Raw genomic sequence first — 72,089 nt, forward strand, 5'->3', positions numbered from 1 at the left:
GACAGGACAAGCTGGTGTATCCTGGCTTTGTCGGGTCCATATGGGACAGAAAACTGGAAAACCCTGAAGAGATGCCATGCACTGAGTTGATGGACAGCGAAGTACCCAGAGCTGTGAGTCAGAGAAGATTCACCAAGGATAACAGAGCGATGCTGTGGCACATGAGAATGGGACATGCCTCAATCGTATATCTGAAGGCCCTGCAAAAACAAAAACAAAAAGGCCCTGAGAACGCGGAACTGAGCGATGCGAAGTTTGATGAGGAGATCTTGGACTGCGAAGTGTGCGCGATCTCGAAAAGTAGGAAATTACCATTCAAATCGGTTAGGCATAGGGCTGAAAGACAGTTGCAAATTGTGCACTCAGACGTCATGGGGCCTATTAGTCCGGTGACTTATCCGAAGGGATACAGATACGTTGTCACGTTCATAGATGACTATTCCCGGCTGGCGATGGCCTTTCCGGTGAAAGCGAAGAGTGAGACGGGTTATTGTTTAGAGAAATTTGTTAGGATGAGTAGAAACCTATTGGGATGTGACGCGAAAGTATGCTATCTAAGGACTGATCAAGGGACAGAGTATACAGGAGGATATACTGTAGAAGTGTTGAACAGACTGGGTGCGGAACATCAGCTGTCTAGTCCAGATACGCCTGAACACAATGGTGTGGCAGAACGAATGAACCAGACGATACAGAGAAAGGTAAGAACATATATGTATGATTCGAAACTTCCAGGAAACATGTGGGACCTGGCCTTGGGTGTCGCGATCTATGCATACAACAGGACACCACATAAAGCCAACGAAATGACAATCCCACTTGAGAAATTTGCGCCTAAATTCGGATTTGACATGAACCAGATTAGGAGGTTCGGATGTCTGGCGTACATGAAAATTCAAAGGAACAAATACACCAAGTTTGGCTTCACAGGGAGACGAGTAGTATTGGTAGGTTATACGAAAACAGGCTATGTGCTGTTGAAACCGGAGGATGGAAAATTCTACGAAAGTCGAGATGTGAGATTCAACGAAAGACTGGTGTACGGAGATAAGTACAGCAGGGGCAGCATTCAGAATTGGGAAAACATTTTTGGCGATATAGATGAGAATAATGAAGCGATACAGTTTGAGAAACAAAATGAGCAGCAAGTAGATGAGATATTAGAAACGGAGGGAGAGAGAAGGAGAAAGAGAGGGCGTCCGAGGAAGACAGAGAAAACTGCCCAAGACCAGATCGTTTCGATGTTGGAGCGACGAAGCTCGAGCTGACCGATAAACGATACAAGCTTCTCTGATTTGCGAATCTCAGCGGATTCGGATGTAAGAACTGAAGCCAATGGTGAATCAGCCCAGAGAGAACTGTGTCACGCCTTGATGTGTAAGATAAACTCGGATCCGGCTTCGTACAAGGAAGCGGTAATGTCGAGTGAAAGAGAAAATTGGAAAGAGGCAATCAGAGATGAACTGGAGGCCATGACTTAGCGAGCAATGATATGGAAAAATTGACAGAAGTGAAAAGAAAGTTGATGAGTGAGTTTGAAATGACAGACTTAGGAGAACCAAACGAGTTTTTGGGTTTTAAAATTAGACGAGATAGAGAGAAGAGAACATTGGAAATAAATCAAAATCAGTACATAGAAAGAATTTTGAAGAGATTCGGTTTCAGTGAGATGAAGCCGCAGCGTACGCCCATGGTCACGAATCAAGTGGCGAACAGGAAAAGGAAAGAGCGAGAGGAGGACTGCGAGAACATGGAAATGGCTGAAACAGTGACGAGGTGCAACGCACCTTACAGGGAAGCAGTGGGGAGCCTGCTGTATTTGGCGAATGCGACTAGACCAGACATCTCGTATGCGGTGAATGTGATGAGTAGACACCAGGTAAACCCGACTGAGAGTGACTGGAACATGGTTAAGAGGGTGTGTAGATACGTTAAAGGAACCTTAGACTATAGTCTGACGTTCAAGGGTGAGTGTGATGGTCTGGAAGGGTATTCGGATGCTAGCTTTGCGGATTGTAAAGGATCACTGACCACGTCGGGATACGTAATCAGGTTGTTTGGTGATTCGGTAGGATGGAAGACGCATAAGCAAACCTATGTAAAACCTCTTTCGACCTATCAGGTCGAGTATGTTGCGATGAGTGAGACGTGTCAAGAACTGGTGGCGGTGAGTGAATCGATGAGTAAGATACTGAATGTGTCATTTGCACCGATGAGATTGAGATGCGATAATAAATCAGCGGAGTCAAATGCGAAAACGAGAGGTGGCGGCAAATTGAGACACATGACAGATACAAAAGAACATTACGTGAGAGAGTGTGTTAAACGGAAACTGGTGGAAATAACGAGGGTACCGTCCGGAGAACAGTTGGCGGACTTATTCACTAAACCTCTTGCTTACAGACAACATCAAGTCTTGACCGACAGAATCAATAACAAAATAGAGAGACAATGCTAAAGTCAGGTAAATGAGATTGGGCTAATTGAATTTTTCTTTTTCAGACAGTGAAGTGTGAGACAAGGAGACGAGATCAGAAGAGATGAGGAATGGAGAAGAGTGAGACGAGGGAGAGAGAGTTAAAAGACAGAAGAGATGAGTGGGAAGAGAAAATGAAGGAAGGCGAACGGGAGGGAGTGTGAGAATAGGCGTTCCCCTCCTTCACCTTTACTCCCCACTTAAGCGGCCCAGGGTGCTGCGTCGCTGGAAAAACAAAAGGACCTCGACCTTACAGTCGTAGAACGTCCTCCTAGAGAGAGCCTCTTTTATTCTTGTTACCATTTCTTTGCTATTGTACCTCAATACTTATATATATATATTCTTACATATCCATTTGTTCGTACACGTTTCTTATAATTATAAATATACTTTAAACTATCAAAACTATATAAAGGAAGAGTTTCATTTCGTTGCCGTCCGAAATATCAAAACACAATAATACCTATCCCATCAAAAAGTAAAAAATAAAAAAGTTTCATCGTTGAATTAGGATTAGTCACACCGATACGTTTCGGTCCTGTCCTTTGTTTCCTTCGACCTCTTTCTCTCCTCCACTATCTGTCCCTTTCTACTTTCACGCTCAGCTGGTGCCGCATGTAAATATAGAATCGACACCTCGCCTCGGCTGGATATAGTACATTCTTTAGGTCCCAATCTCTTTTGCATTTATCCAGCTTTTACTGTATTTTTATTGCTTGCATGTGAAAAAAGTCAAATTTTAGCAAATGTTCAATACAAATTGAATATATATATAATGACATATACAAAGTATTCTCACGGCCAAAATCGTACATCTACAAGAAGTGTTTGATTGATCTTAATTTTTTCCTATTTTTTAATCTGAAATAACAGATTGTAACAGATTTTTAGCCGACTTCAAAAAGAAGGAGGTTACTCAATTCGATCAGTATGTTTTTTTTTTGTTTTTTTTGTGTGTTCACCGATTACTCCGAGATGGATGGACCAATCGGAACGAAACCTTTTGCATCTTGTAGGATATGTGTTCCGATTGGTCTCATTAAAAAAAAATTTTCATTTTTTCATTGTTATTGCAAACTATAGGAAGTTTTAATCTCAAGATTGGACGATTTCAATGACCTTTTAATATGCTGTCGGGGGCATGATTCTGAACAACTTTTTCCTTATGCATAATTAACGGAAAGCTTTACTTTCCGAGATATTCGTGAAAAACTATTGTTACTACTCCACTGAATTGTACGTATGCCTACGTGTCTCTACCGGTGTATGAGTCAGCATGTAGTCGCTGATTCTCTACTGTTTCTATTGTATGCATACATATGTATACTCTGCAAAGCATGTACCGATTGCGATGAAACCTTTCACATCTAATAGGAGATATTATCTCACTTGCAAAAATTTATGCAATTTGTTATTGTTAATAACTATTGTTATAACAAAAACTTTATTCCTTGGTGTTACTTTGCCAATAATGATTTCATAGGTTGCCGACGCCTGAACAAGGATCTTCCTAGTAGAAGAAAAGTTGTTAATTTTGCGCCGCCTCCGAAGAGGTTGAAATGTATTTAGTATACTATTTAACGAGTAAATAGGTTTTATTAATAGCTGTTGGGTATTTGTATAAATGAAGTAGAAATTATTTCATACTTTTTAGTGCATTTCGAAGTCAGTTGTATTTTTTCTTCAAAATTATTTTATTGTATGCTAAATACGAATTAGTAAATCGTTGTTTCGTAGTAATAATTTTTCAAACAATTTTGTAATTGTACGATTTTAGGTATGAGCCGTCTTTCGTACATGTGATAACAATTATTTATTTTCACCTAAATATATGACAAAATTCGGATTACTTTTTACATAAAAGCAGAGAGTAATTCATATGGAATATAATAACACGTATTACAAAGCCGTTACGTTCATACAATTTAATTATCAATCACAGTAAGACGACAATTACGGTGTACAATTTTGGCTGTGGCTCACTCTACGTTTCCCAACACATGTTTCCATAACAACAATACATAGTTCCCGGCTGTAGTGACACGCAACATTGCTATGATAATGTTCCATATAATAGAACATTAAAAACGGATATATTTCCGTTTAATTCTAAAGCTAATATAAAGTGATGGGTTTCTAATACAGGTAAGTCTCGATTAACCGTTTCGCGACGGGTACCGTCTATATACGGCAGTCACTTGGTGCATTACAGGCAGCGGTTGACGCCAACTATATACGGCACAGATTGTGTTAATAAATATTGTAGGTATTGCACGAACAGTGCGTGCAATGATACATTCGCCGTCGCGAAAGGGTTAATGCTAGTTCACATACTGCGATATTCGATTTAGTGCGATGTTTATGCTATTACAATTGAATAATATACGTATGAAAGGTATATTTCAAAATTTTGATCGGGATTTATTACTCGCACTAATCGAGACCTACCTGTATTAGAACAATTCAACTGATCCGGATAAACGGAGTTTTAAGAGGGTCGTCCGGTGTGTCGGTTAGACTGAACTTCCGAATAGTTCCCACACCCGATTTTCTTCACCTTGATATACAGGGTGTCTGCGCTAAAGTGTGACAGGTGTTTTATTGCGTAATTATTGATGACACGAAAAATTGTTTATATGGAAATTGCACGGTACAATGGGGCCTATGTTTTGGCGTGAACGAAAATTTATTTACATTATTAGTTTAAAAGATATGATGGTCAAGTTTCGTTTTTTAAATGGAAGTTTTTTTTTAGATCATGTGATAATGCTTTTCAAGGCGAATTTATTAAGCTTAAATGTATACAGCCGATTTTAATTAGTTTTCAAGATATACGTTTACAAATTTCCCGATTTTCAGTGTATACGTCACGGTGTAAGTAGCAAGTCGCAGAAGCGGCTATATTGTTGCGGTTTCTTATTCTTTGGGTTTGCCGTTCCTGGCGAAGACCCCCGCTGTGGTACTTACCGCAACAATAGGGCCGCTTTTACGACTTGCCACTTAAACCGATTTTCTACTGACAATCGGGAAATTTGTAAACGTATGTCTTGAAAACTAATTAAAATCGGGTAAAACAGCGAAAAAGAAATAGGTCCGAGAATTAAAGGGACCGAGGAAAACAACAGGAGAACAATTTTAATGCCAGAATTATTAGATTCCAGAACAAAACTAGTCACGTTCTTAGATCAAACGTCGCGATTTTCTGAAATTGTAATTTTTTCATTGATCGATCTGGATAAAATTTTAAATTTTAATTATAGGCTCATACAACAAAGTTGAAAAATTCCCCTATAAGGGTGCAGTTCTGAAAAGCACAATCCTCCGATTGCGGTGAAATTTGAACCAAAGTTTATCCTTGATTATAAAAGAAAGTTCCTAAAAAGATTTTTGGCGACAAGGCCTCGTTTGCCTTCTACATCTCCTGAAAGTTTCCACAGTTTGTACTGCATATTTCGGAAAATATTAATTTCAGATAAAAAAGTTTGAAACAAAAAATGAAGCTCTTAAAAAGCTCTACAAAATAGGTTATATTCGTATAATTATTATTCATGTATTTAGGTTAGGTTAGGTTTATTAATATTTTTATTAATATTAATATTTATTAATATTAGATTGATTAATATTTTTTGTAGAGCTTGTTAAGAGCTTCATTTTTTGTTTCAAACTTTTTTCTGTGAAATCAATATTTTTCGCGATTTTTCGAGGCCTCGTCGCCAAAAAACCTTTTAAGGAATTATAAGGATAAACGTTGGTTTAAAGGGTATAGCCGGATTAAGTAGGCAAAATCGCCCTTGAACCAAATTAAATTCAGAATGCGTCATTCGATAACATATCAAAAGAAAAAACTGTACACCAATTTTCAATCCTTTATCTTAACCAGGGGGGCAGTAAGGGGGGGCAGAAGACGTCAGACGCCCCATTTTTCTTATTTAATAACATCCGAAAATTCTAGAAAAATTCTGATACACTACAAACACGGTAGCGCATATTAGGGAATGTTTTAAGATTTTTTCATTGCAAATCCTAGTTGTAAAAAATAAAAAACCGAACAAACAATCTGAAGAAACGCGATATGTTATTAAAAATGTAAACGCATTACTTTTACATTACTGTGGTAATAACATATTAGTATAGGTATTATTCTTGAATTTTTTTCAGATTTTTTGTTGTGGTGCAACGTAGTTAAAAAAATCAAAAACTAACTATTTCGCATGAAAAAGTAACTTCTACTTTGAATTTTCATTTCCTTTATTTCCATATTCCTTTACAATATGAATGTGAATCCATTGAAAAGTATTTAATACATATTCTGAAAAAACAGGAAATAAAAATGAAAATTAGAAGTTACTTTTTCATGCGAAATAATTCGTTTTTGATTTTTTCAACTATGTTGCACCACAACAAAAAGTCTGAAAAAATTCCCTAATATGCGCTACCGTGTTTGTAGTGTATCAGAATGTTTTCAGAATTTTCGGATGTTATTAAATAGGAGAAATGGGACACGATCTGGCGTCTCTTCTCCCCCCCCCCCCCCTCACTGCCTCCCTGATTCAGATAAAGGGTTGAAAATTGGTGTACAGTATTTTCTTTTAATTAGGTTCAAGGACCATTTTATCTATCTTACCCGGCTATACCCTTTCCCCGCAATCGGAGGGTTGCGTCTTTCGGAACTTTATCCAAGAACCAAGCACACCAGACGACCCCCTAACACCGACGCCGGCTAAACGGAAAGTTCACTATCGGTCCCCAGGGACCGACGCCGCGCTCGACGTGTTAAAGCACCTACCAACAAAAAATTCGAGGGGAGCCGGCATATGAAACAGAGGATCTTCGGATTTGTAATCACGTGCCTAACCATGGAGCGAAACCGTTTGTATATATTAGTGCATTATGCTTTAGAATGTAAAAAATAACAAACCTTAATTACCAATACCACCTAAACAATTACCCGTTTGCAACCAAAACAAGGTACAGGCCTGTTCAACTGGGTGACTGTCATAAGATGGCAGTTTTATTAACCAATGAACGTAACACTAGGAGTTGTAGGTGGTCCAGCTGTAAAAAGAAGTAATCATACAAATAAGATTAAAATCCGAATGGTAATAGTTTAAGATGAAATAAAGATATTGTTATATACTTATCCGTTTTTTTTTCTCAAAAATAGTCCATCGATGTAAATGTGAAATTAAGCCTGAAATGGAAAATGTTCGATATACGCGGAATCGTAAACGCGACGAAAATACACGCGGAGAAACTACACGCGGCGGAAATACACGTGGAAAAACTATACGCGACGAAAAAAATACATTTGTAATTGTATACAATTTCAAAACTGACCCGCCAATACTACAAAATAACCTATGACATCCTACTCTAAATCGTCAGTATGTAAACTTAAGTGTTGCAAATTATTACTATCACTACGCGGAGTGTACAAATTAGAATCTATCATTAATTGCAAATGCCTATCGTCTACGAACATTGTGCGACTGCACTCCATCCTAGCTTTTAGCGCTGTGCGCACTACACAAATCGAATTTAACAAATCGCTCCCTACCTTATTCCTTTTCCTATTCTTAACATCTGGTAACATCGAGAATATCCTTTCCGATTCCGCATTAGAATGCGGAAGGCATCTAACTACGTTTAACAACGAGGTAAGCTGTGGAACGATACCCTTTTTCGCTATATCGATCCACATCTCGTCGAAAGAAGACTGAAACCATTGTTTTCTATCCTCGCGACTTGATGCAAAATATAATGAATCCCATTCCCTTCCTAAACCTGCAATGTCGAAGTGGCGTAACCTACGCGCGACCGCAATTACCTTAACCAAACTTTGCTTTCTATCCCTACTCCCGAAAACGTTGGCATATGAAAAAACAGTTACATCCCGTAAAAATACATCGTCGTGAGGAAGACGATTGCGTATTTCATTACTTACGGTAACATAGAATCGTAAGCAATTTTCGCGGAAGTTTATAATTTCATTTTCTGTTACACCGTTCTGCAATGCCTCTTCCAAGTGCAGTTCACACTCAGTTCCATGTTTCACTTCATTTAGTGGAACTTGGTTAGATTGGCAGGAGAAATCCATCTGCCTAACTAAATCTAAATGTTTCATTAGAGCAGGTTTCAAAATTCTGCACAAGAAAAATTGAAGCAGCCTCGCTGATGCAGGCTGCAATTCGGGTATCATAGTTTCTCTACCCTGGAAAGAGGCATTATAGATATTTAAAATATTTAAAGTATATTCTAGAAAATAGAAATACCCTTTAATAAGGGGGTTATTGAATAATAATAAATAATTTTCTGCGATATTCGTTTTTTCCGAAAATACTTGTTCCGTGAAGAATCTAATCAAATCGTCACAAATTTCCAAAAATCGCTCAACGCACTGGTGCATCGCCAACCCGCGCGTGTCCGACAGTTCTGATAGCTTTCCTGAAACTGCCGGAAAATTGCAGCTCGTTTAGGGCTGCTGTTTATAAAAGAAATCACACCCCGAAGCAATTTAAAACATTCTTCTGGAAGTGTAGCGCAAGCAGCACTCGTTGCCAACGCTACCGAATGGCAAACACAAGGGAGGGTCATTACATTACTGTTTTTCTCCAGCAATTTCGCTTTAAAAGAAGAATTCCTCTCCGTCATAACAGTGGCATTATCGCAACTAAGGGCCGCGATATTTTGCAGCGGAATTTGCATCTTCAGCATCTGATTTTCGAAGGATTTGAAAATCTTTTCCGCTGAACAATCGCTGGCGTCCAGATGAATTAATTGGAATAATTCGGTGCGCACTGCGAAACTACATGGCTCCACATACCTCACTGCTAAGGTAAACCATTTATCATTAGTCGAGTCCCACGTTTCGTCTCGTGTATCGAAAATTTCGCGTTACGAATGCTATCTATTATACAATGCGTTCGGTTTCCCGAACGCATAAAACATTGTTTATAATCTGTGTACATTTTGTACGACCTACTCGCATTCTCTCTAACACCCCTGGCTCTTTTCCTATGTCTTGCATAAGGGCAAGAAAATCTGACGCGATGGATAATGCAACATTATGTTCCGCGAAGAATGTGGCATACTTAATTTCCGCGATCTTGACTTTGTCCTGAAGGGACGACGAAGAAACCTCACTTTGCTTCACTATGTCACATCCTAATTCCTCTGATGGAGAATTTCCTACACTTAAATCTATTCTATCCACACTACTTGAGATATTACTATTATGGAGCATTTGCTCCATATTAGTTACATGCACCTGTCTCGATGAATGCTGTCTTATTTCTGAAAGGCCGCACTCGAAGATTTTGTTGCAAGCCTTACAGAAAAATTTAGATTCATCTGAAGCAACTGGTTCCAACCATACCTTCAAAGAATCATCACTGTCTAACCAGTGATGCTGAAATCTCTTCTTACATTTTTTCTGCAATCCATTGTTGATACAATTACATCTGTTTTATATTCACTATACAATATATATATATATATATATATTAAACGATTTTACGCCACACAAACGCACTATACAACACGAAAACTCGTAACAAACGGACGGAAAGTGTTTAATAACTTCTATGCAAAATGGCAGCTTCGTAGTGTCTTTGCTCGCTTTCGCTCGCTTTCTAAGACATTTCCCGCGAATTGCAGTTCTTTAACGACCATTGTTGTTCTCCCACCCGTCATCTTAAACCGATCACGTTGGCAACGATGATCGCGCAACCACTATTGGTATACACCCCCCCGCGCAGAATTCTTAACGGTCACTGATCTTTCTCAGATTTGTTTGGAACTTTGCAGATATGCTGAATGCTGGAAAATGTGGGACAGGTATATTTTGTAATTGTTTCAAATCCGTATAAATATATATGTATATGTGTGTATTCGTTTCAGAGAATAATTAAAAGTATAAAGATGTATAATTTAACGTGTTTCTCATATAAAGGTTCCTACATTAACGTGTCGAATACGAGCCAATAGTGTATTACATCCTATTTTCAACTGTTCTCTGTATTCGTAGAGGCGACGAAAATACATACAAACGAATCGGCTCCAACTCGCCTCGGCGATGTATTATTTGACCTTAAGACGTGAAAATGAGATAGATTCGTTTCCAAAAGATGCCGCGAGTAAAAAAAAGTTACTGTTGATATGCAATAGTTTCAGTAATTTTCGACTGATCTTTGTGAGGCGCCGCTTTTCGCGGCATCTTTTTGAAGCGCGGTGCCCCGCCGCGCCGCTGCTGAATGTGCAGCGGCTCTCTCACTTCCTCCTGTTATATCTGTTCTCTCACTTCGTTCTGTAGGTTTCAATTTTATTGGTTTCAAAACAGCCATTCCTGTATTTCCAATGTTTTACAATTTTTTTGTTTCAGTTTTCAAGTTTAATAATTTTCAAATTTACTATAGTTTTCTTAAGTCTGAACAGAAATATATTATGCAAAGAAGATACATATATGTATATACGATACGTTTAGGCAACTAAACGACAAGTGTCGAATATGTTCCAGTATTCTATATACATATCTGGAAAGTTGCATTGAAGCGTAAGATTGCTGCTCAGTTATCGGTAAAATTCAGCTCGGGGTGCACGCTGATAAATATAAGTTTGGCGATCATTTTCGTGTATGCGAAACCTTCGTGATCGCGAGAGAGGGGAAAAGAATATATTTATATAAATTAAAGAACTTTTCTGTGCCTTTCTTCATTCAATAAAACATCTGCTACGTGTGTATTTTGTCACCACTTTTTATATTTTTGAATATTATAATGCGTTAGAAGCAATTAATTGCTTTGTAATTCGCGCGTCGTGCGAAGGATTCGCCTATAATACGCATTTTGCGTAAATGGCAACGTTGGCCATTTATATAAGACCACGACGGGAATTTCTCGATCTCTTATGTTTCGAACGACTGACGGAAGCAACATCGGCGAAGGAACATCACGCGACGCGACGTCGAGACGCAGATTATAAGGGAAGATTCAACATTCATCGTCAGCAAAGAAGATAAGTAAACCACATTTTATTATTACATTATTATCTCGGCATTATTATTATCTAAAATGTATCACTATTTTGTTTTTTATACTGTAATATAAACTGACAGCTAAAAAATCTATCGAATTTTCACGTTTCGCCAAAAGTATTCTAATTTATAACACACCGATTCGTAAAATGTAATAATACTAGCTATAATTTTGAATAAAACGGTTCACTGTGGACATTTATGGAACATAAGTCAGTTTATATTACAAGGTCAAGAAGGAAGTCGAAAGAAACATTTTCTAATTTCACGATTGCGATTTGAAGGAAACAACATATCAAAGAAGAAAGGATCCAACTTGCTTTTGCGACAAGGAAACAACAGGTTCTCCTCTCCATCGGAAAAGCAACCGCTGGTGCAACGAACTTCCGCAACGGAAATTGCGCAACTATGAGTAACGTACCAATCATTCTATTTTACATTATAAATACTATATTGTTCCGATGAGAATGTCACAAATTTGCCAGAACTTCTTGAAGATCTTAAAAAATTTGATAATAACTATTATGAGAAACTTCGTGGAATGTTCATTCAACAATTTTATCCAATTCCAGTAAAAATTAAAAAGCAGGAAATATGTATTTACATTTCGTACATTAAAAAAATATTTTATCAGAAATTACGTAAATTGTTAAACAATTGTCTTTTTGTCTGATTAAAAATGTAGCGCTATCAAATTTTTAAAATTCCAATTAGATAGCGTTAGCTGTTAGAATGTCGGCAACGCCCGATCGCGACAAAAAAAAGCAGAAAGGTACACATTTTAATATTAGGTACAACATACAAGAATTATAAACTGTCTCGCATTACACCTTTTTTTTATGCCGCTGGTACCATGTTCTATCTTATATACACGAAGATTCTCGAAATTATTTCTGTTCAATTTTGTATCCAACGGTTAATCCCGATTAGTAATGAAGAAATATACACAGTCGCGGTACGATGATGGTAATATAATAGACTATATTAAAAAACATAACAACACATGGACAAAGTCGACTAAATCAACAACATTCCATTGGACGGTTAGAATATCCGCGACGATACGTAGCCAAACCGTTGTCGAATGGACGTTTTAAACAAAGCGTTCGAGATCGCTTTTGTCGGCTCTTTCTGCGAGTTTCTTCGTCGTACGATGTTTCGTCGTCGCACAGTACAGTCTAATGATGGAGTTTGGAACAGAAATCAAATTGTGGTTATAAATGATAATATATTTCAATTTCTTTACATAAAATAACATTAGTACTTTTTTTGTTACTTCAGTTCTACTCTCATTTTTTATCATTCTTCTTCGTTGAAACTATTTTTCAAGGTCTTATTGAAATTTATTAAAGTGTTTGCTTATTACTTTGTAATGACTACTCTTTCATTTCTGCAAAGTGAATTTACACTAGTAGTTTCATTTAGTAAAAGTGAACAGAAATAATAATTCTGGAATTAAACTTGTCCCCCTTCTGTTTTTATCGGTCCCTTTAATTCTCGGACATCTTTCTTTTTCGCTGTTTGTCCTTTTCTGCGTTCAGCGGTTAGATTCAAGGACTCGGCTCGAGCAGTTTTTTCCCAGCGTCACACATATTCGTTCCAATATACATTTGTTTTTCGGATTGGTTTTCTTCAATGAACAGCATGAAATGAAATAAATGACTGATAATTGAACAGTCGCGGGTATTAGGAAGAATGAAAGTAGGTCGCATTAAGATGTACTAGAATTGTAAATAAAGTTTTATGCGCCCGGGAAACCAAATGTATTGTTCACAACATTCAACATATTAAATGTTCACCGGAAAAGATTGTGAAATTTGTTGAAAATCAATTGCTGAAAATGCAAATTCCGCTACAAAATATGACGGCCCTTAGTTGCGATAATGCTCTCTTCGGAGATATTCTTCTGTTCGCAAATCTGAGAGTATGCATTTAGTCCGATTTCTTAGCGACCAAATTTCAATCGCGTTTCCCACCGTACTTCAACCTTCGTCGAAGATGAACACATTTTCTTTGTGTGCCTTTTGTGTTCATGAGGTCGAAACGTCGGACTCGACTAACGATTAATGGCTTACCTTAGGGGTGAGGTATGTGGAGCCATGTAGTTTCGTAGTGCGTACAGAATTATTGCAACTAATTTATCTGGACGCCAGCGTTCAGCGGAAAAGATTTTCAAATCTTTCGAAAATCAGATGCTGAAAATGCAAATTTTGCTGCAAATTATCGCCCTTAGTTGCGATAATGCTTCTGTAATGACGGGGAGGAATTCTTCTTTTAAAACTAAATTGTTGGAAAAAACAGTAATGTAATTATCCTCCCTTGTGTATGTCATTCGGTAGCGTTGGCAACGAGTGCTGCTTGCACTACTCTTCCAGAGGAATGTTTCAAATTGCTTCGGAGTGTGATTTTTTTTATAAATAGCAGCCCTAAACGAGCTGCAATTTTCCGGCAGTTTCAGGAAAGCTATCAGAACTGTCCGCTGAAAGTTCTGAAACTGTCTGACACGCGCTGGTTGGCGATGCACCAGTGCGTTCAGCGATTTTTGGAAATTTGGGACGATTTGATTAGATTCTTCACAGAACAGGTATTTTCCGAAAAATCTAATGTCGCTGAAAATTATTTATTATTATTCAATAACCCTCTTATTAAAGGGTATTTTTGTTTTCTAGAATATACTTTAAACATTTTAAATATCTATAATGCCTCTTTCCAGGGTAGAGAATCTATGATCCCGGAATTGCAGCCTGCATCAGCGAGGCTGCTTCAATTTTTCTTGTGCTGGTTTTTGAAACCTGCTGTTATTAAACATTTAGATTTAGTTACGCAAATTTATTTCTCCTCCCAATCTAACCAAGTTCCACCAAATGAAGTAGAGCTTGGAACCGTGTGTGAACTGCACTTGGAAGAGGCATTGCAGAAGCGTCTAGTAGAAAGTGAAATGATTAACTTGCGCGAAAATTGCTTATGGTTCTACATTCCCGTAAGTAATGAAATACGTAGTCGTCTTCCTCACGACGATTTATGTATTCGGAGATATTCTACTGTTCACAGATGTGGAAATATTTAGTCCGATTTCTTAGCGACCAAATTTCAGTCGCATATCCCACTATACTTCAACCTTCGTCGAAGATTAACACAGTAGTTTACTGAGGGACGTTCGCTATTCTTGCTTTTTCTTCTCCCGACAATTATTTTTCGACAAGATGTAGATCGATATAGCGAAAAAAGGTATATTTCCACAGCTCACTTCATTGTTAAATGTTGTTCGCATGTAATGCGAAATCGGAAAGGATCTTCTCGATATTACCAGACGTGAAAAATAGAAAAAAAAGGAATAAGGTAGGAAGCGATTTATGAAATTAGATATGTGTGTACTGCGCACAGCGCTCAAATCTAGGCAGGAATGTAGTCGGACAATGTCTGTTGACGACAGATATTTGGAATTGATGGTAGGTTGTAATTTGTACACTCCGCGTAGTGATAGCAGTAATTTCCAGCAGCTGATTTTATACACTGACAATTTCGAGTAGGATGTCCTATAGGTTTTTTCCTAGTATTGTCGGGTCAATATTGAAATTGTATACAATTACAATTAAGAATGAAAATCCAAATAAGGTAGGAAGGAATTTGTTAAATTCGATATGTGTAGTGCGCACAGTGCATGTTTGCATTCAGAGATATTTCTTTGTTCCAACAAATTGCAACAATGCTGGAAGTATTTAGTCTGATTTCTTAGCGACCAAATTTCAGTCGCATATCCCACCATACTTCAATCTTCGTCGAAGATTAACACATTTTCTCAGTGTGCCTTTTCTGTTCATTGGCAGCATCGTATATTCGGGTATTTTAAATTTTGGGTTTTTGTTATAACAATAGTTATTAACAATAACAAATTGCATAAATATTTGCAAGTGAGATATCGCGGAAATATCTCCTATTAGATGTGAAATGTTTCATCGCAATCAGTACATGCTTTGCAGAGTATACATATGTATGCATACAATAGAAACAGTAGAGAATCAGCAACCACATGCTCACTCATTCGCCGGTAGTGACACGTAGGCATACGTACAATTCAATGTAGTAGTAACAATAGTTTCTCACGAATATCTCGGAAAATAAAGCTTTCCGTTAATTATGCATAAGGAAAAAGTTGTTCAGAATCATGCCTCCGACAGCATATTAAAAGGTCATTGAAATCGTCCAATCTTGAGATTAAAAACTTCCTGTATTTTGCAATAACAATGAAAAAATGAAAAAATTTTTTTTTAAGGGACCAATCGGAAGACATACCCTACAAGATGCAAAGAGTTTCGTTCCGATTGGTCCATCCATCTCGGAGTACTCGGTGATCACACACAAAATAAAAAAATATACTGATCGAATTGAGTAACCTCCTCCTTTTCGAAGTCGGTTAAAAAAGATAAGTTTGTAGCAATATATATATTTTTAACATGTATCATTACATCCAAGATTTAAATTGTATTTTTTTCTCTTATGCATACGACGGAACAAGACCGTGATACATCGTCCACGCGTGGATCAGCTGCATGAGTTCCGGCAACACGAAGTTCCAACCAAGAAGGGAGGAAAGGAAGATATATTGGAACAACACGAAAAAAAGATAAGTTTATAGCAATATGTATATTTTTAACATGTATCATTAAGATTTAAATTGTATTTTTTTCTCTTATACATAGGACGGAAGAAGACCGTGATACATCGTCCGTGCGTGGATCAGCTGTATGAGTTCGGGCAACACGAAGTTTCAACCAAGAAGGGAGGAAAGGAAGATGCATTGGAACAACACAAAAAAAAGATAAGTTTATAGCAATATACAGGCTGGCCCACATAACTCTTAACAGCTCAATATTTCGAAAACTATGACATCGATTTTAAAGTTCTTGGTCTTAAATTGCATGGATCTGAAGGGCCTTTCTAACTACATAAACATGAAATTGCCCACCCTTCTTCTTTAATGGGGGGCGGGAGTACCTTTATAATTTTAAGTGGAACCCCCTTTAAAACGTTACATATTTAAATTCTACAGGAAAAAACAAGTAAATTTTGTCTGAAACATGTTTTTGTCAGATATTTCCATGATGAGATTATAACAGTTTGAATTTTCGACTTGTAGGTACTTACTTGAAGCGCTCGGAAATAGCGTTATTGAATTGCGTCTGTGAAATTAGCACCCCATTTTCAAAAAACAATACATTTAGCAACAGTTCTATTTGCACCCGCAATAGTTCTATAGTTCCTGATAGGTTTCAGAAATAGTTCCGGCGAAATACCTGAAAAAACAGCATTTTGAAAATATGAGGTGCCAACTTCGCGTGGCACCGCATCATGCGAAAAATGTTATTTAAATCATCGTACTGAGAACGTTTTCATGAATAACTGAGTCAAACTCAAGAATTGTATCTACAAGTAAGTATCTACAAGTCGAAACTTGAAACTGTTATAATCTCATCTTGGAAATATCTGACAAAAAAATGTTTCAGACAAAATTTACTTGTTTTTTCCTGTAGAATTTAAATATGTAACGTTTTATAGGGGGTTCCATTTAAAATTATAAAGGTACCCCCGCCCCCCATTAAAGAAGAAGGGGGGGCCACTTCATGTTTATGTAGTTAGAAAGGCCTTTTAGATCCATGCAATTTAAGATCAAGAACTTTAAAATCGATGTCATAGTTTTCGAGATATTGAGCTGTTAAGAGTTATGTGGGCCACCCTGTATATATTTTTAACATGTATCATTAAGCTTTGAATTCTATTTTTTTCTGTTATGCATAGGACGGAAGAAGACCTTGATACATCGTCCGTGCATGGGTCAGCTCCAACGGATGTCAACAACCACAAGATATATATATATACTTAATATTAATTGTAATTAATCTTTCAAAAATAAAAAATATATAAAAGAAACAAACCTGAAAAGATCATAGATTTATTTATAAACTAACTTAACCCTAACCTAACCAATTTTCCTACGCATTATACACGCCTTTAAGTATTGTAATAGTTGAAGTAACATTTAATTGAAAATATAACTTCTGTACGTATCACATATGCACATACATTCATTCATAAATGTATAGGAAACAAAAAATAAAATTTTGTTTTAGAAAAAATCGCACCTCCAGAACTGATAAGATTTAATTTAATTTTGTCTCCTCTCTTCTCTTTGTAAATCTGGAAGTATTATTTTAAGTTCGATTTCTTAGCGACCAAATTTCAATCACATTTCCCACACTCCACCATACTTCAATCACATTTCTTACACTCCACCATACTTCAATCTTCCTCGAAGATTTAATAATCCATCCACACTCAATTTAATTTTTTCTCTTCGGCTTGCTTTGCTAACATAAAAGAAACCACAGCAAAGCGGGCGTTCACCCATCTTTCTGTGAACCGCAGTCAACGTAGGCTTAACCTCGCTCATCTGTCGGATGTCGGCATAACCCATGTGGTTGAAATTTGGTTACTGTTTTACTTGTACGATCTACTAATTTCTATTATGCGAAATGTTAAGTTATTCTGCTAGAAAGTAATACACATGATTCTATTACAGGAGACTGGTAAAATGCTGATTACTTAAGGAAAGCAGCTCGAAAAAAATCCGTTGTCAGATTTCTTAACATTTTTTTAGACAGATAACTTAGTATATTCTTTCAGCATAGAATGTGTTATTATACTGTACTGTCTTCATTTTGCGTTATGCCCAAATATTGCATGAATAGGTAATGAAAATGTGAAGCTGACAGAACGACATACATAGCTCGAGCGAGTTCTTGAATGCTGACGAGCGTAGAAAAGGACAAATAGCGAAGGAGGAAGAGGTCGGAAAATTAAAGGGCCCGAGAAAAAACATTTGAGTGAGACAATATTTACTGAACAATAACTTTTTTATTTTTCATTTTTTCTAAATGAAACTTTTACCAATGTAATTGTAAGGTTCTTCTAAATAAAATAAAACCAAACACCATATAATTTGCATTATTTTTACTTATTTAGATATAAATAAGTAAATAAAAATTATAACATGTTTCATCTTGTTTTAATTGAAAAATTTCATCAATACGCTAGTGGAAGTTTCACTTAAAAGAGAAATCAGTGATTACAAAGCAAGGAAGCGAAAATGCAGAATAATTACGCAAAATAAGATAAGTTTCTAATAAGGATAACAGTTGATACTGTATTATAACAATTACTAAACTATATTTTTATTTGTTTCCTAAATATATTATAGAAAGGTAAAATATTCAGCATCGTATAAGCGTGGACCAGCTGCAACAGTTGTCGGAAACCTGATGAAATATGTAGTACAAATTAACTAAAACATCAAACTGTACCTTTCTGTCTTTCATTTTAATGACTATTCACACAATGAAATAATAGTAGTTGTTACAGTAAAAAATATAACTAACAAACCGTAAAAAATTGAAATTTCTTTATATTCTTACATTCTATCCTAACCAATTTTCATCGTATTGTAATAAATAGAATAACAGTAATATCTAATTGAAGAAATCACTTTTGTATCACGTACATACATATGTATATATATAAAACTTAAATATTTAAAAAAATATAAATAAGGGAAGCAGTTCAACTCCTTTTTTTAACTGCTTCCCAAGTTAATGTACGTCACAATGTTAATGTACTAAGAATGTATTTTTATGTATTAAAAATAGAATAATAAGAATCAGAACTGAAACCGTAAAATCGGGATTCGAACTGATTCTCCTGGTTTCTTAATTCAGCCATATTGCCATGGACGAAATTATATTATTTTGTCGATTCCTCGATGCTGCTGCCTCGTGCTTTAGCGGCTTCAGCATCGAGCCGATAACGTAGAAATGATGAGAGCAGCCGAACTCTGCTAAACCCGCAGAGCTCACACGGACACGTGGGACAACGCGCATGTGTTAGATGAAACAACGGCGGTAGGGGAGTCACTGGGACGTCGTGGGACGTCGTGGGACAAAAATTTGTCCCACGTCCCACGGTTCTGGCATCACTGTTTCTACGCCGTAGAATTTCTGGAATGTTCTATTCTCATCAATAGTTCCAATATTAGATATAAAATGATGCGATTATCAACTACTAGTTTTAGTCAGAATTATTGAACAATAAATATGCGGATAATTATAAACATGAATTATATCTGTTGTACTATTATGTGTGAATAATGGACCGGCTATCACGAGGTTCTCTAATTAACAATTGGCTTGTCCATAATTCTTTTGTTCGCAAGGAATTCGATCAACAATACGAATTGCGGTGGTAGCGCGAGTTGTTCGTTAAAAATCCTAATAGCATACGATGATTTAACTGATAATTTCAGCAGTATTCAATTGTTCGATATTCGAATATTCATTCCTGTATTTCGCAGCGAACTTTGTTCGAGAACGTTCTTCCTGTTCAAAATCGTACCGTTGGGTCTTAGTTTCAAGTAATTCTTGGAATTCGATACAATGACTTTTATTACTCTGTGTGACCGTTCGTCTCTAAACAGTTCTCGAATGTTGCTAACGTTCGCGGGTGAGGGTTCTCATTCCTCGCCCTTTGTACTCATTCGAATATTTGAATTTCATGCTATTTCATACTTTCATTCCAACACTCAATTCGCACATACGATCGTGTTTGGGACCGACTGGCGCCTACGCGTGAAAAGGAGGAGAGTATCGGTTGAAAATCTAAAAGATAAATTGATCTCTACGCTTTTGCGCAGTTAACATGAGGAGACCCCTATAATGCGAAGCACTGGCTAACTGCGCAGCGAACGCTGTTTACGATGCCTCTCCCTGGTCGAAACCGCGTTTTCCTATCTCGAATTCTGTTACTACGCAGTTGAGCACGACGATAGTTTCAAGGAGGGGTAACAACTAAAGAAAAGAATTAAGAAATGTAAAGAGAATAAAGGATAGAAAAGACAAAATAGAATAATTATAAGCTCAGACTCTTCCCTGTGCATTTCCCACATGAAGAAAACTCTCACAACCCGTAGGCTTGATGGGAAAGCACAGAGTCGAGGAGAAAATTGAAATAATGTAGAAGTGATTTGTTTTCCACACGCCCCTTACATGAAGAGACTCCTATAACCCGAAGGCTTGATAAGGGCACGTGAGGCGGACAAATTTGTAAAATTTTCCCAGACGTGACTGTGGGAAGGGATCAGTATATTACATTATATCTGATGTAGATATAGTAATAATGATATTGGTATCAAATGTACATTGATCTGTGGGAAGGGATTAGTATATTACATTACAGTAAAACCTGGATAAATGCAACCAACATTGGGACCCAGTGGTTGCATTTATCCAAGCGAGGTGTCGAATCTCAGGTTACACGCGACGACCAGCCAAGCGTGAACGTAGAAAGAGACAGACAGTGGCGGAAAGAGAGAGGTCCGATGATCAAAGGAAAGAGCCGAAACGTATCGGTGTGACTAATACTAATTGAAGTATAAAACTTTTTTATTTTTTACTTTTTTTTATTGAAACTTTTACTAACGCATTGGTGAAATTTTTCTGATTAAAATGGTACCAAACACGATATAGTTTCAATTATAATTACTTGCTAAAATTGATGTTAAAGGTTGGCGAAAAGCAACAGAGATCGACATCAAAACCAGTCGCGGTGTTGGCTCTGGTTTCAAAGGTTTCATTTATCCAAGCACGGTGGCGATTCTGGGCATTTAATGTTGTTTTTTAGTACGCGTTCGCGATGTGAAGCCGATATTGTTTTTATAACCGGTTGACACCACCACGAACCTTGTACCTCCTTAATATCAATTAAGACGCTAAGGATAATAATTCGCTTAAATATAGGTTAAATATGCTAATATGTTTATTACAAGGTTGATACAAAATAGAATTATGACGTAAGCGGCACGATGCCTGTATGAATTTACTCTACTGGTCGGAGAATCGAAGTATCCCGTGGACTCTAAGTTCGAATTATTCACGGCTCGAATCTGACGAAGACTGACCCGGTAAGACTTTGTGAATTGTCTGACGACTCGTGTTCGAATGAATGTCTGTGTCAAGAACGTCCAGCAAGAAGCCGCAGAGAGGTAGTCCGACGAGGTAGGCGTTGACCAAAAAGGGCCAATTATTAAACGTTTTGAATTTAGCTATTGGCGATAGGCTGAAGTGTTCAGCAAATCAGCTCGCCGGACATTTCCCATGTAAGCTGCCGGAAAACCCAGCAGGCTGCGGTGCATGTGGGAGTCTTAAGGTGCGTGTTTGCACAGAACCGGCGATAACTCCCAGGTAAGAGCGATTGATGACTCAGGTATAGGCTGTTTGCCAGATGCGAGCGAATGAAGGCTCTGACGGTCTTGGTGACCGGTGGTACCTGGGACAGAGCGCAAGACGGTTCGAACCCTGTTGGGGTTGGTATGCCTCACAAGACACATGCACGGCAGGGGGTCCTGTTTATGACACGGAATGAAAGTTTGATGTTCTGCAGAGTTAATCTGACAAAAGGTTTTAGGCGTTCGTTTAGGCCAACTAGATATCTGTAGAAAGGTGAAAGTACCCGTAAAAGATTGTAAACCGCGTGTCGCGAATTTTGTGGACAATACGAGTTCTAAAATCAACGTCCTGAGTTTTAGAACCTTTTCCTTAGAAATTCTCTTTACTATCTGGAAATTCCGAATTCTTGAATAGCGATTGCCTTTTCCGTGACAAGCTATGCCTCCGACCAGTTTAGTAGATTTCCGTATAATTGTGAATTATATTATTGACCGTGAATGATCGTGCTTCTAAATTAGTATAATAAACGGTTGGTTATTCGTTCTTTTAGTTGTTAATCCTTGCCAGGTAAGCTGAATATATTGAACAGGCTTAAATTAAATTGCAGTGTTTTCATTACGGTCGACAAGAAGACCGTATGGTGGTTGATTGACAAAATTGTTATTGTGTACTTGACTGTTGTAGTTATAAATTCGCGATGCTGTGCAACAAATGTTGGATTTATCCAAGCGAGGTGTCGATTCTGGGCATTTAATGTTGCATTTATCCAAGCGAAGTGTCGATTCTGGGCATTTAATGTTGCATTTATCCAAGCGAGGTGTCGATTCTGCGTCTGTACACATGTTTTCTATTCAGCCGACATGCCGACTCTGTGTCCGTACACATGTTTTCTATTCAGCCGACATGCCGACTCTGTGTCCGTACACATGTTTTCTATTCAGCCGACATGCCGATTCTGTGTCTGTACACATCTTTTGTATTCAGCCGACATCATTTATATTCAGTCGTGGTGTCAATTCTATGTTGTTTATTCTATTACTATTGTTTATAAATATAATTCAAACTATATCGTGTTTGGTGCCATTTTAATCAGTAAAATCTCACAAATGCGTTAGTAAAAGTTTCATTAAGAAAAAGTTAAAAATAAAAAAGTTTTATCGTTCAATTAGTATTAGTCACACCGATATTACGGTCGGATCATATTACACGGTTTCCTCGTCGAGCGGCTCGGTTCGCCTAGGGGGATCCCCCCAAGTGGAGGGGATAGCGATGTTGCACTTATCCAAGCATTCTTTCGTTGCATTTATCCAGGTTTTACTGTATATCCAAAGTAGATATAGTATTGTTGCGCCGGGGAGTGGAGCTCGTGCTTTCCATAGTTAAATGAATACCCCAGGAGCAAACTAGACTGTCTATATTTCAGTTACACAATTGGTTTAGCAATAGATCCGTACAGTTCGGCTTCCCGATACAATCTGATATTTAAAAAGACGCGCGGTTGTCTAAGAGACCTCAAGCATCCGGTGACGTGTTTCCGCTCGAAACAAGGGATAGCTTCACGTTATGACTCGACGACAGCTTCGGACGGGGCAGTCGATGGCTCTTTCGATACATCAAGAAGCGGTCGATGCGTCGAAAGAGCGGGAACTTCTCGCCGTCGCAACATTGCTCCCCTCCTTCAATGAGCGGTCGACCCGACCGCGGGCATCTTCATACTTGTAACCATCTTCACGTAGGCCGATCAATAAGCCAAATCAAGTCATAGTCTTTAACCTCGGGCTGTCAGTCTTCCATGGATGCTAACCTCTTCTTTAATACCTCTGCCTGAAAGGAGGTTAAAAGCAAAAGCGTAACAGTTACCTAAGTGGCCCTCTCAGGCAGCTAACGTCTTGACATTCGTCTTTCGTCCCAGGGGAAAACCACTCAAAAACCCTGAGCAAGACGCCGGTTCAGTGCTAACAAGTCAACTTAGAAACCGCTCCAATTTCCTATTCTTCTTTCTTCGATTTCCAATTCTTCTTAGCACTCTTCTTTCTTCAAGGAGGTCCCGACAGTTCCTCGCCCTTCCTCTTGATTCCTGGGCCTTCACGCCTTCCTCTCGAAGTTTTCTCGGATGAAGAAATTCCAGTCCAACGGGTCCACTCTACCGGGGGATGCTCCCCAGACATCAAGCAAAATCTTTCCTCGATGGACTGGTGGTCCGGAGCATACCACAACTACGCAGTCCGATGACCAGAACCCCGAATACAAAAATCAAAATAAACGGGACACCGGCTGAGGGGATGCCCTCTTCCTCCGAAGAGAACAACACTTCCTCCATCGTTTAGACACGCGTAGCCAGCAAGTTTACTGTGGCCGAAAGAAACTTCACCCTGGCTTTGTGCGACGAAGCGTCTTCTTCTAGGTCGAGGACGTCAGAAACACCCTCCTCAGTCTCCTATTCTTGATCCTTCCCTATTTAGGTGTTTCTTCCCCGTGAATGTTCATCTGGAGCCAAACGATTCACGTGAACCACCTTCGGTTTAGATTTTGGGGAGCGAAATATGCGGTAGATTAAGTCATTTAACCGGTTCATAACTTCATACGGTCCTTCCCAATCAAACTGGAGTTTAGGACATTTTCCCTTCGTTCTTCGGGGATTGTAAAACCACACCTTGTCCCCAGGAATAAAGGAAATTGGCCTTGCAAAAGAATCATACCAGGATTTTGTCTTTTCCGCACAAATTCGCATACGATGACGAACGAATTTGTGAATCTCTTCAATCTTCTTTCTGGTTTCCTCGATGTAAACAGTTTCTTCTTTATGTTCCGAGGCAATAGTTCCTCTGAGCAGATCCAAAGGCAAACGTAACTCTCGTCCCATCAGAAGCATTGAAGGACTATTTTGAGTAATTTCATGTCGAGAAGAACGATAGGCCAATAAAAACGTCGGAATCCACTCATCCCAATCCTTTTGATGTTCCGCCACAAATTGGGATAAATACTGCATCAAGGTCCGTATCAACCGTTCTACGAGTCCATCTGACTGAGGGTGCAAGGGAGTAGTTCTCGTTTTCTTTATCCCCAAAATCTTCATCAACTCTTTAAAGACAGTCGACTCAAAACTGCGACCCTGATCAGAATGAAGCTCCAACGGTACTCCATGCCGACTTATCACCTCCCTCATCAGGGCCGTGGAAATTGTCGTCGCCTGCTGGTTCGGAAGCGGAACCACCTCTGGCCACTTCGTGAAATAATCCACCACAACCAGCGCGTACTTGTTTCCAGAAGAAGACCTTGGTAAGGGACCAACAACGTCGAGCGCGATCCTCTCAAAGGGTGCTCCTACGTTGTAGACTTTCATGAGTCCTTTTCCCTTCCCCGAAGGACCTTTCTTCGCCGTACAACGATGACATCGACGACACCAATCTTCCACATCTCTTCGGTGACTAAGTCAGACAAACCGCCGTCGAACCTTGGCCAAGGTCTTACGTATTCCGAAATGTCCTCCAGAGGATGCATCGTGGCACTCTTGCAGAACCTCTTCGACTTTACTCTTCGCTGTTCAGAGTTCCGATTGTTACCAAGGATCGATCCAGAAAATTTAAACTTGAGCCCGTGTCAAGTATTATGGGGCACTCCTTTTCTGCGACGAATCCCTCGACGCAGGACAAAACATTTCCGGCAACTCTTCGTACGACGGGGGCGAACAAAGGTGAAGCCGGAGGGTGCCCCTCTACGCCGACTTCTTCCCGTTTCCCTTCTTCGTTGAAAATTCTTCTTTTCTTTTTTTTCGGACAATTCCGCCACATATGACCCTTCTCCTTGCAATTCCAGCATTCCATCTCCTGTCTTTCAAGCTTGCGTTTTACCGGTCTTCTCATTTCTCTCCTTCCGGAATCCCTCTCCGAAGAATAAACCGGTTTAGTAAATGTTTCTTTTTTTTGTAACGGGCGCATTAGCCATTGACTCGACTGCTTCAATCTCCAGAGCCCTGATAACAGCAGCCCTGAGAGATGTGAAACCTCCGAGCCTCAGCATCCGTTTCATTTCCTCATTAGCCAGCGAGGAAACAAATTGTGAGGCAGCAAGCTTGTCTCTAATTTCTAAAGGGCATTCGCAAAAAGCGGCCTGTGCTAGCCTCTCAATCTCCGTGGCTAAATCGGAAATAGATTCCCCTTTCCGTTGTTTATAATTTTGAAACTTAACATAATTGAGGTTCTCAAAATTTTTCGTTCCATAACAGAACGCAAGGGCCGAAATTAACGCGGGAAAGTCAGTCTGTTTTTCAACGGAAAGAGAAGTCAAAACACTCCGCGCCGGTCCCTCGAGTGATGTAACCAAGGCCAAGGCCTTTCTTGGCTCATCCCAACGATTCGCCCCTGCAATCGCCTCAAACTGGAGTTTAAACTCCTCCCAGTTAGTTTTACCATCAAACTTTGGTGGTTTCAGAACGTAGCCTAAATCGGAAACGTTCCGCGACACACCAGACATTTCCTGTTGAGAGACCGGAGGTGAGGGCTGGGGTATCGCGAGACCAGCAGAAGTGGAAGGACTAACAAGAAGGGCTTCGCGATCCCCATCACGGACTGCCGTGGCCGAAAACTTTTCTAAAAATAGTTGGAAATTGGACGATAGCACCTGATAATTGTTCTCCATCGCTGTCATCCGCCCTTCCAGCAACTTCTGGATCGCTGAAGAAGCCGTTCTCTCCTCTTGCTGTTTCTCTTCCGCGCGAGAGCGCTCCTTTTCCCATCGAGAGTTAAATGCGCGCTGCTGCTCCCTAAACTGCGTCGAGATGCTCCTCTGCAAGCCCTCGAAAAGCGTCTCCAAAGTCTCCGGAGAACCCTGGTCCCCGGCTGAAGATCGAGTTCTTATCGTCCTACCGACTGCGCCAATGTTGCGCCGGGGAGTGGAGCTCGTGCTTTCCATAGTTAAATGAATACACCAGGAGCAAACTAGACTGTCTATATTTCAGTTATACAATTGGTTTAGCAATAGATCCGTACAGTTCGGCTTCCCGATACAATCTGATATTTAAAAAGACGCGCGGTTGTCTAAAGCCGGGTATCCACCGGTATCAAACGCTCGTATCGTATCACCGTTCCGTACCCTTTTGAATAGGCAGACGTTGCCTCGTTGCATGCAACGGCATGCTGCGGCGCGGACAACATTTCTTCGTTTCTTGATATAAACGGTTAGGCAATAGGACTGGGCTACTACAGGCGAGGAGTTTCGTTTTGCTGCGTGGTGTTCCAAAGGAACGGAGGCAACGGATCCATCCGAAAAATTTGTCGATTCTTTGCTGTTGCATCGAAGGAAAGGTTCATGCGTTGGCACTTGACATAGCGTTTCGTGCCGTCACTTGGGTTTCAATTTATTTGAAATCTTGCGGTATTATTGGATTCATTTCAAAATCGATAAAATTATTTATGAACTTAATCTAATTTAATTTAGACAAATTTTATCGTCTAAATATACTGAAACAGATCAATTATCATCGGTGATACGCTGTACATAAAACAGCAATGTTAATAATCACCTGTGTGATTATTGAAAAAGGACAATGTTAATTTTGCACACATTTTTCCGTTCCCGAGTATCGAAAGTTCTATTGAGCTGTGATACGAAGGTGAAAGAACGGGCCGATCCACAAATTGTCGGTTTTTTGCCGTTCAAAGGATAGGTTCGGAGACCACTTGAAACGTAAAAACAACATACCCAGGCGAAGGCCCGAAATGCTATGTCAAGTGTAAACATGACACTTGAGGCACGAGATAATATGATTTGGAATTGGATACATCAGTGAGATAATACTAATGCAACGACTGAACTTTGTTATTTTTCATTTTTTTCTTATAAAAATGTTACCAAAATATTTCTGACGTTTTTCTGATTAAAATGATACCAAGTACGATATGGTTTGGACAATTCTTATTTATAATAGTATTTCCTACAGTGTGATTCTCTTGCTACGCAAGACAAAAGCCGTGCCGCACAATGGAACCCCTGCTGTTTGGAAAATTGGAAATGATTTTTATTACATCTGAAAGTTACAGGAGGAATTTGAGGAATCGGTTTATAACTTAGGAACATAAAATAGGGAAAAAATATGTTATTATGCCAGGGTTGCGAGTTTACTTAATCCGTTTATTACTGGAAGAGGTCATCGTTTATTACCCTTGTTGCTTTCATCGGACTGGTACTACCTGTGTACCCCTAGTCCACGCGGACTAGGAGGTACCTTCGCGTTTGCAAAACGCAACCAATCAGAATAATTACACATTTACCCCCGACGACGAATTTCAACCAATACAGGAACTGGAAGTTTCTACACCAAAACACCCACCACGATTAGGAACTTATATATTTCTCATCAATACGGAAAAAGATTACTTGTCGTTTAGACTGCGCTGATCATGGATTTTACGAAAGCAGAAATTCTCACGTTAATTGAAATATATCGATCCAAGAGTGTGTTGTGGGGCCCTACAAATTGCGATTATTTTAATAAATTAAAAAAAGAAGATGCGTGGGAGGAATTAAGCAGAGAAATAAACAAATCGAAAGCAGCTTGTAAAAAAAAAGTAGAATACCTCCTCGCAGGTTTGAGGAGGGAAAAATTAAAAATGAAAAGAAGTGTTGGCACCGGAAAGGGTAAGTACTTTTTATTATACATTCATGAATTGAAAGTTAGAAATATTTGGTACTTTATACAGTATTACATATCAGAAAACAGTGCGGCTCAATTTAACTTTCTATCCTTATTTTGTTTGTAGGAACACAGGAAGTGTACAAAAGCCAATGGTTTGCATTCGAAAGTATGCAATTCCTATGGGACAAAAATAAATGTAAGAGAACATTAAGTACGGTACGCAAACCTTCAATTATTTTTTTATTTTTTCCACAATTCATAAAAGCATACTAAGCATACTTTATTAGCAACAAATTAGAAACAATACTTGTTTTCAGATGGAAGATGAAGTAGTAATTGTAAGCCCAGAGGCGGTAGAGGGTGAGGTGGAAGAACAATTACACATTGGACAAAATTCCGAAATGCTTGAACCTGGCCCCAGTACGAGCACCCCATTGCGCCCAACAAGAACGGTTGCCGCGAAAAGGCGGCATACAGATAAAGACGATCGTTTGGAGAGGGCATTCCAGATTTTGGAAAGTGCGTCTGATCCACCACCTGACGAATCGCAACATTTTGCGAATTTCGTTGCAGCGAAATTAAGAAAGCTCAACAATTATGACAGGCTTCATATTGAAGCACGCATAATGCAATTATTTTTAGAAATTGAACCTACATGTATAGATAATATATAAAATATATATATATATATAATATTAAATAGCATTCATTCCTTTCTCTTCCCTCTGTCTGTGACCTAACACTTTATTTACACTCTATACGGAAAATGAAAACATACAGTAGGTGATCAAATTATTGTATTCATTTTCAGTTACATAATTAAATGTAAAATAAAATAAAAACAACTTTAACTTACACACTAGTTTATTTAAGATATTTCTGCCCATTCATTTCCGCATCACTTCAGGGTTAAATGTAAGTTAAGTAAAAAAGTGTCGTTGGTCAAGAGTGGTTACTAATATAGTTCTCGAGGTAGAAATGGGGTCATTTAGTCGTATAAAATGTTTTTTTCATTTCTTTTTCATTGTACAAAAGGAATACTTTGTAAACACAATTAATTTTTGTTAGGTTGTATTTACTGATGAAAATAAATTACACAAATAAGACAATTACACAAATATGTTAGAAAATTAAATTTTAATATACTGAAACATCGATAGAACGCCAAATCCAATTTTGGATATAAAGGTGGAAAACCAATAAATTATAAAGTTTTATTTACAAACGCACTAAAACAATTTGTTATTTACAATTTATTTACACACTACGAATTACTATTCTAAAAAACAGGGGGTTATATATTTATTATATTACATTACATTATAATATTTAAATAAAAACTATGCGCAGTCTTCCTGCCAAGGTACCCTTCCTTCCGCCAAAAAATAATGGGCCAGTTCCTCTCGTACTTGTAACAACGCGGAAGTTGTTCTCCGCGGAACTCCTCGCAAGGGCAAAAGCGCTCCCATTTCGTTGCCCTGTTCCCTCCAGTTACCTCCTCTCAAAACGCCTTCATCTTCGTTATCCATCGTTCCAGGAGGAGTATAAAGTCGAGAAGAATCTGGCCTTTGCCGTAAAAAATTGTGCAATACTGTTGTTGTTAAAACAACAACAGAAGCTTTTTCCGGCGATAAAAGCATTGGTTTCCTTAATACGCGGAAGACTGCGGCCAATATGCCGAAGGCGTTTTCAACAACCCTTCGGGCCCGGCATACTCGATAATTAAATATACGCTGCTGCGATCCTTTCGTAAAATATCCAGAGTAACATTTCAGGAGGTGTTCCGAAATGGGGAAGGCTTCGTCTCCTAAGAAAAAGAAAGGAATTGGTATTTCCCTTCCTTCTAATCGAATAGCCGCTGGGATATTTAATTTCTTCTCCTCCATGGCCCGATATAGAGAAGAATTATTAAATACACCTCCGTCTGAAATTCTTCCTTGGCAGCCAACATCTACAAATAAAAAATTATAATTTGCATCTACAACACTCAAAAGGACAACACTAAAAAATCCCTTATAATTGATATAGTCACTTCCGCTGTGTTTTGGCGATTGAATACTTATGTGTTTCCCATCAATGCTGCCGATGCAGTGGGGGAAATTCCAGGTGTCATTGTATTCCTGTGCGATTTTTAGCCATTCCGTTCCAGTTTTTGGCATCTGTAAAAAAAAACAACTTTTGTTTTCTATTTTCACGTTTGTGCTGTTCGGAAAAATGAATTATAGTTCACTTACCTGAATATACAATTTCAGTGCCTTCGTAATGGCTTCACAGACCTCCGGAACAATTTTACCAATACTTTGCTTAGATATTTTAAACAAGTATTGTAAACTTGTAAAGGAATCGCCTGTTGCCAAAAACCGGAGCGTCACAGCTAATCGTTCCTGAGCCGTAATGGCTTTTCTATAATTGGTATCCTGCCGCATAATTTCTGGTCCAATTCTGTTTAAAAGAAATTCAAAATCTGTCGGGTGCATCCGCATGAAATTCTTATATAAGCCACTGACACTTTGAAATTTAAGATCTAACAACAACGCGGATGCACTATATTTTTCTCTACGTCGAAGAAAGTTAGAAACCCACCAACGGGGTGGACTTCTTTCTGGTTTCTCCAACGCATAATGCAATGTAATGTACGCAAGAGCTTTCCTTTTACGCGAATTCATTCTCGTATACTGAGTAAAATAGAATAAATGAGCTGAAACTAGGAAATGCTTCTACTGCTGTTTTTGAAACAACATTGATCTTTTTCCGTATTGATGAGAAATATATAAGTTCCTAATCGTGGTGGGGGTTTCGGTGTAGAAACTTCCAGTTCCTGTATTGGTTGAAATTCGTCGTCGGGGGTAAATGTGTAATTATTCTGATTGGTTGCGTTTTGCAAACGCGAAGGTACCTCCTAGTCCGCGTGGACTAGGGGTACACAGGTAGTACCAGTCCGATGAAAGCAACAAGGGTAATAAACGATGACCTCTTCGAGTAATAAACGGATTAAGTGAATTCGAACCCCTGGTATAATAACATATTTTTCCCCTATTTTATTTCTATAAGTTATAAACCGATTCCCAAAATTCCTCTTTTAACTTGCAGATGTAATAAAAGTTGTACAGTACTAATTGTAAGCGACGGACTCCTACAATAAAGAAACAGCATGCAGGAAATCGAAACTTCTCGCCTATACGAGTTTATTTCAAGACACGAAGAACTATTGTCCGAGCCGTAGCACGCCGTGGCATGCAACGAGGCAACGTCTGCCTATTCAAAAGGGTTCGGAACGGTGATACGATACGAGCGTTTGATACCGGTGGATACCCGGCTTAAGAGACCTCAAGCATCCGGTGACGTGTTTCCGCTCGAAACAAGGGATAGCTTCACGTTATGACTCGACGACAGCTTCGGACGGGGCAGTCGATGGCTCTTTCGATACATCAAGAAGCGGTCGATGCGTCGAAAGAGCGGGAACTTCTCGCCGTCGCAACAGTATCAACGATGTTGTTATCAAATGTACATTGATCTGTGGGAAGGGATCAGTATATTACACTATATCCAATGTAGATACAGTATCAACGATGTTGTTATCAAATGTACATTGATCTGTGGGAAGGGATTAGTATATTACATTATATCCAATGTAGATATAGTATCAACGATGTTGTTATCAAATGTACATTGATCTGTGGGGAGGGATAAGTATATTACATTATATCCAAGGTAGATATAGTATCAACGATGTTGATATCAAGTGTACATTGATCTGTGGGAAGGGATCAGTATATTACATTATATCCGATGTAGATATAGTAATAATGAAATTGTTATCAACTGTACATTGATCTGTGGGAAGGGATTAGAATATCACATTATAACCAATGTAGATATAGTATCAACAATGTGGTTATCAAATGTACATTGATCTGTGGGAAGGGATCAGTATATTACACTATATCCAATGTAGATACAGTATCAACGATGTTGTTATCAAATGTACATTGATCTGTGGGGAGGGATCAGTATATTACATTATATCTGATGTAGATATAGTAATAATGATATTGTTATTGAATGAACATTGGTCTGTGGGAACAAATCAGTATATTATATTATATCTAATGTAGGTATAGTAACAACGATATTGTTATTCAATGTACATTGATCTGTGGGAAGGAATCAGTATATTACGGTTGATCTAATGTAGATATAGTAATAATGATATTGTTATTAAGTGTTTGTTACATATCTAATCTCGATATAGTAATGACGAAAATATTACAATCTGTGCATTGATCTGTGGGAGGGGATCAGTATATTAGATTATATCTAATGTACATATAGTAATAATGATGTTGTTATTAAATCTATATTGCATATCTAATGTGGATATAGTAATAATGATATTGTTATTAAGTGTTTGTTACATATCTAATCTCGATATAGTAATGACGAAAATATTACAATCTGTGCATTGATCTGTGGGAGGGGATCAGTATATTAGATTATATCTAATGTACATATAGTAATAATGATGTTGTTATTAAATCTATATTGCATATCTAATGTGGATATAGTAATAACGATACTGGTATTATATGTACATTGGTCTGTGGGATTAAATCAGTATATTACATTATGTCTAATGCAGAAATTGTAATAACGATGCTGTCATTATCTGTGCATTCATCTGTGGGAAGGGATCAGTATATTACATTATATCTAATGTAGATATAGTAATAACGATATTGTTATCAAGTGAACATTGGTCTGTAGGAAAAAATCAGTATATTAAATTACATCTGATGTAGTTATAGTAATAATGATACTGTTATTAAATGTATATTAGATATCTAATGTAGATATAGTAATGTTACGTTGCTCGACGCGAGGCAAGCGCGCAACGTAAAAGATAAAAAGAAAAGAAAATGAAAAGATTTCAGTTGTTCATTTCCCTTGATTTGATTAAGTAGTGCGATGAGAAAGGTCTCGCTGCCACCAGCTCTGACCGCGTATGACGCGTTAACTTCCTCTACGATCAGAACAATTTTAAAAGACGGAAAATTAGATATTTATTTCCGTTGGGTTCGTCAGTGTTCTAGGTCCGTACGGGTCCCTCCTTGAAACGTTGTGTTGGCGTGCGTGGATTTGATGTAAGAATAGGTGATGTAATTCAAAGAAATAAAGTAAACTGGATAGTGTGCAACAAATAAAAATGTAATTCATAGAAACTATTGCAGCTAACAAAGAAAACTGATTGATATGATTTGATAAATAGCCGAATTTGAATATAAACAGTTATAATTCACAAGGGTACACATGCTTAACCTATTGTATAATAATGACTATTGTTTAACCGGAAAATCGTGTAAGATATATATATAAACAGCCGTTGAGATCGAATTGAGATCGCTTTTTATAAACTGTAAACGTGTATAAAATTTGTATATTTTATTATCAAACGGCTATCTCGACAAATTAGAAATTAGGAAAAATAGCGGATTCAATCCACGAGGGTACGACTTGAGTGAAGAGACTCTTATACCCCGAAGGCTTTGCAAGTCGTCCTTCGATTATACCTCGTAGTCGAGACAATCGTTTCAGGAAAACCGCGATTCGGAAAATACGGAAAATTATATATATTTACCGGTACCTGAGTATGAGAAACGAGACGATCTAGAATGAAGAGACTCTTATAACCCGCAGGCTTAATAGATCGCCCGTTTTGCCTTGTTGAAATATCGATAATAATGCCGTGCTCGACAAATTAGTAATGAACAGGCTTATCGTGGAAATGTAGAATACAATATATGAAAAATCGCTTTGATGTTCGCTTTTAAATCGTGGAATAATCGCTGTTGAATCTGGAACACCAAGAGAGAGATGAAGGAACCTGTCGCACTAACACTTGTCGTGCGCCCGATTGCCCTTTATTGTGAATAAAATCTAATTAAGACGATTACAAGATGATTACGATTTTTTTAGGAAAAATGGAATAATTATAAACGCGAGTGAATTTAATATGAAAAATACGCGATCAACGGATTAAAAGAAAGAGAAAAGATAGGGGTTTAATAGTGTGAAAATGGCTTTACGTGCGCGTCACTGAGTCTTTGTAACATAGTTCCGAATTTCACCCTCGCGACACTCTGCCTACGGATAGGACTTGCCGCGCAGCTAAATCACGTGAAAGTACAAATTACAACTCTTTCTCTAGACGCACGGGCTCCCGTCACGACTTACTCGATTGTTCGACGAAGAGTGATCGGAATCGATCGCGATACTGGCCGGAGGGCCCGTCGCGAGGATGATGTCCTGCGTGGGGACATTCCAACGAATCCTAGCGCGTGACGACAGCGTCGCGCGCGTCGCTATTGGTCGAAGACGCGTGCTAGCTAAATTCCTCTAGACTATGTTCCTTCTCTCTCTCTTGTGTTCCATCTTTGTCTAACGGCTTTTCGGTGTTTCTACGCCGTAGCATTTTTCTGGAATATTCCATTCTCGCTTATAATTCTAATATCGGATATAAACGATGCGATTATCAATTAATAGTTTAAATCAGAACTGTTAAACAATAAAAGCGAAAAGGTTATGAACATGGGTTTTATCCATTATACTATTACATGTAAATTATTGATCAGTAATCGTGAGATTCTTTGGTTAACAATTGGCGATTTTGTAATTATTTGTTCGTAAGTCGCAACGCGAATTTTGCTGGTACGCATGTTGTAAAGCATTCGGCGTTCGAATGAAATCCTTGGTTATTTAACATATTCTTGGATTATTAAATGGAATATTCGCTATTGCATTAGCAGCGTATTTAGTTCTAGAACGTTCTTACTATTTGAAAAGTTACCGCTGGGTATTGGTTACAGACAAATTCTCGGAATTTGATACAAAGACTTCTATTGCCCCGTTCGACCCTTCGCCCCTAAACAGTCCTTAAACGCTTGCTAACGCTTGCTTGCGAGGGTTCTCATTACTCATTTATCTTTCCAACCAAATATTCAAATAGATAGATCAATCCGCGTTTCCATTCGAACACTCATTTCACGCATACGATCGGATTAGGGACCGACTGGCGCCCACGCGTACAAAAGAGGACAGAATCGGCTGAAAATCCAAAAGATAAATTGATCTTTACGCTTTTGCGCAGTTAACCTGAGGAGACCCCTATAATGCGAAGCACTGGCTAACTGCGCAGCGAACGCTGTTTATGTTACCTCTCCTCGGTCGAACCCGAGTTTTTGTTTAGTTCGAAATGTGTTACTACGCAGTTGAGCACGACGATAGTTTCAAGGAGGGGTAATAACTAAAGAAAAGAATTAAGAAATGTAAAGAGAATAAAGGATAGAAAAGACAAAATAGAATGATTATAAACTCAAACTCTTCCCTGTGCTTTTCCCACATGAAGAAGTCTCTTATAACCCGAAGGCTTCATGAGAAAACACAGAGTCGAGGAGGAAATTGAAAAAGATGAAGTAGTAATTCGCCCTCCCCACGTCCCTTACATGAGGAGACTCCTATAACCCGAAGGCTTGATAAGGAAACGTGAGGCGGACAAATTTGTAAAATTTTCCAGACATGGCAGTAATAACGATACTGTTAATAAATCTATATTACATATCCAATGTAGATATAGGCATAACGATACTGCTATTATATGTACATTGATCTGTGGGAAGGGATTAGTATATTACATTATATCCAATACAGATATAGTATCAACGATGTTGTTATCAAATGTACATTGATCTGTGGGAAGGGATCAGTATATTACATTATATCTAATGTAGATATAGTAATAATCATATTGGTATTAAATGTACATTGATCTGTGGGAAGGAATCAGTATATTACATTAGATCCAATGTAGATATAGTATCAACGATGTTGTTATTATATGTACATTGATCTCTGGGAAGAGATTAGTATATTGCATTATATCCAATGTAGATATAGTATCAACGATGTTATTATTAAATGTACATTGATCTGTGGGAGGGGATCAGTATATTATATTATACCTAATGTAGATACAGTAATAACAATACTGTTATTATATGTACATTGATCTGTGGGAAGCGATTAATATATTACATTATATGCAATGTAGATATAGTAATAACGATACTGTTATTATATGTACATTGGTCTGTGGGAAGGGATCATTATATTACATTATATCTAATAAGGATATCATAGTAATGATATTGTTATTAAATGTACATTGGTCTGTGGGATTAAATCAGTATATTAAATTACATCTGATGTAGATATAGTTATAATGATATTGTTATTAAATGTATATTACATATCTAATGCAGATATAGTAATAACTATACTGTTATTCTATGTACATTGATCTGTGCGAAGGGATTAGTATATTACATTATATCTGATGTAGATATAGTAATAATGAAATTGTTACTAAATGTACATTGGTCTGTGGGAGGGAATCAGTAGTAGTAGTAGGAGTAGTAGTAGTAGTAGTAGTTTATTAAATTCAGCCTGATGGCCTAGAATTTGGACTTGGTCTTACATTTTTGTTTCGATTCCATGCATCCTTTTCATTCTCGCAATCATACAACTTTATTATTTCTCAACTCTCACTCGCATGCGCATTGTCTCTCTCCTGCTCCCTTTCTTTATTTACTCTGTCTCTCTCCTTCTTTATCATCCCTATCCATTTTATCGCCTCCTTATTCCCTAGATCATCCAACGAATCCGCTATCCTAATTCCACCTCCCATCCCTCTTTCACATTCCCTCAGCAGGTGTTCGAGGCTTCCCTGTCTCCTGCCACAGAGACTGCAGGTTCTCTTCTCTTCCGTTAGCCAGTATCTGTTCTTCTCTTCTTCATTCCCACACCTCAGTCTTGCTATTGACTTGATGTCTCTCTTCCTATCTGACCTCAACAGATACCGGGGAGTCTTAATCGTTATCAAGTCTTTATATCGTGGGTTATACCTCGCCCTCTCGATTCTCTCTCTGTATTCCTGTTTCTGTATTTCTCTACTTCTTTTTTCTATTAAATCTTCTATTTTCATTCCCCTTATTTCTTCTAACCCTACCCCCTGTCGGCTGTACCCGTGTTTATTATAGAACTTTTCTCTTTCCTGTTGTCCCTCCGTTTTCGTTAGTTTTTCTCTTTCTTTCAAGCATTCCTTTAGCAGAGTCATTCCTTGGGATTCCTTTATTTTCTTCTCAAACCTTATTGCTCTCAATCCAGCTTTTAACTCTATCTTATCTCTCTTTGTCTCCTCCATTACAATGTACCCTGGGGTACAAGCGTCAAGTCCGAGAGTCCATCTTATGTATCTCTCCTGTATCCTTTCCAATGGTGGGCATTCCTTCCACCCCCATATTTCTGCTCCGTACAATATTACGCTAGCTATCAGGTAGTCAAAGAGCATCATGCGCATCCGAAAGTCTTGGTTCAGCCTCCTTTCGCCCAATCCCCAAACTTGCCTGATTAGGATGTTCCCTCTTTTAGCTCTGTCCTTTATGTGTTCTTCGTCCTTTCCATTCCTTTTGAGTCGGAAGCCAAGATATACAAATTCTTTTACCTCCTCCACCGGTCTCCCTTCCCACCTCCGCTCTATTTTTCTCTCATTTCCTCCTCCCTTTTTAAACTTCATCATTTTTGACTTTTCAACATTCAGAGTAAGTTTCTTTCTCCTGAGATATCGTTCCAGAGTTTTCATCATTTCCTGCATTTCCCTTTCATCATTCGTCACTAGAACTAGGTCATCTGCGTAGGCTAAAGTCCAGAATTTTTCTCTACCTACCACCACTCCTCCTGCCTGGGCCTTTCTAAATTCCTCTTCAATATCCGATATCAGAATCGCAAACAGTGTGGGGCTCAGGGGGCATCCTTGACGTACTCCCATTTCCGTGAAGAATTCCTCTGATACTTCTTCTCCTACTCTTATCGTACATTTTGATCTTCTATATATCTCTTTTACCCTAGCGATCAGCCCTTTTTCTATCCCACTTTTTTCCATTGCTTCCCATAGCCTTCCCCTATCCACCATGTCAAAGGCGGCCTTCAGGTCTACGAAGAACGCAAATAATTTTCCTCTTTTCTTTGCTAATTGCTTGTCTATCACGTGTTTCAGGATGTAGATGTTGTCCATCGTACTTCTTCCCTTCTTAAAACCTGCTTGTGAGTCCGGTAAGATGTTTTTCCTTTCTACTCCTTCTCTTAAACGTTCGGCTAGTACCGCCGCATATACCTTGTATCCCGTGTTCAGTAGGGTAATCCCTCTATAATTTCCTGGCTGGTGCTGGTCTCCTTTCTTGTGCAGCGGGGTTATTACCCCCTCCCTCCAGCTTTCGGGGAAGCCTTCACCTTTCCATGCTTTTCTGATTATTTCTTTTAACCTTTCCTTAGTCCTTCCCTCACTGTATAACCATGCCTCGTTTGGTATACCATCCTTGCCCGCTGCCTTTTTTTCCTTAGCCTTTTTATTTGTTTCTCTATTTCTGTATCCGATAGTTCTCGTTCAGTACCCTCGCATGTCGTTCTTCCCTCTTTTCCGTCATTCCCATCTTGTATTTCATCTACCCCTTCCAGCAGTTCTTTGAAGTGGGCCCTCCATTCGTCTATCTTTATTTTGTTACTGACAGCCTGTCTAGTTTTCCTTTCCTTGTTGAGAAACTTCAATACTTGACCTTCCGTCTCTAGGTTTCCCAGTTCTTCTTGTAGTTTCTCTGCGCTCTCTTTACTTTTCTTTTCGCACAGTTCTCTGAATGACCTTCTTCTTCGTGTGTATTCCTCTTTGCCTACGTTCCCCTTTTTCCAGCTTCTGTAGGCTTTCTTTAGCTTCCGCTTTTCATTTTTACACTCCCAGTCCCACCAGCTTTTCCAGCCTATCTCTTTTCTCCTTATCTTCACTTTGTTCTTGATCATGCTCCTTCTTACTGTTTCCTGTATTTCTATCCATGCGTCCTCCACTGATTCTTTCTCGTATTCCGCTCTTGCTGTTTTCTCCCTATATTCTTTTATTTCCTTTTCACCCCAGACTGAAAATTCTTTTTCAGCTCCCTCATTCTCTTCTGCGTGTCGTTGGATAGTGCTGTTCAATTCTACTGTAATGGGTTGGTGGTCCGACTCCACTCTTTCTCCTATCCGCAGTTCTTCTATCCTTTCCCTGGCTTCTTCGTTTACTATCACGTAGTCAATTACTGACGTTCCCCGTGCACCTACATATGTGTACTCTCCCTCTTCGTCTCCCTTCACATTTCCATTTAGGATCGTCCATCCTCTGTCATCAATCATTTCCATTAGAATGTCCTCCTCCTTGTTTTCTATTTGATCTTTTGAGCTTCTCCTTTTCTGGCCCTCCCCTGTTATATCCATATGCTTGCCCTCTCCTTCCCACCCTTGCGTTAAAATCGCCTCCGATCATTAGGATCTCCTCTTCCTGTTCCTCTACCTTTCTCATTATTATATTTTTCGTTTTGTTCATTCCCTCGTTACAATATATTGAGATCACTCTCCATATCTTGTTTCCAATTTTTATCTTTCTCTCATGCATTTCTCTCTCATTCATACCTTTCCTCTCCCCTCCTACTTCTTCTATTTCTTCTCTGATTCCAGTCACTATTCCTCCGCTTGCTCTTCCTTTTTTGTTTTTTCTTTCCGCAAATTGGCTCTCCCATCTGTATCCGCTCGGCAGCATTTTCGTCAGTTTATTCCATCTCTTTTCTTCTGCCCAGGTCTCTGTTAGGCTTATAATATCAGACTGTTTTAGGTACTCCCATGTGTCTTTATCCTTTTTTTCCAGTCCTGCCACATTCCAAAACAGCGCTCTAATCCTCCTCCCGCTTACTGTGACTTTTTTACCCCTCTTGTTAGATTTATGCGGATGTCGTACCTCTTCCGTTTCGAAAGTTCCTCTCCTCCCTGATCTCTCCGTCTGCCTCATTCCAGAACCACCACTTTCCTTGTATCTGGATTTTCATATATCCAACCTTCACTTGCGCTCCCTTTTCCTTCTCTTTCTTTGCCCTCGTTACTAGCTTTCTTTGTATCTCTCTTTACTTTTGTGTACAGTCGTTGTCTATGAATATCATCTGGCCTTTGTCTTTGAGTTCTTTCTTCATCCTCATCACTTTTGCCTTATCTTCCCAACTTTCCATTTCTACCACTGCCATGCTTCTTTCATTGCCTAGCACTCTTACTCTTCTGGCTTTCGCATCCGTATTCAATTCTTCTCTCAGGAATTTTTCTATTTCTTCTTTTTCGTTCCTTGTGGGCCATTTTTTCCCTCTTACTATTATATTATTCTTTCTCTCCCTTCTTTCGGTTGCCTCCCAGTTCCTATCTAGCTGTTCTAGTTTGGCCTTCCATATGTCTAGGTAGTCTCCGTCCCCTTAGTTTGGCCCTCTTTTCCCTGCTGCTATTTGTGTTGCCTTCTCTTCTATTTCTCTTAGTCGTCCCTCGGTATCCTCCATTCCTTTTTTTCCCTTCCTTCTAGCCTTTCCAATCTTTCCTCCAGCTTCTTTGCCCGTTCCTCCGCCTCTAGGTATTTCCTTTCCCAGTTTTTTCCTTTTTCGGTCATTTCTTCTCTTAGCTTCTTTATCTCATTTCTCAGCTCCGACCTTTCTTTCCGGGATTCGTTTCTGTCCTTCTCAAATTCTTGTTTCATCTCTTGCCTCATCCCTTGTAGTTCCTTCATAATAATGCCCCATGGGGTCTGACTATCTTTTTCCCCCTCTACTGATCCCGTTTGTTTTTCCTCCTCCCCTTCTTTATTTTCAGTACATTGGTTATCCATATTATATGTATTGTTCTTGATTGGGGATCTCTGTGTTTTTGCGCTTTTCTTAAACGGTTGTTGATTCCGATCTTCTTTCGTTCTCTCCTCCTCTCTTTCTCTTTTTCTATTTAACTCTTCTATTATGCCCACGCTATTAGCTCTTGGCCTGTGGGCCTTGGCTAGCTGCTCAGCCTTTGTTGGCCTACCTCGTTTGCCAGCGCCTGTATCACTGCTTTTCTCCTTGCAGCCGATCCCCTTCCTAGTATCTGCCACTTTCTCACTTTCTCCCTTCCCCACCATCGGTACTCTCCTATTCTTTGGAGGTTCTATTGCCTTTCACGTGGTGTCACTACTTTTACCTATTAATTTCATTTCCCCTACTCTCACACTCGTTCCTTCGCGCCTTTTTCACTCACACACTCACGCTTCCTGTGTCATAAACCTAACCTCTTTCTCTCTTTAGCCTCAGCTTGTATCCGCTCTTGGGTGCCCTTTTCTCCTATACAAACTCCCTGCTCACCCTCTCTGGGGCTGGTACCTCCCTCTATCCTCCTTACTCTACGTCAACCCTATATGATTTCTCTTTCTTTGAGAAAACACTCTTTATTCGCTCACGCTTCTTACTATGCACCACTCACTACGCTCTCCCGTGACCAAGTCAGGAAGGTATCAGTATATTACATTATACCTAATGCAAATATACTAATAATGATATTGTTATTAAATGTACATTGATCTGTAGGAAGGTACGAGTATATTACATTATATCTAATGCAAATATAGTAATAATGATATTGTTATTAAATGTATATTACATATTTAATGCATATATAGTAATAATGATATTGTTACTAAATGTACATTGATCTTTAGGAAGGTATCAAGATATCACATTACATCTAATGTTGATATAGTAATAATGATGTTGTTATTTAATGTATATTGCATACCTAATACACATACAGTAGTAATGATATTGTTATAAAATGTACATTGATCTGTAGTAACGAATCAGTATGTTACATTATATCTAATGAAGATATAGTAATAATGATATTGTTATCAAATGTATATTACCTATCTAATGCAGATATAGCAATAATGATATTATTACTAAATGTACATTGATCTGTAGGAAGGTATCTGTATATTACATTATATCTAATGTGGATGTAGTAATAACGATATTGTTATTAAATGTACATTGATCTATAATAACGAATCAGTGTATTACATTATATCTAATATAGATATACAAAGAATGATATTGTGATTAAATATATATTACATATCTAACGCAGATATAGTAATGATGATATTGTTATTAAACGTGTATTACATATCTAACGCAGATATAGTAATAATGATATTGTTATTACAGGTATATTATATAACTAATGCACATATAGTAATAATTATATCGTTATTAAATGTACATTGAGCTGTAGTAAGGAATCAGTATATTCCATTACATCTAAAGTAGATGTACTAATAATGATATTGTTATTAAATCCACATTGAACCGTAGTAAGGAATCAGTATATTCCATTACATCTAATGTAGATATACCAATAATGATATTGTTATTAAATGTATATTACATATCTAATGCAGATATAGCAATAATGATATTGTTATTATATGTATATTACATATCTAACGCAGATATAGTAATAATGATATTTTTACTAAATGTACATTGATCTGTATGAAGGTATCTGTATATTACATTATATATGATGCAGATATAGGCATAATGATATTGGTATTACATGTACATTGATCTGTACGAAGGAATCAGTATATTACATTATTTCTAATGTCGTTATAGTAATAATGATATTGTTATTAAATGTATATTACATATCTAATGCACATACAGTAATAATGATATTGTTATTAAATGTATATTACATATCTAATGCAGATATAGTAATAATGATATTGTTACTAAATGTACATTGATCTTTAGGAAGGTATCAAGTTATCACATTACATCTAATGTAGATATCTTAATAATGACATTGTTATCAAACGTATATTACATATCTAGCGCAGATATAGTAACAATAATATTGTTATTAAGTGTACATTGATCTGTATGAACGTATCAGTATATTACATTATATCTAATGTGGATATAGTAATAATGATATTGTTATTAAATGTACATTGATCTGGCATTATTACTATATTTACGTTAGAAATAATGTACTGATTCCTTCATACAGATCAATGTACATTTAGTAACAATCTCATTATTACTATATGTGCATTCGATATGTAATATACATTCAATTACAATATCATTATTACTATATCTACTTTAGATATAATGTAATATACTGTTTCGATACTACAGATCAATGTACATTTAATAACAATATCATTAGTACTATATCTGCGTTAGATATGTAATATACATTTAATCACAATATCATTCTTCGTATATCTACATTAGATATAATGTAATATACTGTTTCGTTACTACAGATCAATGTACATTTAATAACAATATCATTATTACTATATCTATATTAGATATAATGTAATATACTGTTGTATAAATAGAAGTCTACACATCGCTCGGCACATTCCACCAGTGCCCGAGGACGCCAATGATGTCGGCGCGGTGGACGCTCTAGTCGCTACCATGGGGCTCATCCACCACGGATGCGATGCGTCCATGGCTCGCAAGAGGCCTTGGAAAGGCAGGACGCAGGCGTACTGGTGGAATGACCAGATCGCCGAGCTGCGGTTGCCATCGATTGCGCAGGTTGGCGCAACGTGCCGCCAGCCGACCTGAGGCGGCGGAAAAGGCTGCGGCTTACAAAGCCGCCAAGAAGGCCTTAGGCAAAGCCATCCGGACGAGCAAGGAACGCAGCTGGAAGCAGCTCTGCGACGAAGTGGACCAAGATCCTTGGGGGAGGGCTACAAGCTCGTGATGGGCAAGCTCCACCCACCCACCCAGGTCATGGACGAGAGGAGGGCGCGAAACGTCGTGGATGCCCTTTTTCCGACACATCCGGTCACTGTTGAACCCCGACTGACCGATGAGGAGGAGGACATCCCGCCGTTCCGCGCCGAGGAGCTCATGCGTGCAGAACGCAACATGAAGTCCGGTAAGGCCCCGGGCCCCGACGGCATACCGGCAGAGGCGATTAAGGCAGCTGCACGCAACTGCCCTGGCCTCTTGCTCGGTATGTACAACGGGTGCCTGAGAGCAGGAGTCTTCCTAGCCCGGTGGAAGCTGGCACGCCTTGCCTTGATTCCCAAGGGCAAAGGCGACCCCGATTCTCCATCATTTTATCGCCCCCTGTGTATGTTAGACACAGCGGGGAAGATGATGGAGCGCTTGCTCAAGCCGCGATTGGCGGCCGCGATTGAGCAAGCCGGGGGCCTCTCCCACCGGCAGCACGTCTTCAGAAAAGGGCACTCCACGATAGATGCGATCGCCGACGTGACCGGGGCAGTACGCCAGGCCGAAACCGCCTGTCATAAGGCTAGGCCCATAGTACTCTTCGTGACCCTCGACGTGAGGAACGCGTTTAACTCGGCTAGGTGGAGCGACATGCTCCATGCGTTCGAGCGGTCGTTCAGGGTACCTCCGGACCTCGCAACGATGATGAGAGATTACCTGAGGGACCGCAGGTTGTCGTATATGACAACACAGGGCATCAGGATGAAGGACGTCACCGCCGGAGCGGCACAGGGGTCAGTACTGGAACCTGACCTCTGGAATGTCATATACGACAGCCTGCTCCGCCTGGACATGCCCGATAACGCGTTCCTCGTCGCATTCGCCGACGACGTCGCCGCCGTCATTACAGCACGGAGTCCGGAGTTGGCCCAACTTACGCTTAACCAAGTTATGCGCAGGGTCAACGGGTGGATGGAAGATCACGGTCTCCAGTTGGCTGCTGCCAAGACGGAGATCGTGATTCTTACGAAGAGAAGAATCCCCACCTCCATCACGATGATGGTCGGGACTCAGCCTGTACAGACCTGCAGCTCCGCGAAGTACCTGGGGGTGATGCTTGACAACCGGCTCATCTTCTGGGAGCATATTCGCAGGGTCTGCGACAAGGCCGTGCAGAGTACGGCGGTGCTAAGCCGTCTCATGGCGAACGTTGGAGGCCCGAAGCCGTGCAAGAGAAGACTCCTGTTGACGTCCGTTCAGGCAGCCCTGCTTTACGGGGCAGAAATCTGGGCGGACGCTCTTAGGGTAAAAAAGTACCGGACTCGGATGGCCGCCGTCCAGCGCCGCGGGGCACTACGCATTGCAAGTGCGTACCGCACAGTGTCCGAGGACGCAGCGCTAGTTGTAGCCAGCACGATCCCGATAGATCTGCTCGCCCAAGAGCGAAAGGAGATATATCTCCAGAGTTCTGAGATCGGGCGAGCAGACGCCGCGGAGCAAGCCCGCGAGCGAACCATCGGGCGCTGGCAACAGCGTTGGGATGTTAGCCCCAAAGGACGGTGGACACGGCTTCTGATACAGGACCTGGGCCAGTGGTCGTCGCGTCGCCACGGCGAGGTGACCTTTTACCTGACGCAATTCCTGACAGGACATGGCTACTTCCGCAAGTACCTGTTCAGGATGCGGAAGGCAGGGTCACCTCGCTGCTTGCTTTGCGGCGAAGCGGAAGACGATGCGCTCCACACCTTCTTTGTCTGCGATTATTTTGCGGACAAGCGAAAAGGTGTGGAGCTCGCCATCGCCGACAGCATCACCCCGGAGAACATCGTCGGGGTGATGCTCCACAGCCAGAAGCTATGGGACACTGTGGCACAGTATGTCGAGTACATACTGCGCCGCAAGCGTGAAGAGGGGTGCCTGGGGGCACCCCCCTCGTGACCCGAGACGCGCCGCTAAGGCGCAAATAGCCCAGCCCCGGAGCCGAAGTAATGCTAACGCGGTTCCGGCTCCGGGGGTTAAATGTAGGTATAGAGGTGGGGTTTTGGTGGGTATACCCGGAAGCGAGTACTTGCTTCCGGGGGAGCCCCGCACTACCCGTGTGTGGTCGTACCATTTGGTAGCCCCCTCGGTGTGCAGAAATGCATTTCCCCTCCTCCTTGAAAAAAAAAAATGTAATATACTGATTCCTTAGTACAGATCAATGTACATTAAGTAATAATATTATTATTACTATATCTGCATTACATATGTAATATACATTTAATAACAATATCATTATTACTATATCTACATTAGATTAACCGTAATATACTGATTCCTTCCCACAGATCAATGTACATTGAATAACAATATCGTTGTTACTATATCTGCATTAGAAATAATGTAATATACTGATGCCTTCCTACAGATCAGTGTACATTTAATACCAATATCATTATTACTATATCTGCGTTAGATATGTAATACACGTTTAATAACAATATCATTATTAGTATATCTACGTTAGATACAATGTAATATACTGATTCGTTACTTCAGATCAATTTACATTCAATAACAATACCAATATTGGTATATCTGCATTTGATATAATGTAATATACAGACCTTCCTACAGATGAATGTACATTTAGTAACAATACCATTATTACTATATCTGCATTACATATGTAATATACATTTAATAACAATACCATTATTACTATATCTACATTAGATATAATGTAATATACTGACACCTTCCTATATATCAGTGTGCATTTAATAACAATATCAATATTAGTATATCTATATTAGATATAATGTAATATACTGATATCATCCTACAGATCAATGTACATTTAGTAACAATATCATTATTACTATATCTACATTAAATATAATGTAATATACTGATACCTTCCTACAGATCCATGTACATTTAGTAACAATATCATTACTACTATATCTGCATTAGATATCTAATATACATTTAAGGTGATGCGAGCGTCGAAAACTTTACCGACAGACCCTAGAAAAATCCCTAGACGCGAGTTTTCAAAATACGTCCTCATTTCTAAATAGAATGCAGAAAAATTGCAGGGACATGTCCAGGAGGCCCTATAGAATGGTAGTCTGGTCCTTATATTATCCAAATCGTCAAAAAATTATTAAATATTAAAATTTATGTATGTCAACCGTCAAGAAAATGGCGGATCGGACTGACCTGCATCAGTTTATTCGTAATATAAACATTTCTGCCAATAGTTTTTCCAAATGGGTACCAGACTACCATTCTTTGGGTCGGATAGAACAAAACGAGCACCCAAGGGATGATGTACAGGGTGTAAAAAAATTAATTGTCACGACCTATATGGGGTGATTCTACACCTCTGGATCGGTGGAGATCTGTCAAAGAAAGCGACCGCAAAATTGACCTTGACTCCCAATTTCAAGGTGAAACTTTTTTATTGGCTTATCGTATAGTGCTCATCGAGGGGATAAAAATTCTGAAAGGAACCATATGCCGGAAATCAACCCTTCTCCTAGAAAAAAGCCGTCAAATTTTCCATATACGTTAATGCATTAAACGTTGAGTCGCCCGGTACCCCTCTCCAGTGATCTTGGCGCGTCAGTCTTGCGTATCGCTCGAATTTCATGGTATAGGACAATTCTTGAATTTCAATCACAATGCCAGCATATAGGAAGGGTAAATTCTAAGACAGCATATTTAAAAAGACAAAATAACTACTGCGTGTAAAAGAACATAAAAATGAATTTAATCCAAACATTCGTAATATAATATAATATGATACACGGTAGAAGAGGACCTGTCATGCGAAGAGAGGAAGATGAAGTGGAGAATAAAAGAAAAAGCGAGGGAGGAAAGAACCAAGGGAAAGAAAGTTGACTACAACAACAGGAGGTTATGGATAGAGGGAACTGAATGGAGATGGATAGAAAAAGAAGGGAAATGGAAGAGTACGTAAAATTTATAAAAAGAGAAGAAAAGGAAGAAAGGTGGGGGAGAAGACTCCACAGAAATACCCCTGCAAGGAGGAAAGCCCTCGGTTACTCAGATGCGCAATTGAGCTGCAATATTCTCGGTTTTGTTGATTCTATCAGCTATCTGTTGCCTTGATACTGCCTTCATACTGGCAGATCTATCTGTCCTTATAGCGGCATGCCTACCTCACCCCCGACAACTGTGATTTACTCTTACTGTAGCTTAATCAATTTAATTTAATTTAATTTTCAGTCCATTGAGTGGTTATGTTTGTTTTTGAGTTAAAGGGACCGGAGGACAAGTCTGATTTAGTTTGTTAATTTATATTTTATTTTTAGTTTTTACTCTAATCATATTAGAGCCTAGACCGGGGGTGGAGAAAGGCACGCGAAAGTAAGGACAGACAGAGTTATAAGGGATATTATTTTGTTTGCGTTTTAAATCAGAACATTTGTTACCTTTGTATTTTTTATTTTATTATGGTTATTTCTATTTTTATTTCTATTTCGAGTTTGATTATAGTCAAGCCGCTATATTTTCGAGACAGTGGTATATTTAGTTATATTTTGTTTTTTATATTTATAGTTTTGGTTATTTTATGTTCAGGCCACCAACCTAGTTATAAAATTATATATAATACAAGGAATAGACGCCGTAGTTTAGTTTTTAGTTTTAGTATTAGTAGTATGGACGGTTAAAACTACGTCAAGGAATGAAGGAGAGGATGTGTGAAAACTAGAGGATTAGGGGGCAAAAGACGGATAAGTTAGATAAGGAAGGGTGAAGACAGCAGTTTGTACAAAAGAGGAAACAGAGTAAGGAGGAAATGTAGGTTGGGACCGCTTCCGTAAAGCGCCCCGCAAACCCGACAGGGAGGCGGACAAATAAATAATAATAATAAAATAATATAATATGATACAAGTATGATAAGTAATATAATATATACATAACAATAATAAAAGTAATACAATAATAATAAAAATATAATATAAAATAATTATATAAAATAATAATATATAATATAAGATAATAATAATAATAAGTAATATAATAATAAATATTTGATGCAGTCCTTTGCGTAATAATTTACTAAAAGACCATAAAAATGAATTTAATTCACCGAAGTTTTGCACTTCGAATATGAACGCAAGATAAATGTTTAGTTTTATCATTTCACAGTTCGTTAACACATCGCAGATATGCAGTTAATGCATCAGTAAATTATTACGCAAAGGACTGCATCAAATATTTATTATCCTATTATATTTATTATTATATTACTTATTATTATTATTATCTTATATTATATATTATTATTTTATATAATTATTTTATATTATATTTTTATTATTATTGTATTACTTTTATTATTGTTATTTATATATTATATTACTTATCATACTTGTATCATATTATATTATATTACGAATGTTTGGATTAAATTCATTTTTATGTTCTTTTACACGCAGTAGTTATTTTGTCTTTTTAAATATGCTCTCTTAGAATTTACCCTTCCTATATGCTGGCATTGTGATTGAAATTCAAGAATTGTCCTATACCATGAAATTCGAGCGATACGCGAGACTGACGCGCCAAGATCACTGGAGAGGGGTACCGGGCGACTCAACGTTTAATGCATTAACGTATATGGAAACTTTGACGGCTTTTTTCTAGGAGAAGGGTTGATTTCCGGCATATGGTTCCTTTCAGACTTTTTATCCCCTCGATGAGCACTGTACGATAAGCCAATAAAAAAGTTTGACCTTGAAATTAGGAGTCAAGGTCAATTTTACGGTCGCTTTCTTTGACAAATCTCCACCGATCCAGAGGTGTAGAATCACCCCATATAGGTCGTGACATTTAATTTTTTTACACCCTGTACAAGTCTCCAGGAAGAAGTAATTTGAAAACTACGATTTCGTTGACTGTTCATTCGCGAAAGACGTGAACAAGGTAAAACAGACCAGAAATTTAGTTCCTCGTTTATTCTGTAGGGCGCAGTTCGTTCGTTTTCTACGGTCGACCGCGCGCTCATTCGCAGCTCGTATATCTGAATCTGTGTGCGTCGACCGAACCATCGACGACGATATAATGTTTCGTGGAGAATGGGACGTTCGAGCCTGGAAGAGGCGATAGACTTTGACGCGTGAATTTCTTTTTCACGCGTCGTTCTATCGACTACGATAGCGATTTTCAACCCATATATCATGAGATCATTATGTCTATCATTATTTGTTGTTGCTATTATTTTTTTGTTTTGGTAAAACTGCAGAATAAATACGTGCTTCCCAATTTCCGGATATGATATTCTATTCTTTTTTAGAAAAATATGAACGGCCAAGAATGGTTACTAATATAGTTCTCCAGGTATAAATGGGGTCATTACGAGGTCTGCTGGTATTGCTTTGAGACCAGCGGGATAGATAAGCGACCATATTAGCGGACGACTCTCCTACCTGAAACAGGGGTACACCGCGTTCTGTTCCAGCTCATTGTGACGCCAATTTTCATTTCTCGTCACTGATGGTGACGTGAAAAAGTGATCGATTTAGCATGTAATGACTGAAAATCGATTTTTTCAACAACTTTTTCGTATACATATAAAGAGCGGTCTCATTTAGTTTCCGACATATTCGCAGAAAGCTGCCGATACAGATGCATTGAATTCTACCTATAGTTGTTCATATGTGACAGCATACATACGCGTCAGATTGGTTGCCATTTACCTTCCCTTTAGGAACGAGGGTCGAGCAGGAGTAAAGGTTCCGTTCACAACTACATATACCAGACTCCAAGAAATGTCTATTCAAATTCAATTACAAGTGAATGTTATTGATGTAATAAGTTAGGTTAGGGTATATATCCACATCCGGCCGCCGTAAGACGGTCGGCAACGCTTTTATTTAAATAATATATAATACGCATTTTTAATAGCTTTTGTTCATTTCTTAGAATTTCTTTTTATACTTCTTTTGATAATTAATTTATTATTATTTCAGAAAAACATTGCCGGCCGCTTTACGGCAGCCGAATTTAAATATACAGTCTTTCCTAACCCATCAGATCAATAATATTCATTTCTAATTGAATTGGAATACACATTTCTTGAAGTCTGGTATATGCAGTTATGAACGGAGCCTTTACGGTCGCCAACCCTCGTTTCTAAACAGAAGACAAATGGCCAGCGGATGACAACCAACACTTACACATGTGCTGTCGTAGGCCCTCATCTATAGGTAGAATTCAATATGTTATATCGAAAGTTTTTCGTAAATATCTCGGAAAGTAAGCGAGACCGTCGCTTATATGTTCCGGAAAAAATGGTTCAAAATATTGGTTGCTATAAAACATATCTAAAAATATTTTGCATTCAAACCGTTATATAATTTTTTATCTGAAAGCATGTATTTCATATACAGTAAATGGTGGTATATGCAAGAGGGATTGTATCTTCGAAATACATGGTATCCAAATATTGCTTTGGTTCTTCAATGATAAGTGATAGAATTAAATTTACCTCATATGCATAATTACAGCTATAACTAATTGAATATGTTCAGTTCTGTTGTAATTGACGTTCCAACAACCTATTACACTATGGCTTTACATTTTAAAATAATGGTAAAATATTTTTGACCAGCTTTACGAGGCCAATGCAACAATAAAACTGTTGTACTTTTACCAATGTGTCAGCGACGGCTTATTTTTAAGGGTCGTCGAGGGCAATTAACCCAACTCTAGTTTGCTTTCGTACGCTTTATGATGGACACTTGGACTGCGTGAGGTCTTGAAAGAGGGTGAGTGAGACTAAACAGGCCTGGTGATCGGGGATGGCTGATGACCACGTTGAGTCTCTAGGAATCGAAGGATTGCTTGTTTGAATGGAAACTGTTTACAACAGGCAAGCGGCCCGCAGGAAAGTTCTTTCAGAATCGCCTGCAAAAACTGCTCAAGGCCGCAGGGTGAAATTACGATAGGTCTGGGCGCTGTGCTTTCGGAGTTAGAAAAATTGAAGTAGGCAAACGGTTGAGGGAGGCCATATGTATTTTGTCAGCGCGTTTCCCCTTCAAGGGAAAGTATCCAATCGACCGGAGTGTCGTAAACAAAAGAGTATACATACTGTCGAAGACGTCCTCACAACCGAGGATTTTTGGGACAGCAGGATATCATTGTGTTTAGCAAAAGTTTAACATTTTATACGCCCACTATTATTTAGTCACCCGCTCGGTTAGTCTTACAATAATGTACTTTATTATTGTTTGTAAAATACAATAATGTACTTCATATAGTTTGAATTATATTTATTTATTTATTTATTCAGAATATGCTGCGAAACTATTGACTAGAAATTAGGTGCTTTATGATGTTAGGAAAAGCACGTGATTTACATGAAACCGGACAGTTTGTTCCTATTGAAAATTAATGTAATTTACAAAGTAACAATAATAATAGAATAAACAACATAGAATCGACTCCTCGGCTACATGTAAATGATGTGTACGGACGCAGAATCGACAGCTCGGCTGGATAAATGTAACCTTTGAAAACAGAGAGCCGACACCTCGGTTGGTTTTGATTTCGATCTCTCTGGCTTTTCGCCAACTTGTAACATCAATTTTAGCAAGTAATGACAATTCAAACTATATCGTGTTTGCTATCATTTTAATCAGAAACATCTCTCTAATGCGTTAGTAAAAGTTTCAATGAGAAAAAGTCAAAAATAAAAAAGTTTTATAATTGAATTCGTATTAGTAACACCGATACGTCTCCGCTCCTCGCATTGAATCCTTGGACCTCTCGTTCCACCACTATCTGTCCCTTTCTACGTTCACGCTTGGCTTTCGCCGCATGTAAACACAGAATCGACACCTAGGCTGGAATGTAACTACTGTGTTCCAATCTCGGTTGCATTTATTCTGCCAAGATATCGATTCTGTGTTTACATGCGGAGCGACCCAAGCGTGAACGTAGAAAGGGACAGATAGTGGAGGCGAGAGAGGTCCAAGCATTGAAAGCGAGGAGCCGAAACGTATCGGTGTTACTAATACGAATTCAATTATAAAACTTTATTTTTGACTTTTTCTCATTGAAACTTTTACTAGCGCATTGGAGAGATTTTTCTAATTAAAATGATACCAAACATGATACAAGTTGGACTGTATTTACTTGTATTGACGATAAAAAGTTTCGGACTAAGAGAAGGGTAACGAATGAAAAAGACAGAAACTACGATCGTGATAATCGGCAGTCCCTCTTTCACTTGTTGTCCTTTTCTACGTTTGAAACTGTCAGCAAACTTCTAACAAGGTACGAACTGTGATCACCCGATCGGAGAGCGCCAACGGAGGAAATGCCTGCAATGTGTACAATGCTTTTATTGCAGTCAACTTTTAAAAACGTAGGCGAAACATCGACCGTTTGCTAGACGGTCAAGAGGATTACGACGTCAGGGCTAATCGCTTCCAAATGTTGGGAAAAGTCAAGGCCTGAGGGAAATACAGTGGGTCACAAAATTATTCGCTCACTAACCGAATACCTCATTGGATCAAATGACTTGAGGCTTTTTGAAAAGCTATAAAAATTAATGTACTAACAAGGGAACATTTAAATTTAAGTATCCACCACTGTCCTGCTTTAAATATTGGCAAATCAATGTTTTCCTTTGCTTCTAACGCCCATTTTCGAATATCAATATCATGAACTATGGATCCTCTTTCAAGAGCATCACGAAACATCGAAAGAGCAAAATCCGAATTTTTGAACGTGTTTCGGGAATAACATGTTTACCTTTTTAAAAAATATGATACGCCTACAATAAATGGCTTGTTATTGCGATTAAATCAAAAATTACATCGGAATAATTAAAACAACTATACACTATAATACATCGTTGAATTCATAATAAATAGGCGCTTTTATTGATTGGAAAAAAAGTACAGTTTTTCAAAACGGAGGGGGAGGGGAGTTCAATTTTGCAAAAAGGACGATTTTAAAAAAAAACTTACACGCAGCTTTATAGACCTCAAGAAACGGTATAACTTTTATTTCAACTATTTTTTTATATCTTTCGTTGTTTACGATTTATAGACACGTATATAGAAAGGGCGGCTCGGATAAAAGGGTTGATATCTCCCTGAAAGTGAAAAACGGGTAGCAACGAATTATAGTTATCTTCATAAACAGGTTTAATAAATATTTATGCAAAGTTTCATCAAAATCGGAGTGTATCAGTCCCCGATGTTCCCTTGTAAGATATGTACAATGAGTCCCATCGAAGTTGTCGCAGTGAAGTTGGCGCGCTAATGCCGCCGCGGCGTGATTGCGTTACCGCGCCAACTTCACTGCGACAACTTCGATGGGACTGAGTGTACTTGTGCTGTTTTAAAAAATTATAGTTTCTCGAAATCTTTGTAATAAATAACGAAGGGTAATGTTTCAACTTTTTTATGTGAGTCTATAATGAAAATTTAAAATATGTCTTTCGTACATTCAAATAATTCACATTGACTTGACGACCTCGCTAATAAGCCTTTTTTTTTTTTTTTTTTTTTTTTTTTTTTATGGAAGAGGAAATACGTTTACGTACGCCCAAGACATTCCCTTTCGCACTCGGCTAAGGGAAAGCTCGGGCAGTGTGGGACTCATACCACCTAGAAGGGATGATGTACTACCCACTAAAACCTCTTCCCCTGCACTATCTTATTACTACCTTATTCTATCGGGAAGGGCGACAGTCTATTATTTTCAATAATATTCACGAAGTGACATCTCAGCCGCTGTATGTCATGGGAATAGTTTTCTAAGCAAGGGTTTCCACCCAAAACTATAGTAGTGATGTATGCCGCCGCGTATACACCACAACTGTAACAATCCGGTTGCGCCTGAACTCTTTCAAAAAGTATACCCTTTTTGCGAATATGAGGAAATCGTAAAGCAATATATTTTTTTTCTTCCTCTACGAGCTTCTCATATGCACTGTCAGGTAAACTATCGTATACATGGAGTTTGCGGCCGTTGAAATAGATACTTCGCCAGTGATCAGAACAGTTACCTCCAATTATTTATACGCTTTTGTCACTGCGGCAGGGATTGATACATTTTGTAAACTGTAAATATAGGATACTTTGCGTTTCAAAAGGAGTAGTTTCTCCGACCACACGTAAAAATCGATCTAACGATTCATCGTTTAATTTACTTTGCACAGGTAGTACATTTTTCTTTACGTCAGTTACGGAACAAACAGCAGTCTCTAATATATAGTATCGTACAGCATCATATGTGCAGTTTTCTTCCTGGACTGAATGACTGACAATGACACAGTCGCTATTTACTGCTTCAACGGTCATATTTGATGCTTCAACACTGTTCTGTGTCATGTTTTCATATTTATGCTTTTGTGCGATTTTTCTGTTACATTTTTGAACAGATGCGTCTTCTTTTGCCCGTAGGATGTATTCTGGATTTCTAATAGGCATGTGTCTATTGTGGCGGCTGTCCAGTATTTCCGGAAGCATGCACTCTTCGTAGAAACGCGTTAGGAAAGGTTCCATATGATTTGTCCAAAACGCGTCGTCCCTATTTACGCGGATCATATGTATGATTTTAGGTGTCCAAATAGCGAAAATGCAGTACTTCCGTTGCGTTACATACAACTGACCTTGTACTTGGTAGAAATACTGGTGCTTGCTATTCATTTCTTGTGTATCTCTCTTATCGAAGATGTTTCGTAAGTGACATATTGTTTCTATTGCGTCTATCGCTGTCAAATTCTCAGCAGATTGTGGGCATTTCAGTTCCAGTAAACCGTCATCTTCGATGAGTCCATCAGGAGATGCACCCAAGTATGGAATGTCGCGATCAATGAACAATCCACAAGTTCGAATTCTTGTTTTCATTGTATTCGCCACGTCTTTTCCTGCTATGTGTTCTTTATCGCGGCCGTATTTCATAGCAGCGGTATCGACAAATGGAGGATATAAAATGTTTTTTACCATTGCTGCGCAGGACGTTGTTTGTCTCATGCGACACACTGCTCCAAAATTCGAAGCAGTTAGCATTTCCTCCCTCAAAGTTCTCCATAAATCTGAATCGTTTTGCTCTCTTGTGTTCGTTTCTATTATTGTACGATTTTTTGCATTGTCTGCAAGCTTTTGAAAATGTTCCTTGCGAAGTTGAAGCAGCATATCACTCGGAAGATCCGGTCTTTGCGAGTTTGGACCATAATATTTATCCGTTCCTTGCACTGGCTTCAATTTCCTTGCCTTGCCATAGGTCATTCGAAATTGTTTCGTTTTCGCAACTTTTTTCTGACGCCGTTCCTCCAATCTCTTTACTAGTGGCGGAACGGTTTTACAGATGTTGTTATGCATTTCTGTAAGTACTTGTTGCGTATTGTATTGCGTAACAGCTCCTGCAACTCTAACATTGTAGGAATCTCTTGCACCAAAATTAATACGTTTTCCACCAATCTCTTTGCAGATAATTGAATTAAATGTTTCTGCGGGATTGTTTGTAACATTCATTAACAAACTATCCGAATAGCAGCTGAGAAATCGTATGGCTTTCTCGACTTCGCTATACAGACCGAACAATTTCAAAGATGGAACGTAATTTTTCTCAGCTCTGTTTTCGTCTCGCATACACATATGGCTGCGGCTATTGCACTCCTTGTGCTCACCAAATATATGGCCAGGAATACTTAAAATGTCCTTCTGAAGTTCTCTAGCTTTGATATGCTGAGGCCCTTTTTCTTGTTTTCGCGCATTGACTGCTAACACAACGGCTTTACGAATATTTCAAATATTTTTTTTAATGATATTTCGGTGCGCAACATAGCCACGAGCTCAGTGACCTTTCGTTTGCGTTTCCTCCGCAATGTGTCTCAACTTTTTACATAAATTACGAAGTAAGTGATTGGTACACTCTACTTTTCTAACGGTTACTTTTTGTTCTCGGTAAGGTCTGTTATTCACAATAGTATGATAGACGTTGCTATCACCATCGATAACAACCGTTCTATATATCAAGCCATGCATTCCAATGCTGCAATTGAAACCTTCAGCAATAGCATCACTTTCCATACTACTGGAACTGGCATAACGATCATAGTTTTTATAACATTTATGATGTTTTGGGGATGTAGCTTTTCGTTCCGCTATATCACATATTGTGCAGTATTTATTTCGTATGCCGATAAACAGAACTTTTCCTGTGCGAAAACCTACAATGGCACCAACACCGGAAAGTGAATTATAATTCGTACCATACGATCTCTTCATCCAGCTACCATCCGCTATGACAGTTATGTATGGGATACCGTCGACGACTTCATTGTTTTCAAAAGCTAATCGTCTTTCTTCTTCACCTGCTGCTTGCATGGTATGCATTGCGCTTTTCATAAACTCATCTACAAGTTTTTCACGGTACCTGCGGTACGTCGATTCAGCCATGCAGGGCATGTTCAGGGCGGCGCATAATTCTTCTATTTATGCATAGCCGATTCCGACTGTAACAGTTGCGGTCGTCATGGCCTCATTTACAGTCATTATATTTGAATGCATAGGTTCCGACCAAACAGTATCTTCGTAATTGCACATTTGGCACTTGAAGGAAAACTGTGTGAGACAACCAATCTGGCGACTACCGATCATTTTCCAATCGCGAAAATGACATTCAATACTTCGCGCATGGTTGTCGAACGTTCTATGTATTTCATTCCAAAAGAACTGAACGTCAACAATACGGCGGCCTTCTGGCACATTTTCCGAAATACATCTCATATCTACGTGTCCGGCCTCTACGATAAGATTGTCGTCGATATCGTTCAGGACGTTTTGTACAGTGGGTTTCACACTTGTGAAATCGCATTGTACAACGACAGTTTCGTTGTTTTCGCGAAGGACTTTTTTTGATTGTGGGATGGGTCCCGCATCTTTATTGTCGGTAAGAACCTTTTTTGATTATGGGATGGGTCCCGCATCTTTATTTTCGGTAAGGACCTTTTTTGATTGTGGGATAGGTCCCGCATCTTTATTTTCGGTAAAAACCTTTTTTATTGTGGGATGGGTCCCGCATCTTTATTTTTGGTAAGGACGCTTTTTGATTGTGAGATGCGTCCCGCATCTTTATTTTTGGTAAGGACGCTTTTTGATTGTGAGATGGGTCCCGCATCTTCATTTTCGGTAAGGACCTTTTTTGATTGTGGGATGGGTCCCGCATCTTTATTTTCGGTAAGAACCTTTTTTGATTGTGGGATGGGTCCCGCATCTTTATTTTTGGTAAGGACGCTTTTTGATTGTGAGATGCGTCCCGCATCTTTATTTTTGGTAAGGACGCTTTTTGATTGTGAGATGGGTCGCGCATCTTCATTTTTGGTAAGGACGCTTTTTGATTGTGAGATGCAACCTATATGTTTATTTTGGGAAAGGACGCTTTTTGATTGTGGAATGGGTCCCGCATCTTTATTTTCGGTAAGGACCTTTTTTGGTTGTGAGATGGACCCCGCATCTTTATTTTCGGTAAGGACCTTTTTTGATTGTGAGATGGGCCCCGCATCTTCATTTTCGGTAAGGACCTTTTTATTATTATATTTACAAATTAGTTGGTGGCCAGACATATATGTCCGACTGACCTCTTTTACGTTGTTTATAAGTTTTCCCAAGAGAGAATTTCTCTCTTTGAAAACTGTAGTTGATGGAATCATCGATGTCGACGATTGCCATTGTTCCTGTCGCCTGCAAAGTACAATGAATAACATTATAAACATCTGTAGGACAATTCACACAAGTTACTGAAATGTATAAATTGTAAGCACTTACAGTTTTCTATAAACTATTTTGAGGGAGAACTTTCTCGCACCCGGAAACCTCTTATTTGTACTTTTTTTATTTCCCATTTGTGCTTATTTTTTGCACAAATGCTTAGAAATATTTATACAAATTTAGGTTTATGAGTATGCTTTTGGTGTGTCTTCGCCGATATCACGAAAACGTCTTAGAAAGAAGTGGATGGCAACGCGGGTCATGCATTGGGACCATGGGCCATTCCCCCACCACGCTGCGCACGAAACAAAAATGAAGCGCCAACGCTGTGGCGTTTCCCAATTTCACTGGCAGCGACAGTTCACTAAGTGCATCGAACTAGTGAAGATGGATAAAGTTTCAGTCGAGTACCGAATTCCCAGTAAGTGTTTTTTTTTCATCTTTACTTCGTGATTGTCATTGACAACTACATTCTATGAGCATTTGTAACAAAAATATTTTTCTCGACATTTGCTTTGTTTCATATATCGGGTCATCGAAATTGTCACATCTTCAAATTGAAATAAAACGCAAAGTATTTGATTTGTGTGTCGTTACTTCATTTTAATACAAAGTCTATTTTATGACAAATTATGAAAAACAATATCATTGAACGGTCTTTCTTCATCAGTCTCTATTGATGAAATTGAAATCCACTTGTGTGACAATATAATTAAAAATTGAGTGCAACGCATCCGGCTCGTGACAAAAGCCGAGGAGGACATTATAATATTGTCTTTGATAATATCATAGTTTGGATAATTGTATATATTCGTGCGATAACTTGTGCAGAGAAAATATTTGTCTTCCGGATTATTTTTCCATGATACATTGACTTTTATGTCAACTAATTTATTCGTATTTTGTAATTCAACTCAGTTCAATACATGTAATTGTCAATGAACATTTATAATTTGTGAATAAATATATTTGAAATTTCTCTGCACTATTATTTATATTTTACAATCTTTTTTTAGAGGTTAAAAGAGGTCCGAAAGAACCGGATGAACCCCGACAACCGGAACCCCGACAACCGGAACCCCGACAAACGGAACCCCGACAACCGGAACCCCGACAACCAGAACCCCAGCGGCCGGAGTCCCAGCGGTCGGAGCCCCAGCAGCCGGAGCCAGAGCTGTTGCAATTGCAACAACAATTGCAGCAGCTCCATTTGCAGCAGCAGAATCCGCTGCTGCTGCAATTCCAGCAGCGTTTGCTGCAGCTGGAGCTGCGACGGCAGCCGCAGCCGCAGCAGCAACCTTACCTGCCGCAACCTCACCAGCTGCAGCCGGACCAGCATCAAGCTGGATATACTGTAAGTCGTATTTTTACTTTCCTGTTCGTAGATTGTTTGTGCTATTCATTTTTGTTATACATAATAATATAATATTTATTTTTGCAGTCTTACCAGCCGCAGCTGGCCCAGTCGCAACCTCACCAGCCGCAACCTTACCAGCCGCAGCCGGACCAGGATCAAGCTGGATATGCTGTAAGTCGTATTTTTACTTTCCTGTTCGTACGATCTTTCTGGTATTCATTATTTATGAATAATAACACAATATTTATTTTTCCCGTTACAAAGATCCAAGCAGCTTATGATTCGGAAGTACAGGCGCCAGATTAATAAGCTGAGAAGGGAGATGACGCCATGGCCCAGCCGCGGCCGCGGTCGCAGTAATGCCAATAGAGTTGGTCGTGGTCGCGGTCGCGGCTGTAATAGTCGAAATATTTCATTTTTTTTGTAATTTGTTTATTTTTAGTATTATTGTTTTTATATATTTTTTAAGTTATTATTATTATTATTATTCATTTCGTACATATTTTATATTTTTTAATTATATTTTTTTTAATTATATCATATTTTCCGCTACTTATGTTGTAGTCATTTATTCCCCTATTCCTTATCCTGTGTACTGCCGTCAGTCAAATAAAATATTTTATTTTTTATTATATATTTTGTTTACAGTTATTGTAGTATCCGTCCCTTTCCTATATCCCCCAAAACAGGCAAAGTGTGAATTATGTATATATACATTCATTTTTCTCGAGCAGATCATGACGAAGATTGTATATGAATGTACATATACTGAATACATGACAAATGTTTATGGTATCTTTTATTTTTTTTATTGAATAAAGTAAATGCATTATCAATTTTGCAGAATTTTATTTTATAATTTATCATTTTCTTTTTATTTCGTTCATAGTATTACAATTTATGTTATTGAAAAACATATATCCTGCGTTCCTATCACATTTATATAGTTCTTATTCCTAAACATTCGTACTTCGGAAAAAGATTTGATACCACTTATATATATCGGAGTACCATATCGGGACATATTATTAAAAAAAAAAAACTAACCTTAGGCATTCGATTTGTAGGAATATTCTTCCATTGGTTATGTTATATTACAAGAAATGTATATATAATATTTGGGTGAAGGAGTTATTTCATTCATACATTTCCTAGGTCATGTATGCAGTATCGTATTTTATACTTTGGCGGTGGCATACATAATATAGCTATCGTAGCATCCGTGTGTCATTTAGATGTAAGCGAAAAGTGATGTAGAATAGCATGAGGTTAGTTGGATGCAATAACTGAGGTGGCACTGAAATCAGTTTCTATTCGGCCTAATTTTCGATGAAACGTTGACTGTTTTACCAACGCGGAATTCGAAGTTCGGCCTCGACGCTCGCATCACCTTAATAACAATATCGTTATTACTATATCTGCATTAGATATGAAATATACATTCAATAACAATATCATTATTACTATATCTACATTAGATGTAATGGAATATACTGATTCCTTACTACAGATCAATGTACATTTAATAACAATATCATTATTACTATATCTACATTAGATATAATGTAATATACTGATACCTTCCTACAGATCAATGTACATTTAGTAACAATATCATTATTACTATACCCGCATCAGATTTGTAATAAACATTTAATAACAATATCAATATTAGTATATCTACATTAGATGTAATGGAATATATTGATACCTTCCTACGGTCAATGTACATTTAATAGCAATATGATTATTAGTATATCTACATCAGATATAATGTAACATACTGATACCTTCCTACAGATCGGTGTACATTTAGTAACAATATCATTATTACTATATTTGCATTAGATATGTAATACATGTTTAATAATAATATCATTATTACTATATCTACGTTAGGTATAATGTAATATACTGATACCTCCCTACAGATCTATGTACATTTAGGAACAATATCATTATTACTATATCTGCATTAGATATGTAATACACATTTAATCACAATATCATTATTACTATATCTACATCAGATATAATGTAATATACCGATACCTTGCTACAGATCTATGTACATTTATTAACAATATCATTACTACTATATCTGCATTAGATATGTAATATACATTTGATTACAACATCATTATTAGTATATCTGCATTAGATGTGTAATATACATTTAATAACAATAACTGTTTGAGAATCCGCTGAGCCATGATGGCGCTCACGGGCGATCGATTTATCGATCGGGAGTCGGCCATCTAGGTAACGCGTGAGCAGGGGTCTTTTCGGCGGCTCGCGCGCAACGACGCCATTATTGTTCATCGATCACCGTAAGCAACACGTGCTCACCAGTTATTGTTCAATGGTGTTCAAAGTGCAGATCACACACCAAATCAAGATCACCTAAACGCTCACTGGCAGATCAGGATCCATCGCAATTGTGCAAGCGACCAGGATCACCAGGTAATGTTCATTTACAAGATAATTCATTGAACTCGTGAGCCGCCAACCACGTGTCGATCAAGCACGAGATCACGGGCACCATCACAGCAGCGGGCCGAATTAATATAATTAACGGCGCTGAGAAGCTCGCTGCTTGAAAACTGTAAGGGCATTGTTCATGTAACACCAATCAGGTGACAGATCAAATCAATAAGTTATATGTCTCGATTCATGTAAAATTATTATTCACGACGAATCATTGTAATCGAAACCCGCTCAGAAGATTCATTTTCTCACGTGTAAAATTCAAAGCGCATCATTGTACGGTTCACCATCAATTGTAAGATCATCGTGTTCGCCATAATTTTAAAAAACTTGACTCAAATAAATCAATTTGTGAAACCGACACAGCAAGTGCAAAATTTTTTCCCAGCGCAATCCTTTGAGGATTTCCATCAATCCTGAACATTTGGTCCTTCGAGCCGGATTGCGCCCTTGCTGGACTCGATTGCACAAAATTGGTCATTGATCATTGTGCGTCTCACGTCTTTGTCTCGTGTTCGTAACGGTGTCGGTGGTCGGCCATCTTCTCTTCTCTCCTCTATTCAAATTCCACTAACACTCTCGCCACCTCACCAGGTGGCGCTCAGACGAATCACCCGCAGTCGATAAAGAAGACCACCGCTCAACGAACGCTGACCAACTCACTCACCCTTGATCAACGATGGCTCATCAAGTGAAGAGCACAGAAAAATGGAGCGAGATGGACAGCTCCAAGGAGTCGCTCGATGTGCCGGAAAAAAGCGCATCACGCCAGTCATCTCCCGCTCTGGCTGCGACGGTACCAGCGCGCCGAACACCGTCGCCGCATCAACATGCGACACGCGCCAGTGCACCTTCCTCTCTGCCTGTCGATCTGCAGCTCAAGGTCAAGACGCAGCAGGGACGGCTGCGCTCAATGAGGCGTCTGCTCACCACGCTTCAAGAGAATTCGGGCCAGCTCTCGAAGGAAGAGCTCGACGACCTGAAGCAGCAGGCCGACGAGGTCCTGAAGGCATTTGGGAAAGAGCACGCTCATTTCGAGGTGGTGTGGCCCTCCTCGATGACGGATCATCCATACTTCAACGAGGAACTCCATGAGCAGATGCAGGACGCTCACTCCGACGCTAAGTCCCTGATTGCCAAGGAGAGGGCCAGGCTCACGGCTCAACGACCGGTTCAACAGCCAGATCAACCAAGCAAGACGCCAGCTTAATCTAAGCTCCCAGATATCGCACTGCCTAAATTCAATAGTAGCTATACCGACTGGCCGTCGTTCATTGATTTATTCACCTCCGTAGTGATCAACAGAGAGGACTTGGACGACGTCCAGAAGTTTTACTACTTCAAGGGATGCCTGCGAGGAGAGCCGCTCAAGATTATCTCAAACTTGTCTCTCAACGCAGCCATCGCCCAGCTCAAGAGCCGTTATGAGAACAATCGTGGGCTCATACAAGCTCACCTAGATCAACTGGCGTCGCTACCTGCTGGGCCGCCGGTTATGGCAGCCGAGCAAGCGAAAAGCCTGAGCCAGCTCATTTCGACGGCTCTGGAAACGAGAAACGCTGTGCTCAATTTGGTGGATCCGGGAACACTGGGCGACTGCATGCTGGTGCATCAGGTCAGCCGCAAGCTGGACCGGACGACCAAGGAGAGGTGGGAGTTGTCGTTTGGGACGACGACAGAGTTCCCAAAGTTCGATTCGCTGGTAGAGTTCGTCACCGCACGCGTGAGGACCTTGGAATCGCTAAGCGAGGACCAGGCAAAGGTGGCTCAACCAAGATCGGCACCACCGCGGCAAGCAGCTCAACCTGCTCAGCTGAGAAGGCCAGCTCACGCCGCAGTAGCTGCAGCTCCAGCTCGCCAGACAGCTCCTCGAACGGCACCCGAGAGGCCCGACTTCGAGCTACCATCGCCTTTCGAGTGCTGCGACTGTTGCGGAGGGCAACACTACATTGTTGCGTGCGCACTCTTTAGGAGCATGACGCCCAAGGTGAGAGCACAGTGCGTTGAAACCAAGCGCCTGTGCTACAATTGCTTGGGCAGGCACAGCGTCCGCTCGTGCAAATCTACTCAAAAATGCAAACACTGTGGAGATCACCATCACACGATGATCCACGAAGGCGAGCCGAAAACGGTTCAAGCTCAAGCCGGCTCATCCAGATCAGCCTCCTCATCCGCTCAAACCACCGAGTAGGAACTCGGTGCAGACGTCAAACCGCCAGATCACAAAACACTCCTCGCAACCGCTCAAGCTCTGCTCACCACCTCAACGACATTTCACCAAATCCGCATCTTAATCGATCCAGGTTCCGAAATTTCGTTCATCTCCAAAGAACTCACCCGTCTGCTCAACCTACGGAGACACCGATCATCCATCACAATCATTGGTGTTGGTGGAACAAAATCAACTGAAACAAAGGGCGTGGTCACTGTCACACTCCAATCGATGCATTCACAACAGACTGTCTGCATCCAGGCTCACGTGCTCACAGCCGTATCGACAATCCTGCCATCGTTCTCAATGAGAACTCCGGATTGGCCTCACACTAGAAAATTGAGGCTGGCGGACAATGACTTTTTGACACCAAGACCAGTCGATTTAATCATTGGAGCGGATTTCTACGGAAGGATCATCAAGCCAAATATCATCAAGGGGTCACCAACAACACCAATTGCTCAACTTTCCATTTTTGGATGGCTCGTCATTGGCCCAGTCAACGAATCACACTCAAATACTAATTATTCACACTTTGCAGTTGCTCAAGACGACCAGAGCAATCTACAAGAGCTGCTCACCAAATTCTGGGTTCAAGAGGAGTCACCAATGGACATTCCAAGCACGCTCACTCCGGAGGAAGAAGAATGCGAATCACATTTCTGTGCGACTCACTCTCGTGATCACACAGGAAGATACATCGTTCGCATTCCACTCAAGGCACCAGCATCGCTCTTAGGCAATTCACACAAGATTGCTCAAAGATGTCTACAAAGCACTTTGCGACGACTTTCCAAGGATTCAACATACAACCAGCTCTACGTCGAGTTCATGAAAGAGTACGAAGAATTAGGACACATGGTAAAGACTCCAGATCACCAAAGAATTTCATCAAGAGAGGCTGAGAACGTTGGGCCCGACGGGGAGATGACCTTGGCACATGATGTTTCGGCATCAGGAGGGTTGAGGGTCTCTTCTGACGGTTCAACACCTCAGACCTCTGCTCATCTTCAACCATATTATTTGCCTCACCATGGAGTTCTACGACTCGATAGTTCAACAACGAAGCTCAGGGTTGTATTCAACGGATCAAAAGCTACGACATCAGGCAAATCAGTCAACGATTTAATGCATACTGGTGCTAATTTGCTCTTGAATGTTACAGATGTTCTAATTTGGCTCCGCCATTATCACCACATTTTTGCCACAGATATCACTAAAATGTATCGCTAGGTAGCAGTTCACAAGGATGATTGGGATCTCCAGCGAATTCTTTGGATCGATGAAGACCGCAATGTCATCCCTTACCAGCTCACAACTGTCACGTATGGCACAAAGGCGGCTCCCTTCCTGGCGACACGAGCACTCATGCAAGTTGTTCACGATGAGGGTCATCGATTCCCTCTGGCAACGCCTTCGCTCACACATGGCACATATGTGGACGATATCTTTGGAGGAGCAGACTCAATCTCGGAACTTGTGGAGGTCGCTCAACAGCTGATTGCATTGTGCAACGCGGGCGGATTTCCACTCGCAAAATGGCATGCGACTCACCCAGATCTTCTAAGGGCTGTTTCGACATCCACACAATCGTCAGCTCCTATATCATTTGACGACTGCACTACCAAATTACTCGGAATTCAATGGATGCCTCAAACCGACAATTTTGGCTTTTCATCCACGATCACAGATCAACCAAGTAAGTGCTCAAAACGCCTCGTATTGTCCGAAGTGGCTCGGATATTTGATCCATTAGGTTTCGTCTCACCGGTAATAGTACGAGCAAAGATACTATTACAAGAACTCTGGCTACACAAAATCAATTGGCACGAACCATTACCGTCTCAAATTGTATCACGATTGTTCATCATCAGAGAAGATCTCAACAGCTTGGCCAAGCTATCGATCCCAAGATGGTTCAACACATGGAACAATTCAACAGTAGAAATTCATGGATTCTCTGATGCTTCTCAACTCGCCATGGCAGCAGTGATTTATATCACTGTTAGCTCTCGGTCCAGCAACTCAATGAAGTCACTTGTCTGTTCTAAGACAAAAGTTGCACCACTGAAGAGGCTCACAATACCAAGATTGGAGTTGTCTGCAGCACTCCTATTGGCAAAACTCACAAAATATGTTCAATCAACGCTCAAGGTGAAGATCAATGCAACGCACCTGTGGACGGATTCTCAAGTTTCGCTCATATGGATCAAATCGCAAGCATCACGTTGGAAGGATTATGTTCGGAACAGAGTCATTCAGATCCAAGAACTCACTCCAAATGCGCATTGGAGGCATGTTCCAGGTACGTCTAATCCAGCCGACTGTGTTTCACGAGGCATTTCGACAGATCAACTCCAACGATTAGAGCTTTGGTGGAAAGGTCCTCCATGGATGGCTCGAAATCAAGATCATTGGCCAGAGCAAAAGGAATTCTCAACTTTAACCAGCGAGCTCGAAGCGAGACCCAATATCTCACTCTTTGCTTCAGCTCAAAAGCTAAGTCATCATTGGGATCTCATTTATAAATATTCATCTCTTATTAAGCTGTATAGACTGACTGCACTTTGTTTCAGATTTGCCTCACGGCTTAAGAGAAAGCTCGACACTCCTCCTGTGATCATCATACCATCTTGCGACATGGAGAAGGCGCAGCTCTTCTGGATTCACGCGACTCAACACTTGTATTTCACCAGCGAAATCAAAACGCTCAACTCAAGCTCAACCCTGCCTGCAACTCACCCTTTCAGTCGCCTCACCGCCTTCATCGATTCGCAGGGAACAACACGAGTAGGAGGAAGACTCACCAATACAGCGCGCAGCAGGGATGAAAAACATCCAGCGATCCTCCCACGGGACGCTCACCTGTCAAAGATCATCATTGAAGATGCTCACATGCGAACATTTCACGGAGGAACACAGCTCACGCTCGCATATATTCAACAACGGTATTGGATCATCGGTGGCAGAGCTCCTGTAAAATCTCACATCTTGAGATGCGTCGTGTGTGCTCGGCAGAGGGGCATTCGTGCTCATCAGATGATGGGTCAACTACCTCTCTCTCGAGTCACACCATCACGACCATTCGCTCACACCGGTGTCGACTATGCAGGACCGATCACAATGAAAAATTCAAAGGGAAGATGCTCGAAAACGATCAAAGGATGGATCTGCGTGTTCGTATGTTTCTCCTCGTCAGCTGTTCACCTCGAGGTTGTCAGCGATTACTCAACCGAGGGATTTCTGGCAGCCTACAGAAGATTCTCGTCACGAAGAGGGATCGCTCACAAATTGTACTCTGACTGTGCTACAAATTTTATTGGAGCACAGGCAGAGCTCAAATGCCTGTTCACGTCAAGTTCAAGGGAGCACCAACAAATTGCATCGATTCTGTCAGCAGACAACTCTCAATGGATGTTCAACCCACCAGCTGCTCCTCACATGGGAGGAAAATGGGAAGCTGTGAAATCGATCAAGTATCATCTCACGATTGGTGAGCTCTTACTAACTTTCGAAGAGTTTTCCACTCTCCTAACACAGATCGAAGCGGTGCTCAACTCAAGGCCATTGGAACCGCTCAGTGACGATCCCGGCGACATCTCGGCGCTCACCCCAGGACACTTTCTCATCGGCTCAGCACTCAACACGATACCAGAACCATCACTGCTCGACGTTTCACCAGGTAGACTGTCTAAATGGCAGCTGATCCAGCAAAGGGTTTAACACTTCTGGTCTCAGTGGTCTCGACACTACCTGCAGAGACTTCAGTCAATCTCAAAGTGGCATCATCCATCTCACGACATCAAGACAGGCTCGTTGGTGCTGCTCACGAACGAGCATCTTCCACCAAGCAAGTGGCCACTCGCACGAGTGACCGAAGTTCACACCGGCAAGGATGCCCTCACCAGGGTTGCAACTGTGAAGACTGCAACCACAACTCTTATCCGACCGATCACCAAGCTTGTCATCCTACCTGTTCACCATCAAGCTGAGCTCACCCCTGTAGAAACATCATCAACGAGTTGCTGATGGCGGACGGAAATGTTTGAGAATCCGCCCAGCCATGATGGCGCTCACGGTCGATCGATTTATCGATCGGAAGTCGCCCATCTAGGTAACGCGTGAGCAGGGGTCTTCTCGGCGGCTCGCGCGCAAAGACGCCATTATTGATCATCGATCACCGTAAGCAACACGTGCTCACCAGTTATTGTTCAATAGTGTTCAAAGTGCAGATCACACACCAAATCAAGATCACCTAAACGCTCACTGGCAGATCAGGATCCATCGCAATTGTGCAAGCGACCAGGATCACCAGGTAATGTTCATTTACAAGATAATTCATTGAACACGTGAGCCGCCAACCACGTGTCGATCAAGCACGAGATCACGGGCACCATCACAGCAGCGGGCCGAATTAATATAATTAACGGCGCTGAGAAGCTCGCTGCTTGAAAACTGTAAGGGCATTGTTCATGTAACACCAATCAGGTGACAGATCAAATCAATAAGTTATATGTCTCGATTCATGTAAAATTATTATTCACGACGAATCATTGTAATCGAAACCCGTTCAGAAGATTCATTTTCTCACGTGTAAAATTCAAAGCGGATCATTGTACGGTTCACCATCAATTGTAAGATCATCGTGTTCGCCATAATTTTAAAAAACTTGATTCAAATAAATCAATTCGTGAAACCGACACAGCAAGTGCAAAATTCTTTCCCAGCGCAATCCTTCCAGGATTTCCATCAATCCTGAACAATAACATTATTACTATATCTACGTTAGAAATATTGTAATACACTGATTGCTTCGTACAGACCAATGTACGTTTAATAACAATATCTTTATCACTGTATGTGCATTAGATATGTAATATACAATTAATAACAATATCATTATTGCTATATCTGCATTGGATATGTAATATACATTTAATAACAATATCATTATTAGTATATCTACATTAGATATATTCTAATATACTGATTGGTTACTACAGATCAATGTACATTTAATGACAATATCATTATTACTATACCCACATTAGATATAATGTAATATACTGATACCTTCCTACAGATCTATGGACATTTAGTAACAATATCATTAATACTATATCTGCGCTAGATGTGCAATATACATTTAATAACAATATCAATATTGCTATATCAGCATTAGGTATAATGTAATATACTGATATCTTCCTACAGATCAAGGTACATTTAGTAGTAATATTATTATTACTATATCTGCATTAGATATTTAATATACATTTAGTAACAATATCATTATTACTATATATGTGCATTAGATATGTAATACACATTGTATAACAATATCATTATTACTATATCATCATTAGATATTGTTACGTCCGAATTATTTTCAATAATTCGACCGTAGCTAAGGTCTATTTCCATTTTCTTTCTGATAGTGTTGAGCAGTTTGACCGTTAACATACCGACTCTGTGCACCTTGTCAGTGCGTAGCACTTGGAAATAATCCCAGGCGAGGCACACAAAGGATGCTATAATTAGTTCTATTCAAATAATAAGAACTCAACCTTCCTTAGGACGATTGCCTCGTCGAAGCCACGTAGCAATAAACATATAGAAATTCGAACCCGCTAAGGTTAAGGAGAAATATTATCAACATCTTTCGCCGTGCGGTTAAGTAGTGCGACGCACTTGGAAGTTTCCCCGCTTAACCGCGCAGAACAAGGGAGATACGATTTTGTTTTACTTCGCGAGCAATATACCTCTCCTACCTGTGAAGCATGCGTCAGCCGACTCTTCCACAAGGAATGAATGCAATTAAGATCGAAACAGCTAGCATGAAACGGAATGAAACTGTTTGAATGACTATAGAATGCGAGGGTTTGCGTGACCATATCAGTAACCACTGAGGTTTGAAATTGTCGACCGACGTTCAAGAACGTTTCAGGCGAAGGTCGACTAAGGCAATAAACATCGACAATGAACTACAGCTAAACGTTAAACGTAGAGCGTTTAGAAAATGCGAAAATCGTTAAAAATTGATGTACGCGCAACTAATAACAATTAAATGCAGTAACGTATTTGCATACATCCGCGATTTGATAATAATTACAAATATCGATTGCCTTCCTCCGTAAACCGCCGAAATACAAATAAGATCGGAATAATAATTCCACGTTATTCATTATTAGTTATTCAATATAGTAAGTCAAACGTCTATTAAAAGGGCCAGATGTCTTCGTTACCGAAAAATCATTTATAAATACCATTTATAAACGCCTCTCTTTAATTAGTAAATTCAAACAAATAAAGTCGTAATAGATTTCGAACATTCTAGAAATTTTAGAATTGCGACGCATGAAATCCGCGTAGCGTTAGAGGGGTAAAAGAAAGAGATAGCTTACGGAAGATAGAGTCGGAAGAAAGGTCAAGAAGGGATGAGAGCTCGGGAAACGCGCCTAGACGAAACCAATACGCGCGGGCCTTCCCCTTCGACACGTACCCTGATTTGCCAAATGATGTCCCCACTTTGGGCCCATGATCGCGGGTCGAACCCTGAGATACGGTCGCTTGACTGAGGCAAATCACTCTTCGTCGAAAAATCGTGAGGTACGTGACGGGGAGCCCGTGTTCGCGTTAAGCAATAGTTGTCGTGCGAAAATCGTTGTAATTAGCTGCCCGGTAAAGTTCTTGAAAAAGGCAGAGTGCCGGGAGATTGCAGTTCGCGTTTTCCGCGGCAAAAGACTTTACGAATACGTTAAATTTCACACTTTTCAATTATCTATCCTTTTTCTCTTTTGTTTTTAGACCGTTCGATAATTAATATTTTTCTTTTTCCGCGTCGCGTCGTTTTGTAATAATCTCGTAATTGTCGTTTCGTTTTCGTAACCGTAAAACCGTCGAAAGGCCGATCGCGAACGCGTAGTGCGTGAAGAAGTTCTCATCTCTTCTTCGCCTTCCAGATTTCCAGACTACACCCGCAACATCCAAAGTTATAATCCAAGATCCAAAGTTATTGTCGTGTATTGTTTTACACTGAGCTTGGTGAGTTATTTATTTCATTTTCTCCACTACGACGAATCTGGATTTAGTGAGGCAAAACTGGCGATCTTGGAACCGCCTGTCCTGGAAGTTTTCCCCCAAGATCGTTCTGTTCAACATCTTATTAAGGTATCGAAGACATTTTGCAATTTTAACAATAAT

The 72,089-nt window shown here is 39.5% G+C and overlaps 4 protein-coding genes across 4 annotated transcripts; 2 read left to right on the top strand and 2 right to left on the bottom strand.

The window, feature by feature from the left end:
* The first annotated feature begins 27,746 nt into the window (after positions 1 to 27,746).
* On the top strand, positions 27,747 to 29,086 carry LOC123988135. The gene is made up of 3 exons (XM_046287140.1): positions 27,747 to 28,414; positions 28,537 to 28,628; positions 28,730 to 29,086. The coding sequence occupies exons 1-3, from the start codon at positions 28,177 to 28,179 to the stop codon at positions 29,084 to 29,086; spliced, it is 687 nt and encodes a 228-aa protein (XP_046143096.1). The 5' UTR covers positions 27,747 to 28,176.
* A 666-nt stretch (positions 29,087 to 29,752) lies between these two features.
* Positions 29,753 to 30,838, bottom strand: LOC123988136. Its single transcript, XM_046287142.1, has 3 exons — positions 30,647 to 30,838; positions 30,445 to 30,571; positions 29,753 to 30,363 (listed from the first exon to the last, which is right to left on the bottom strand). Exons 1-3 carry the CDS (start codon positions 30,836 to 30,838, stop codon positions 29,753 to 29,755), a joined length of 930 nt encoding a protein of 309 aa, XP_046143098.1.
* A 6,164-nt stretch (positions 30,839 to 37,002) lies between these two features.
* LOC114881833 lies at positions 37,003 to 38,538 on the bottom strand. Its single transcript, XM_029198711.1, has one exon. The coding sequence runs from the start codon at positions 38,536 to 38,538 to the stop codon at positions 37,003 to 37,005; it is 1,536 nt and encodes a 511-aa protein (XP_029054544.1).
* A 26,579-nt stretch (positions 38,539 to 65,117) lies between these two features.
* LOC114881867 lies at positions 65,118 to 68,915 on the top strand. Its single transcript, XM_029198753.2, has 3 exons — positions 65,118 to 66,053; positions 66,120 to 68,603; positions 68,646 to 68,915. The coding sequence occupies exons 1-3, from the start codon at positions 65,118 to 65,120 to the stop codon at positions 68,913 to 68,915; spliced, it is 3,690 nt and encodes a 1,229-aa protein (XP_029054586.2).
* The last annotated feature ends 3,174 nt before the right edge of the window (positions 68,916 to 72,089 follow it).

The sequence above is a fragment of the Osmia bicornis genome, chromosome 1, assembly GCF_907164935.1.
Source record: "Osmia bicornis bicornis chromosome 1, iOsmBic2.1, whole genome shotgun sequence".
In the NCBI taxonomy this organism is placed as follows: domain Eukaryota; kingdom Metazoa; phylum Arthropoda; class Insecta; order Hymenoptera; family Megachilidae; genus Osmia; species Osmia bicornis.

Coding starts and splice junctions, on each gene's coding strand:
- LOC123988135 (XM_046287140.1), top strand. CDS start 28,177: ATGGATTTTACGAAAGCAGAAATTCTCACGTTAATTGAAATATATCGA. Junction 28,415..28,536: donor AAGTGTTGGCACCGGAAAGG/GTAAGTACTTTT, acceptor TTTTGTTTGTAG/GAACACAGGAAGTGTACAAA. Junction 28,629..28,729: donor GTAAGAGAACATTAAGTACG/GTACGCAAACCT, acceptor ACTTGTTTTCAG/ATGGAAGATGAAGTAGTAAT.
- LOC123988136 (XM_046287142.1), bottom strand. CDS start 30,838: ATGCGGCAGGATACCAATTATAGAAAAGCCATTACGGCTCAGGAACGA. Junction 30,572..30,646: donor CACTGAAATTGTATATTCAG/GTAAGTGAACTA, acceptor TTTTTTTTACAG/ATGCCAAAAACTGGAACGGA. Junction 30,364..30,444: donor ATCGCCAAAACACAGCGGAA/GTGACTATATCA, acceptor TTTTATTTGTAG/ATGTTGGCTGCCAAGGAAGA.
- LOC114881833 (XM_029198711.1), bottom strand. CDS start 38,538: ATGGACAACATCTACATCCTGAAACACGTGATAGACAAGCAATTAGCA.
- LOC114881867 (XM_029198753.2), top strand. CDS start 65,118: ATGCATTCACAACAGACTGTCTGCATCCAGGCTCACGTGCTCACAGCC. Junction 66,054..66,119: donor TGCTCTTGAATGTTACAGAT/GTTCTAATTTGG, acceptor ATGTATCGCTAG/GTAGCAGTTCACAAGGATGA. Junction 68,604..68,645: donor GGCAGCTGATCCAGCAAAGG/GTTTAACACTTC, acceptor CACTACCTGCAG/AGACTTCAGTCAATCTCAAA.